The 56,501-nt window shown below is 33.4% G+C and overlaps 3 protein-coding genes across 4 annotated transcripts; all 3 read left to right on the top strand.

The window, feature by feature from the left end:
- Window positions 1-2,223: 2,223 nt before the first annotated feature.
- LOC130220198 (prolyl 4-hydroxylase subunit alpha-1-like) lies at window positions 2,224-17,588 on the top strand (the record flags this gene model as incomplete). Its single annotated transcript, XM_056452574.1, has 10 exons — window positions 2,224-2,482; window positions 4,147-4,349; window positions 4,435-4,611; window positions 6,900-6,970; window positions 15,141-15,240; window positions 15,341-15,394; window positions 15,913-15,978; window positions 16,135-16,203; window positions 16,778-16,874; window positions 16,978-17,588. Coding segments are annotated over 10 exons (1,167 nt in total), but the record flags the coding sequence as incomplete, so codon positions are not given.
- A 3,775-nt stretch (window positions 17,589-21,363) lies between these two features.
- Window positions 21,364-45,814, top strand: actn2b (actinin, alpha 2b). 2 transcript variants are annotated; one of them, XM_056452576.1, is made up of 22 exons: window positions 21,364-21,637; window positions 26,532-26,646; window positions 26,726-26,845; window positions 26,965-27,051; window positions 27,940-28,027; window positions 28,160-28,238; window positions 32,240-32,321; window positions 33,135-33,220; window positions 34,051-34,143; window positions 34,226-34,456; window positions 35,414-35,561; window positions 35,698-35,848; window positions 38,525-38,633; window positions 38,719-38,859; window positions 39,497-39,679; window positions 39,762-39,896; window positions 40,243-40,422; window positions 40,798-40,944; window positions 42,527-42,604; window positions 42,835-42,900; window positions 44,610-44,768; window positions 44,875-45,814. In XM_056452576.1, the coding sequence occupies exons 1-22, from the start codon at window positions 21,509-21,511 to the stop codon at window positions 45,031-45,033; spliced, it is 2,766 nt and encodes a 921-aa protein (XP_056308551.1). In that variant the 5' UTR covers window positions 21,364-21,508; the 3' UTR covers window positions 45,034-45,814. The 2 variants fall into 2 exon arrangements, with proteins under 2 accessions (XP_056308551.1, XP_056308550.1); XM_056452575.1 differs by lacking the exon at window positions 42,527-42,604.
- A 4,255-nt stretch (window positions 45,815-50,069) lies between these two features.
- Window positions 50,070-56,410, top strand: LOC130220200 (ryanodine receptor 2-like; the record flags this gene model as incomplete). Its single annotated transcript, XM_056452577.1, has 8 exons — window positions 50,070-50,114; window positions 52,195-52,311; window positions 52,444-52,548; window positions 54,064-54,090; window positions 54,132-54,197; window positions 54,297-54,375; window positions 55,327-55,439; window positions 56,293-56,410. Coding segments are annotated over exons 1-8 (670 nt in total), but the record flags the coding sequence as incomplete, so codon positions are not given.
- Window positions 56,411-56,501: the final 91 nt, after the last annotated feature.

Raw genomic sequence — 56,501 nt, 5'->3', positions numbered from 1 at the left:
CACATTATTTCTGATTGCAAAGCACAAATTTGAGGTTTGTAGGTTCAGCATGATTATCATAGAGTCAATATTCTACCTCATTTGGTCATGCTTGATGGTCAATGTTTTACATTCTGAAATTTGGAGAAAGGTGTGAAGGTAATCTTAAGGTCACAAGACCCTTTGTTCATTTGGTCGTTCGTTGAGCGCAACAGGAGAAAAACAAAAAAATAACCCATTTCTTACAGAAGTCTGTGGCATTTGTTAAAAAACACCATTAATTAATTAATTTATCTAGTTGTTTACACATAGAAGCTTTATGTGTTTTAAAAGGGGCAATCAGATTTAATCGGGACTTAATTTTAATCAGTTCAATTCCATTCAAGTTTATTTGTATAGCGCTTAGCACAGTAATTAAATTGTGAACTAAAATGTAATCTGTTTGTTCAAACTCAGAAAATGTGAAATGTTTCCTGCAAGCATGTGATAAAAGTGAAACATTAATCTCTCCTAGTGATGCAGGAAGACAATCTTTTAAACGCTTTCTAGCTGCACGTTTTCACCCACTGTGTGACTGCAGCAGTTGCCATATTTGCCAGCTCACTGTAACCGCTAATGTGTAATATAGGGATAAATACAGTTTGAACCCAAAGATGACCAGTCTGTCAGATGCAGAAGATCCGGAGTCAGAGATTCAAATAAATAAAGTTGAGGATAGTTTGCACTTTTATCAGCAGAAGCCAGCTTCAACACTCGCAATGAGTTCATAGGTCGCTCTGCATACAATCACAAATTAACAACAATTATATTCTCACATAACGTCAATGTGTCAAACATGTATGTGTTTTAACCTGATTGGTTAAAGCACAGATAGACTTAGACAATTTCCACGTAGGTGCGTGCGTACAACAATATCTCAATATCTCAAGCATACAAACATCAGACATCTACTAGGCTGTTTAGAGCTGACCCCAGACCTGTGAAAGGATCCACAATCGAATAGAACACACACACACTCAAAGTACAATCTGTAGAGTCTGTACAGTCTGTATTAAAACTGCTTAATAACCGGAATGATCTACATTCAGGCTGCTATATTCTCACTACACAAAGTCTATTTTGAATGAAAGGAAAATCACTTTAAACAGAATTAACACATAGTAATAATATTAAAATCACTTTAGACAGCATTAACACATAGCAATACACATAGGAAAACAATCATCAAGCCCTTCATTTCCGCTCGAGGTCTCCTCTGACCTGGTTTGGTGTCTCCTGAAAATATTTACAAAGAGACAGGCAAATGCGCTGAACATTCTTTTATTAAGGAATGTGTTAACTTCATTCATTAGTCGAAATCATTTCAAGATTAAATACTGATTCAAATACTCGTATGAATAAAGTAATGAGAAAAAGGATAAACATTGATCCTTTCTGGGATGGATTTGAAGACAGAAATCAGACACCATCAGTAATGTAATGTTAGTAATGTTGTTGGATGAACCAAACAACATAAAAATCTCCATAGACTCCCGACATCAAATTTTTTTCATCTCAGTGAAAATGTTATTTTTAAATGCATCTCTGAAGTAAAGTTATGTTTTTGCTATCAGATAGAATTTGTTTTGATAGCGGAGAGTTGCTTAAATGCATGTCAATTTGATCATTATGGCCATTTAATGTAGAAATGCTCAGAACTCTTTTGTCAGGGTGCTGTAGTACAATGAGTTTTATTTTAACAAAGTAAAAAAATGGTAATTCTAATGTTATTTTTTGAAGGAGGTGTGCTGAAGAATGTTGTTATATTTGGATAAAATATTTTGTACACCAGACTGATTCAATAAAAAGGCTCTTATGGTCTACACTAAAGGGAACATGTACTTGTTATGATTGATTCTTTTACTTTTTTCTTTTCGTTTGTGTCTGAGAACACAGCACAATTTAGTTTGTGTCTTTTATGTTTGTATTTGTTTTTAAATGTGAAACTTTTTGTTTTACTATTCCTGGTAAAATAAAGGATAAATGTAAAAAAATAAGAAAATAATCTTCATATCTAAAAAAAACACTTATTTCTTCAAAAATTCGACAATATTAAATTGTTTTTTTTCTGAATGTGTTTAGTAACGTTAAACCCATTTAAATGTGTATCTTTAGTGGCAGATGAGTATTTAGGAAGTTAATCCATTTGTCCATAATGTGCAGACAGTTCAAGCAAATCTTGTGAACGTATGACCGTTTTAATAGAGGCTGTTTGTGACGTCAGGTGTTGTGCACAAGAGCCGGATGACGGTGGAGGACTGCTATGAGCTGGGGAAGATTGCATACTCTGATGCGGATTACTATCACACTGAGCTCTGGATGGCTCAGGCTCTCTCACAGCTGGATGAAGGAGAGGAATCACCTATAGACAAGGTCACAGTCATGGACTACCTGAGTTATGCCATCTACCAGCAGGGGGAACTAGACCGAGCCCTCGAACTCACCAAGAGGATGCTGAAGCTCGGTATAAACTAATTATAATCATATACTCGTTCATTCATTCATTTTCTTTTCGGCTCACTCCATTTATTAATCAGGGGTTGCCACAGCGGAATGAACCACCAACTTATCCAGGATAACTTTTACGCAGCGGAAGCCTTTCCAGCTGTAACCCATCTTTGGGAAACACCTATACAATCTCATTCACACATATACACTATGGACAATGTGTTTGGACTGTGGGGTAAACTGGAGCACCCGGAAAAAACCCACGCGAACATGGGGAGAACATGCAAACTCAACACAGAAATGCCAACTGACCCAGCCGAGACTCGAACCAGCCACCCTGACACCAAAATCATATACTAAGACAGTTAAAGAGATAGTTCACCCAAACATGAAAATCATTTACTCGCTCTTGATTTGTTCCAAACCCTCCAGTTTGAGGGTTTTTTTATTCTGTTGAACACAAAAGAAGGTATTTTGTAGAATGTTGGAAACCTTTAACCATAGTATTTGTTTATCCTACTATAATGTCAAATGTTACAGGTTTCCAACATTCTTCAAAATATCTTTTCTTGTCTACAACAGAACAAAAAAAAATCTCAAACTGATTTTATTCAAGTTAAGTGTTTGAGATTTTTGGTGTTTTTGATATATTTTTTTTTTTGGACTTTTGCTTAAATATTTTTAGTTTTTTAGTTTTTTTACTTACTATTGTTGTTTTACTTTTTTATTTTAGACAGGGTTCTAATAGTTCACTAAAACTAAAGGTTAAAATCTAGTTTAAAAATGTATTGAAACTTATTCATTCATTCATTCATTCATTTTCTTTCGGCTTAGTCCCTTATTTATCAGTGGAATGAACCACCAACTATTCCAGCATATGTTTTATGCAGGAATTGCCCTTCCAGCTGCAACCCAGCACTGGGAAACACACATACACACTAATATGCTATGTCACACACTAACATATACTGTCACCTACACCACGTGCCTTTGGACTGGGGGGGGAAACTGGAGCACCCAGAGGAAACCCGCGGGAACACGGGGAGGCAAACTCCACAGGGGAGTTTGATTGGGGAGGCCAACTGGTCCAGCCAGGACTCGAACCAGCAACCTTCTTGCTGTGCCACCCATAAATCTATATAAATAAAATATAGAATTCAAAGACAAATTTAAGAAATGAATGGGATAACTTGTATAGCTTAATAAGCCATTGTTACACCTGGCTTATGTTACACCTGGCTCAAAGATGTAACATTAAGGGAGACGACACCGCGAAATAAAGTCAAACATAATATTTATTAAAACACAATTAAAATGAACATAATCAAAACATCAGTAACCGTTTGTTCAATCAGTGTGAAAGGCAAGTGACTGGATGCGGTAAGTGTCGTCAGTGCTAGTGCGTGAATGCAAAACATAACATAAAGCCCAAATTGGAGTGCAGCTCTGGCCAACTGCCCAAACAATGACTGAACAGCTGCCTCACTGACTCTCGCACTGTGTTTATATAAGGGCGATGACGAGCATCAGGTGCGCCAAGTCACACCCCAACCTACAACAGGCAAAAACAAACCAAAACAGTGCATTCCTAACACCATAAACACAGAGAAGTGATGACTAGTGATGACACTAAACTATATTTTCCTAATGTAAAAATGCCTTTGTGTGTGTAAATTTCAGACCCCAATCACCACAGGGCCAATGGGAACCTAAAGTACTTTGAGTTCCAGCTGGAGAAGCAGAGAAAAGCTGAGGATGAGAAAAAAGAGGAAGATAAAAAAAGAGTGCTGGACAAGCGTGATGCTCAAAGGGAGCGCTCCAAAGATCCTTTGCCAGAAAGGAAGAAATATGAAATGCTGTGCAGAGGAGAGGGAATAAAACTGGTGAGCAGAGAGATACTTTATTTCCCCCTACTTTTTACTCTCTGCATATTTGGTATTTTTTTTTATTATAATTTTTTTCTTCCAGACGCCTCGTAGACAAAGCCGCCTGTTTTGCCGTTACTCCAACAATAACCGTCATCCACGTCTGCTTTTGGCTCCGGTGAAGCAGGAAGATGAGTGGGACCGGCCGTGGATCGTCCGTTATCATGAAATCATCTCTGATAGTGAGATCGAGACCGTGAAGGAGATGGCAAAACCCAGAGTGAGTTCAGATTCAGAATATACATTGTGCTTTGTGGAGTATTCACTTGTCATTCTTTTAACGTTTCTTGTTAGAATTAGTTTATTTAATTGTTGTTTTTTTCATGCTAGCAGTTTAGTTTTTATTTGAATTATGTCAGACAGTGTCAGATAATGATTTTAGTATCTACTTTTGTAGATTTGATTGTAGTTTTCTTTTAGTCTGAAGCTATTTCTTTGTATAATATATTTAATATATGAAGAGTTCAGATGCAAAACCCTCTAAATCCATCAGACCTCTTTTTTTGTAAATGAGTATTTTCTATCAGGCTCCTCTGATTAGATTCAGACGTTTCATTTTATAGATAATGAAAAGGTTATTAGCTAGTAAATAAAATCACTTTTTTTCAGAAATGTCACTTTAGAAAATTCATTAGTTTTTAACAAGGTAGATCCACTTTTTTTTTTTTCAACCAGCTAAACCCACTTGTGCCTTTTCTGCAAAAACCTCCACATATTGTGACAAGATGGTGTATTTAGTTGAAAAATCACTAAAGCTGCAATTAGAAATTACTTTAACAAGCATAAAACGCATTACACAAACCACCTAAAATTAAAAATACATAAACCTGTCAAGTAAATGGCGGTTCATTCTGCAGTGGTAACCCCTGATAAAGCAGGGAGTATAAGAAAAATAAATTAATGAAATCTGTCAAGTAAGTGTATTAATCAACAACAGAAAATAGACATTAATTACATCTTAACATTGTTGTCATTTCTGATATTTGAGATTTAGATTTGATTTAAGTAGAACAATGTAAACATTGTAAAATAAGCTTGTTAGATTCAAATAATGTAGTGTAAAAACTTTGTGAAACATCAATATCTCTGCATTGTCCATTAATAAAAAAGTAATAAAATGTATTGAATTAATAAAAATAATGTATAGTTGTATAAAAATAATGTATAAAAATAGCTTACATTAGCAAATAAAACACAAGGTAGGCATACTGGGCAGAAAGGGGATGTCTCCCAGACACTTTTAGAAGCTCTCATTCATTCTCACCATACTCAACTCTTGGTCTCTTTTTCGTCTCTTGTTTATCCTCATAGCATCAATGTGGGATAAAAGAACAGCATCTTAATTTCTTCGTTCGTGAAGCACAGTTGCTGTTTATGTATAATAAATCAGACTCCTTCACAGTAGCGTCACTGTGCAAAAAAACATTATGAATACACTTCCGACTGTACAGTGTGTTTTCTTTTTCTTATAATGCACAGTTTTTTTTTGGTAAGGGATGTTTTCATTTGACATTCACTGACTGTTGGACAGGCTCATGCAGTTTATTAACTCCATTTTTTAAAATCTAAATTGAAAATGGAATAAAACTGTCTCCTCATAAAAGCCGACGTATCAGCCGTTACGTTGAAAACATATGATTCGATTTGCGCCTTCTGATTGGTTCTCAGGACATATCGGCTTTTGCTGTCAAAGGCAAGTCGCGTTTGGAGGCTTTTGGAAACAAACAGTTATTTCTGAACGGGCTGACACTGGGATTTAGATGATTTGAAGCAAAAATGTTTGTTGAACATGTACTACGTGCCTAAAGCATTCACTCAATGTCATTATCTCATTTTTGGCAGAAGTGGCGTTTAGCGGCTTTTGCATCTGAACTCTTCATATATTTATAGTTTTTTTTGTTAGTTTTTTTTTAAAATTACACTAGTTTTATTATTATTATTATTATTATTATTATTATGTGTAATATTATGTATATTTTAAATATTAAAAAAGTTTTTACTGTATATTTGAGCAAATGCATTGTCGGTGAGCAGAAAAACAAATGTGGTAAATAAAATGCTGCATTCACATGTATCTGAAATATCCTGTTTCCTCTTAAAAAGTGCTTTACCCCCTTATTTGTCCCTTTTTTTTCTTGGGAAATCTCAATGAAGCCAAAAATGAATATTACAATTAATTGACAACTATTTTATCATTCACCATGCTATCTATATATAGGCTGTACGTTTCAGTCAATACAAGCTAATTGCACCGCTTAAATAATAGCTATCGTGGGGAAACAATTGGCATTAACAATAGCAATCTTTGTGCCCTGTTTTTGACCCACCTTCCTCAAAATCATCTTATATTTTTCAAGTAGTAAATACAACTTGAAGTGCCGTCCATGTCCAAATTCCAATAAGGAAACTTGTGTTAAAGATATTTCTGATAGGATGTGAATGCAGCTGAAGTGAGGGGTTGGAGGTGGTGTACAGGAGCCTGAGTGTAATGCTTATGTGGCTCCTCAGCTCCGTAGGGCTACTATATCCAATCCCATCACGGGCGTGCTCGAGACCGCCCCCTACAGGATCAGCAAGAGGTAAGGAAATGAGTGCTATAGAATACAGCCAATAAAATGAGCTGTCGTGTCCTGACTGACTGCTACAAATCTGAAAACTCCTTGGCAGAAACTATAAAAAGCGCTGCAAAACACTGTTGAATTAATTGGTTGTCAAATTTGTAATACGACATTCAAACTAAAGAGATATATGAAAGTGCATATTGAGTTTTGAAAGTATTAACAAAATACATTATAGAATGGAATGTGTTATATGTCATGTTGACAGGCACTGTCTGTGACTAACTTGGTAAACACGCATTCAAAAAGACATTGCTTTCATGCTGAGGAGTTGTCCGTCCGGCCTTATGACTGTGTGTCATAGGGTGGTGGATAAGATTTAGAAAGAAAGAGTAAGAAATGCTCTAGTTTTTACTTTTTCTTGAAGTTGTCATGTTGTCTGTTCAGACGACTTGAACAGGGACAGAGTGATTGGAAATTCAGTGGTGGACATTTATTGCATCATCTTTTACTTTAATACATTTCATGCAAATATGCTGTTCCTTGTTATGATGTGAACAAGCCAATTGTATACAGTTAAGTCGTTTCCGTCGATCCTAATGAACTTGCTGGTTCAAATGAACCGATCAGGGGTGCGTTTCCCAAACAAAGACGTAACTCACAGCTGAACTATCATAGTATGATGCATCGTTTAGGAAAAGAACAATGTAGTGATGAGTGTTTACCAAAATTCATAGTTTCTGTCGCAGATCCATCGTTTGAAGCACGTTAGTAAAACACCCACAATGATGCTCTAAACGGGGTGGAGTAACAAGTTCGTTAGAGAAGAACCCCATATTTTCTTTGTGCAAATTATATTGTTTTACACACACACACACACACACAGACACACACACACACGCTTAAAAAAATCCAATGTTAGTTTTGTTAAAACATGCACTTGGTTTCCATATTAATTAAAATATATATAAATGGCACATATAGGGCCTATGTTTTCTTTACAAATATTATTGAGAATATTACATATTCTATTCTAAAACATAAAATCACTTATAAAAGCTGACACGTATTCTAATATCATATATAAATGATATAACTAAATAAATAAATAATGAGGTTATTAATTAAGAAATTTAATTTAATATTTATTATTTATGGGAAATGAAAAAAAATCCTACTTCAATAATAATATTAATGATGATGAAGTTGATGATTATTATTATTAAGTAGGATGTTGTTTGTTTATTTTTTGAAAAGTCTACTTCTACAATTTGATATGCAAACGACTGCAGAAACCACTGTATATGACATGCAAACCATTTCATATACAGTACTGATACTTAATAAATAACCTACAATAAATTAAAAGCATTAACGTATGCTATATATTTCTGTTTTCACAAGCTTTGGAGACGAAAAGTAAATTCGCTTTTAAATAATAGGTCACCTATAGCTTTTGTCATGAACCATGACTGTTTTCAAAATTGCATCAATGTTTTCAAAGTGCACTGCGAAGGGAGCGCAATTGTAAACTTCAAGATCGCTAAAACTGAACTGTAAAACCACTTTGAAAGCAAATGACACCGTAAAGTGATGACTTTAATGCTTTTTTAAAACAATCATTCCAAGTTTAAATCTTAGAATGTTCGAAACGAATAGGGCATAGGGGGTGATAACTGGGAATAGAACATAGCCAGGAACTATGCTTCTAACTACAGCTCTAGAGGTGTAGTTGCAAGTGTACAAGTTTGTGACGCAGTTTGCAAATGTTCGTTGGATCAATGGATTCGGGAAAAGCCAAACCAACGAACTATGTTTGTAACGACATAACTTGCACCTTTAGTTGGCTAACCATGGTTTTTCGACAACGCACCCCAGAGTGAGTCTCTAGATAATGATTCACTGATTCAAATGATCTGGGGAGAACAATGGTTTGGAATGCACCATCTAATATTAAAACAACCATATTGAAGTGTTCCAAACCAAAGTGCTCAGAACTGGCTACTTCAAAGGGCCCTCCGGAATTAAGGATTTCAAGAAGTACAACTGATGTTCACTTCAGGCCCCCTTGATTCTTTGAGCAGGGAATTAGTTTTTTGTTGCACACTGTGTAGGATTCGAAAGGGATCATCCGCTAGCATTAATCCCTTTAAAGGTGTCACTCCGGAGAGTAAATCCTTTGAAGGAATTAGGGATAAGCCTATCTGAATAGAAAACTGTTTTACTCCCCAGTTAACGACTCACTGATTCAAGTGATCCAGTCAAAGCGAGACTGCGTTCCACCCCAATTTTAGACTCACACTTGACATCTTCCCTTATCAATTTTACCTTGGGGGACACCCCGCCACCATTTTAAAGTGCGTTCCACTTCATCAAGTCAAAGAAGGAAGCTTGCATATCACGGACATACCCTCGATTTTGACAGAGGGAGCGAGTCAGCTTCATATGGCCACTCCAGCACCAAATGTCTCAGAATGCTGAACAGTTTAGTTCCAAAGTGCTCAAGGGTTTAGGGCATTCCATTTAAACTCATTCAGAAGTTCCACCATTAATGGACACTTGTGTAATGTAATCAATAATGCACATCCAATGGAACGAGATGGAGAGAAGTTATCAAGTGAAGAGCATAAAAAAATTAGACTGGAATGCAGCCCGAGTTTCTCTCAACAATTCACTGATTAAAATGATTCATTTGGGGCAAGTCTGTAGTTAACGACTCTCTGATTCATTGACTCTGAGCAAATGATCTGCACAAGTACTTGACTCCTGTACTTCATCCACCACTGTTGAAATTACAATTAGAAAGTTTAGCATTTTGTTATTCAAGAATTTGTGGAGTCAATCCTAATTTCAAATTGTCCATCGTTTCTGTCCCTGTTTATTACATGGCTTCAGTTCAGAAAATGACAGTAAAGTGACCTTTCTCTTCTCTCTTTTTCCCCTTTCTCTCTGCACTTCCTCCGTCCATGTCTTTTGTGTGTTGTTCTTGCTCCTCTTCCATCCTCTGCCGTCTTTGTTTTTGCCGTGTGTAATGCTGAATAGCTAAAGCGAGCCACTGTGCACGATCCCATTACGGGAAAACTCACCACTGCCCAGTACAGAGTCTCCAAGAGGTAAGGGATCAAAAAGGCAAAATTCAAAAACATCCAATCCAAAACCACCACCATTATCATCATCTAAAGAGAGCCCTCTGTGAAATGTAGATTCATACTGTGTGCTAATATTCATACTGGATCAAGCCCAGGAATCCAACATTCACTTTTAGCTGAAAGCTTGCTGACCCACTTTTTTTTGCAAGCCACAGATGTTGGAGTCTTTCTTCTGCCACAGTTCTCTTAATATTTATATCTGAAGTATTGATAAATAAATAGTTTAATAAGTAATAGCTACAGAACAGTGCTTGGGTTTTAGTTTCCACATGATCAGCCGTTTGAGTCTGTGCGCTAAATAACTTTTGAAAATAGTTCTATACTTAGTTGGGTTGTCTCACTCTCATTTCCACCCACAGCAGAGCGGTTTAACTTCTCCTAGTCATTATGAGTGTATGTTTGAGGACAGACTGGGTGGTGTCTCTAGAAAGTTCAGGCCTCCTCTCACACCAAAAGCTATTATTGTGTCACCTTGTGAGCTTAAGACGTCTAAAAGTTAGTTGAGAATACATAAATTAAAAGGAATTGTGTATGCAGTACACTTTATTTAAGGTTTTAGGTCAATGTGTTTTATTATATCTTTTATTCAGATCAAAATTGTAAAAAGTGAAATAGAAATTAAGATGCATTTAATTGAATATTAAATTCTTTAAAAGTGATTGAATGTATTCATAATGTAAAATGTATCATAAGAGCTTGCGTATAGAAAATATTAAGCATGCTAATGATTTCAGCATTGATAGTAATAAGTAATCATTATATTATGTAAAAATGCTGAAAATTCTGCTTTGCCATTACATGAAAAACTGTATATATAATATAACATAATATAATATAATATAATATAAAATAATATAATATAACATAACATAATATAACATAATATAATATAATATAATATAATATAATATAATATAATATAATATAATATAACATAACATAATATAATATAATATAACATAATATAATATAATATAAAATAATATAATATAATATAATATAACATAATATAATATAACATAATATAATATAACATAACATAATATAATATAAAATAATATAATATAATATAATATAATATAATATAATATAACATAACATAATATAAAATAACATAACATAATATAATATAATATAATATAATATAATATAATATAATATAAAATAATATAATATAATATAATATAATATAATATAACATAACATAACATAATATAAAATAATATAATATAATATAATATAATATAACATAACATAATATAAAATAACATAACATAATATAATATAAAATAATATAATATAATATAATATAATATAATATAATATAATATAATATAACATAACATAATATAAAATAATATAATATAATATAATATAATATAATATAACATAACATAACATAACATAACATAACATAACATAACATAACATAACATAACATAACATAACATAACATAACATAACATAACATAACATAACATAACATAAAATAACATAATATAATATAATATAATATAATATAATATAATATAATATAAAATAACATAACATAATATAATATAATATAATATAAAATAATATAATATAATATAATATAATATAATATAATATAATATAAAATAATATAAAATAACATAACATAATATAACATAACATAACATAATATAACATAATATAATATAATATAATATAATATAACATAATATAACATAATATAATATAACATAATATAATATAATATAAAATAATATAATATAATATAAAATAATATAATATAATATAATATAAAATAATATAATATAATATAATATAATATAACATAACATAACATAATATAAAATAATATAATATAATATAATATAATATAATATAATATAATATAATATAATATAATATAATATAAAATAATATAATATAATATAATATAACATAATATAATATAACATAATATAATATAAAATAATATAATATAATATAATATAATATAATATAATATAATATAATATAACATAACATAACATAATATAATATAATATAATATAATATAATATAATATAATATAAAATAATATAATATAATATAACATAACATAACATAATATAAAATAATATAATATAATATAATATAATATAATATAATATAATATAATATAATATAATATAACATAACATAACATAACATAATATAAAATAATATAATATAATATAATATAATATAATATAATATAATATAATATAAAATAATATAATATAATATAACATAACATAACATAATATAAAATAATATAATATAATATAATATAATATAATATAATATAATATAATATAATATAACATAACATAACATAATATAAAATAACATAATATAATATAATATAATATAATATAATATAATATAATATAATATAATATAACATAACATAACATAATATAAAATAACATAATATAATATGAAATAATATAATATAATATAAAATAATATAATATAATATAATATAATATAATATAATATAATATAATATAATATAATATAATATAATATAATATAAAATATAATATAAAATAATATAATATAACATAACATAATATAACATAACATAACATAATATAACATAATATAATATAATATAATATAATATAATATAACATAATATAACATAATATAATATAACATAATATAATATAATATAAAATAATATAATATAATATAAAATAATATAATATAATATAATATAAAATAATATAATATAATATAATATAATATAACATAACATAACATAATATAAAATAATATAATATAATATAATATAATATAATATAATATAATATAATATAATATAATATAAAATAATATAATATAAAATAATATAACATAATATAATATAACATAATATAATATAACATAATATAATATAAAATAATATAATATAATATAATATAATATAATATAATATAAAATAATATAATATAATATAACATAACATAACATAATATAATATAATATAATATAATATAATATAATATAATATAATATAATATAAAATAATATAATATAATATAACATAACATAACATAATATAAAATAATATAATATAATATAATATAATATAATATAATATAATATAATATAATATAATATAATATAATATAACATAACATAACATAACATAATATAAAATAATATAATATAATATAATATAATATAATATAATATAATATAAAATAATATAATATAATATAACATAACATAACATAATATAAAATAATATAATATAATATAATATAATATAATATAATATAATATAATATAATATAATATAATATAATATAACATAACATAACATAATATAAAATAACATAATATAATATAATATAATATAATATAATATAATATAATATAATATAATATAATATAATATAACATAACATAACATAATATAAAATAACATAATATAATATGAAATAATATAATATAATATAAAATAATATAATATAATATAATATAATATAATATAATATAATATAATATAATATAATATAATATAATATAATATAATATAATATAAAATATAATATAAAATAATATAATATAACATAACATAATATAATATAATGATAAAAATAAAAGAATAAAGTTGTAACAATATGAGATTACATTCTAAATATCTTGAAAATAATGTCAAAATTATGAGAAAAAAAGAGATAGCAATATAAGCTTAAAACCAGGATATTTTGTTAAACAAGAATAATGAAAATAAGACATAATGAAATGTTAACTTTCTGCAAATATTCATATTGACACTATGGGCTCAATGCACAGCTAGAGTTTTAAAGCCAACGAAAAACTTCTGGCGAAAGTTTGTGACTTTTCAATTTCACAAGGTTGTTTTTACATCTCGATGTTGTAATGTAATTACAAAACATTCAGTTAAATAGACTTAAGCAATTATTTAGTTGTTCAAACATAAAACGAGATGAAAGACCGTTGTAACCACTAGCGCCCATCTGTAGCAACAGGCTAGTACACAAATTCCATTGAAAATACTGGGGTAAAATAAACTGTCATATTTTAAAGACATGGCGGGGGGAAATGGAATTTAATGCAGTGCTTGTTAACCGATCTGAGACCCATTTTATATGGAATATCTATCAGGCAGTGAAGATCGCTGATTTTTAAAGAAATCAGATCTTTAACGTGACAATTTTGTAATGGAAAGACAGTTCACCAGAAGCCTTCGGGCTGCCTGGATGAAAATTAAAAGTCTATGTGCATATAGCCCATTTTCTTTGACTGCAGACTTTATTCTCCAAATATTTGAACTAACGTTTTACAATGCTGTTTTTGTTCCTGTTATCTTGTTTTTTGTATATAGCAGTAATATGCCACCATAAAATATATAAAAAATAGTTTTTACTGTATATTTGAGCAAACACAGAGTTGCTGAGCAGAAAAACAACTCTTTCAAATAATTAAAATGACAAACCCAAACTTCTAGAAAAAATAGAGTATACTAAATGCCATTCATATAATTGTAAAAACCTGGAGATGTCAGTTAGCAGTGACTTTAGTGAAAACATTGTATGTGAGGAAACAAAATTTTTTCGCATGAATGTTTTAATTCAGTTTGGTGTTTCCAATAGCTTAGGGGTCTCTCTATCTCTCTCTCCCTCTCTATCTCAAACATACACACTTTCAATGAGATCAGTGTTGCTGAATTTCTTTCCTCAAATTTCTTTCCTCATATTCTCTATGAACCCATCTACTGTAAGCTTCTTTTTGCTGACCGCTGTCAATTTTCACCTTTTAATTCGTCTTTCCACTCATCAGCCTGTCCACCTTTAATCACAATCAGACATTTTCACGTTCATATTACCTAATTACGATACTTGTTTTGGTTCATATTCCAAATTGTCTAATGAAGTGAAAATGCCTGATTCATGTGCATGTTGTAGCATGGGATTTATGTCAAATGATATCAAATGCTTTTGCAGTTATTTGTTTCACTTTTCCACAATCACCACTCTGTTTCTCTCTCATTTTAGCGCTTGGCTGTCTGGATATGAACATTCTACCATTGAAAGGATTAACCAGCGTATTGAGGATGTAACAGGTCTGGAAATGGACACAGCAGAAGAGCTGCAGGTAAACCAGCCAATCAGATGCTTTTAGTCTGATGACCAATCCACAAGTTGTAATGATGATCTGTTAAATAAGTTTGTCATATTCAATGTTTTCATCTCAGGTTGCAAATTATGGTGTTGGTGGTCAGTACGAACCTCATTTTGACTTTGGAAGGGTGAGTTACTGTGTCCTTTATTCAGTGATTAATAAAATGTATATACTTTGAATCAGCAGTGTTAATAAACCGTTATTAAAGTATTAATCAAATGTGTATATAAAAATTAAACGTTCAAAGGTTTAGATACAAATAATTTTGGTTGCGTTAAATTTAAAAACTTGATGATTTTCTTTTTAAATATTTATAATATTACATAATAATATAATATACATTGATAGTATTTTATATGATAGATTTAGAATGATTTCTTAAAATGTCTCATTAATGCTGTAGTAATAGCAGTTGGAATTTCATCTTTGCTAATGTTTTAAATTGTATTAACATTTCACCATACTACTTTTTTCCCTGTATATTGTAAATAAATAAATGCAGCTTTCATAAGAATTAAATAACATTTAAACAAATAGACAAAAAATGTGCCCTCCCTAAACTTTTCACTGGTTTAGCTTGTGTTTTATTTGATTTAATTTTGTTTACTTATTATGTCACCTTGTGCTTTTATACTGTACATATAGAAAGATGAACCAGATGCCTTTAAAGAACTGGGTACAGGAAACAGAATTGCCACTTGGCTCTTTTACGTGAGTAACATGTCTCTCACATACAGTCATTTTAGTTTTTCTCATTTAGATCCACTACATGTCTGGTTTTAAAATTAAACATACTTCAAATTCTTCCAACAATATGTCAAATAAAAATAGAAATTCATTGTTCTGATAACTTTTATTGGGTTGCAGATGAGTGACGTTTCAGCAGGGGGCGCTACAGTCTTCCCTGATGTAGGAGCAGCAGTGTGGCCTAAAAAGGTAAAATGCACGGGTATACGTGGGGTCTTAAAGTCTTAAATCTCAAAAGCTCAATTTTAGGCCTTAAAAAGTCTCAAATCTACTGAAATATTGTGTTGTAGGTCTTAACTTCTTTAACAGGTTTTAATTTTCTTTTGTTCACGTATAGCTTCCCAATCTGGCCATTAACACTCAATCACCAACAATCCCAATCGCAGTAACTTTTTATTTAAAACAAGCATTTTAACTCTATTTACCATCATGTTTTTATTACTTTTCTTACAGTAACATTTGTTTAAAAGTTCTCCGTTTATTTACTGCTGAGGATACTGACGTGATCTATATTTTTTATTATTAAATGTATTCAATTATAATCATTCTTTGATAGGGCAAGTAAAAATATTTTCCAATTGGGATATTCAGAAAAAATCCTTCGCATTTAACCCTGCATAAGTCTAAAATTTCCTTCATAATGGTCTTAAATTTAATATGGTGAAAGCTGCAGAAACCCTGATATATAACGAGGTCTCGTTTTTCTTTATCTATGAACTATTTTGATCATTTTAATATTAACTCTCTTATTGTTCTCTTTCAGGGTACAGCTGTATTCTGGTATAACCTTTTTGCTAGTGGAGAAGGAGATTACAGCACAAGACATGCTGCATGTCCAGTATTAGTGGGCAACAAATGGGGTGAGGATTGATTTAGTTAGTTGTCTACAAAGTGGAATGCTAACCAATTAGCATCAAACTAATTTTTTACTTGTTTTCTATATTTCGACTTCTTTTCCTCCAGTATCGAACAAATGGATACACGAAAGAGGTCAAGAATTCAGACGGCCCTGTGCATTATCTGAAGTGGAATGATCACTTTATCGCAATTTCTTTTTAGTGTCAGTATGGGACGTGTGTCTGAGCAAGGAGTGAATGTTCAATCTATGCATTGCATTTGTTGTTGTGCCTTTCTGCCTAAATAATCATGATGTGGTCAGGATATCCACTGATTGTTCAAACCATGACTATGCATAGATCCAATCAAGCGTTTTTATTTTATTTGAGTTATTTATTTATGGTTGAATTTTGACTTTGTGTGTTTCGTTTGCATTTCCCGGCTAATCTTACACTCCAAAATACCTCCGTTTTGAGACGTTACTTGTGTATTTCATGAAAACCACTGAACACTTCATACAACTTAATATAATTGTCATCATAGCAAACTGCAAGACCAAAAACATGTTACAAACAATGTTTCATGAATCCCTGAAACATTTAAAGAATTACCAGAGTATTTTCTTACATCCTGTTACATCCTGAGGCAAATGCAACTTTTGTCTTTTTCTCTTTTATGTGTGTGAATGGAAATGTTTTAAGGTTGAGTTTTCTACAGAAATAAATTCTACACCATCAGTTTCAGTAGTCTTTTTTTGGCTCACTTTTTATAAAATCGGACAAAACTGTGAAATGTTAAACAGTGCTCTTGAGGTTATTCACTTTTAGCAACATGTCATGATTGTCTGACTGATTAATTCATCTTTTGTTTCAAAACATTAGCAGTGTAACAATTTGAGTGAATTTAAGTTAACTGACAATAACTTCGTTCTCCACAAGACTGGACAACCTAAAACTCAAACATTTTTCAGCTTCATTTGTAAATAATAAGATATTAATCTTGTCATGTAATGAATATTGATTCTGATTCACCTATTTTACTTTATTCCCCTAATTAACCCCCCTCCTTTACTTCCATTTATTCTTTATTTTTGGGTGAACTATCCTTTTAAGTTTACAATTGTCAAGAACCACCCCATTTATCAAATGAAATGGTAAAATCCATTTGGAGAATGGAAGTGGATTCAGGAAGAAAAGTTTAGGGGTGTTTTTTCAAAAATGTTTGTGTACTGGACAAATATGAATGAAAATATGGGTAAAATCTCACCTGTAATAAGCCAGTCTGGACTATGCAAATACACTACACTCTTTGAAATCATAAAATTACAGTAGAGTGAATTACAGTGAATATTTTTAAGTTATATAGTCATTTGAGGTTTATCCAGTTTGACAAAACGTGTAAGTGTAACGTGTTTGAGCATAGCTTATTATTTGCAATCTTTGTAAAGTCTATGGGAAAATCCTATGGGGATTTTATCAAGGGAACCAGTTTTATGTTAGCAGCTGATTGGCTGAAAAGGTGACGTCATAGGTGTCGTGACGTCAGAGGCAGGCTGAGGATTCTGGGAGTACAAAAACGCACATGTCAGCTATTATTCCAGTTTGCTAGTTTTCTGTGCTCTATGCTAACAACAACAAACAAAATGGATTCACAACATTTACCTTCAAAATTGCTTTTCAGACAGAAGGACACATCTGAATCCACAAAATCACACCAGGAATTTGAAACCTATCCGTGAAGCAGCTTATAAAAGGTATGTTCGTTTGTGTTATTGATCAACTTAGTGGTGATGCTAACATGCAGCCCATTTTGAATGGAGAACTGAATTGTGCTTAATGACAATAACTTTTGCATAGATTATGGTAGAGACATTTTTCTTTTTTCTTATGATTACAGACGTGCAGGAACCACCAAAATTAATTACAGCAAGCTAGACCACAAAGAACCTAAAAGGTACACTTTCAAATTTGAGTTTATAAAAAAAATACAAAAAGCGCCTATTTTTTTAGGTGTTTATTATAACACAGACAACATATACAGTTATTTTAAACACTTTCAATAGTGTTTTATGAAAATTCAAAGGGTTTTCTTTAAAATGATACCAAATTTTTGCATTTACACCTCTGCATGTGCATTTGGGAAGCTTTTAAATTTAGGTAGGCAAAATCCAGGCGGAAATCCCAAAATAGCACTAGAGTTTAAGTGGTTAAATACCATTTGGAAGCACAGAATATATGAGCACTCCCAGCACTCTAATGAAAGGGTAAAGTTTCCAATCTAATCAATACATATTAAACCTCTTTAACGATGTTAAATGTACATGCTGAATAACTGATATGTATTGGCTTGCACTGAGTTACAGTTCAATTTAAAACTGTTAATTTTATTTTCAAGGTCTAAGAGTGAACTGTCGACTGCTGCTTTCAGTAGTATGGCAATAAATGTCATGTAAAATAACATTTAAACTCGCATTATTAGCATTTAACACTAAATAAAGCACATGAGGTGTTCCTGAGGTGATCATTGTCATAGTTTATCCTGTTGTTCAGCTGCGAGAAATAGAAGCCGTTTCTAAAGTAGAAATTTCAAAAAACGTCCTGGTGTAGAGCTGCATTAACCTTGGACCTTAGAAAACACAGTGGAGCAACAAAAGCAGATGATATGGCACATCAAACCATCACTGACTGTGAAACTATACTGGACATCAAGCAACGTGGATTGTGTGCCTCTTCTCTTTTTCTCCAGACTCTGGAACCCTGATTTCCAAAGGAAATGCAAAACTGACTTTCATCAGAGAACTTAACTTCGGAGCATGCAGCAGCAGTCCAGCCTTTAGCCCAGGGAAGATGCTTCTGATGCTGTCTGTTGTTGCAGCAGCTGACAGCTGAAACTCATGTCTTGCATACGTCTGTGCATAGTGGTTCTTAAAGCACTGACTCCAGCTGCAGTCCACTCTTTGTGAATCTCTCCCTCATCTTTGAAAGGGTTTTGTGTCACAAATCTCTCCAGGATACAGTTATTCCTATTGCTTGTACACTTTTTTCTACCACATTTTCTTTCCCTTTGCCGCTCTATTAATGTGCTTGGATACAGAGCTCTGTGAACAGCCACTCTCTTTTGCAATGACCTTTTGGGTCTTGCTCTCCTTGTACAAGGTGTCAATAGTCGTCTTTTGGATAATTGTCAAATCAGCCGTCTTCCACATGATTGTGTAGAAGATCGATAGAGAGATCATTTAAAGGGCCTTTGCAGGTGTTTTGAGTTCAATAGCTGATTAGCGTGGAGCACCAGGTGTCTTCAGTACTGAACCGTTTCACAATATTATATTTTTGTGAGATACTGAATTTGGGCTTTTCATTAGTTGTCATCAAAATGAAAAGAAATAAACACTTGAAATATATCAGTCTGTGTGGAATTAATGTATACATTATACAAATTTCACTTATTGAATGGAATTATTCATTCATTTTCTTTCGACTTAGTCTCTTATTTATCAGGGGTCGCCACAGCAGAACAAACTGCCAACTAGTCCACTATATGTTTTACGCAGCAGATGCCCTTCACAACCGCAACCCAGTATTGAGAAACACCCATCCACTCTCGCATTCACACAAACACTCATACACTCTGGCCAATTTAGGTCTATTGAGAGTCAAGGAATCAACTCTTTTGGAGTCAGCTCCCCATCCCCAGAAGAGTTATTTATTTACCTGTGCTAGTGCACAATGCAGATGTGTTTTGTGAAGTTTTTGCCACAAAATATGGAAAACGTTTTGTTTTATGACAGTGGGCTGTTTAGTAGAATATTGAATATATTTACAAAGTTGACTATGCTTGCAGCGGTTTCCCGAGCTCATGTTTGTGGTTCAATTTCAGCCCTGTGGAAATTAGGGCTGGTGAGAAAGTTAGTTACACACCATTACAAAAGTAGTTATTTAAACTTTTGTTGAGTTACCAAATTTGAAAGCAGCAAATGTTGTCAGATTTCATCTTTCCCAAGCCTGGTTTAACCAATGCCTTTCATTAAATGTTGTAACGATAGATGCTTCTGTCAGTGACAGTTTTTACAGACCATCACTTGTCACATGACAAATGCTCTCGATGTCCACTTCCAGTCAAGCAACTGCCACTGGGATGAATGGAGAAGCTAGGGTAGTTATAAACTGGTGCCTTCTCTTATACAGAACAACAACGTTTAGAGTGGATTTGATTAATACACTCTTTGAAACAGTTTGAAATCATTGCATACATTATTATAAACTATTATCTTTTTAAGTGTTTAAAGCCTACATTGCTACTCGCATCCAACAGAGTCATTATGACATGTTTGCAGTAGTATAGCGAAATCATAATCTAAAATAATACTATGAAAAGTAACTATAATAAATTGTAAGTAAATTTTAAACGAAATAGAATCGGCTTTTCTGTATGTTGTGGGTCCCTCGGGGGGAATCACGTGACCCGTCAGTACTAATTAACAGCTGCTCCTCACTCTGGTGTCAGTGCACGCGCTCTCCCGTCTCCGGTCGAGAGAGTCTGGAAACCAGCAGGAACAGAAGAAAGAGAGACGCTCAAGAGTCCAATTACACCAAAAAACTCGCCTTCAGAAGTCTAATATTCACGAGATACCCCCTGAAAAAGAGAATAAACCGCGAAAATGATGAATCAGATCGAGCTTTCAGTCCCTTATGATAACGGATATGAAATCGACGACTACATGATGCAGGAGGATGAATGGGATCGGGATTTACTGCTGGATCCAGCATGGGAAAAGCAGCAAAGGAAGGTAAAAGAGAATTTGGTCTTCACTCAATGAAAACTTCATTTCCATTGTCTTATTTTAGTAGGCTACTTAAATATAACTTATAAACAAAATTATAAAATATTTTTTAATTATAGCCTAACTGCCTACATCGACAAGAACTAAAACTTCATGTCTGACTTAAGTAAAATGAACACTTTTTGAACTTAAAAACACTTCAGGTTACTTGTGCCATATTTGTACGGATTTAATAGTAGACCTAATCATTTATAAGAATTATTTTTTAATTAATATATAATAAATAGTTTAATAATAATAGCAATTTAATATGTGTTTTATGCATATATTTATTTAAAACGTCGAGTTCCTCGTCGGCTCTTCGCTTTGTTCCGGCTGTCGGGAGCGCGCGCTGAGGATGGATGCAGCGGGTACCGAACTAACAATAGCAGCGCGCGGCTCTGTTTCTGTTGCTGATACGCTTGGAATGCGGACTGTCAACAGATGCTTCCAGTACAGGATGACGTCCTTGGGATTAGAATGGATGCAGGGGCTAATTTTAACTCCACGACCAAAAGGCATTATAGTAGCTTAATCCGCTGTCCTTGGTGGAGAATTCTTCTGTGTATCTATATACAGTAAGCAGCACCTTTCTATTGTGCAGGAATATATTCTCAATTGAAGTGGGCAATGACATTTAATTGACAAGTCCTTAATTGGCCAGTGGCGATAGTCAGATGATCTTTGAATAATGGATTTGTTTTATTTGATTTGTTTTAATGGTCATCAGGTTTAAACAAATGTGGTATTCCTTATTTAAGTCTTTATTGTCTTCAATGTTGGTGACTCAAATGTATGCCAGTTTTGTAATTTAGACATTGAAACAATTGAACACTTATTTTTCCAATGTAATTTGGTACATTTTGGGACAAAGTATTAGTTTGGATACATTACACAATATCTGTAAGACTTCTCATTGGAGATAGTTATAAGGAATATAAAGAAAACCTTTATATTCATAAATATACATTTTTTAAAAAATCCCCAAGACTAGTGGTGTTTAAAGAAGAATTTGTGAAATATTTTAAGACACTGAGAGATGAAAAGGCAAAAAGCAAGATTTTTGCTTTATAAAAGCAAGAGGATTTTGGTTTCATGTGGTGAGAACTTCCCTTGCTTTTTTGTCATTTTATCATTTGTTTTATTTGTTAATTTCTGCTATATTTATTTGAGTATTATTAAGATTTATTATTATCATTATTAACGAGGATGGAAAGATTGTGAATGTAAATTGCTTGTTATCTCAGTTTTATGTCATTTTAAAAAGTATTGATGCCTTTCTGTTGGGTCAAGCGTTATTAAAAAGTCTTCATTGGCTTAAAGGGATAGTTCAGCCACAAATGAAAATTCCCTCGCCATTTACTCACACTCAAGTGGTTCTAAACTTTCACAGTTTCATGCATCCATTTTTTTCACAAAGCAAGAAATTCTGAAGGAAAAAAAATCAGCCATTGACTTTTAAAGTACATTGTAAAAGCCTTTGAGTTGCCTTAACTTATTGGGTTTTACAGTACTCAGTTGGTTTTAGTTCTCGTTTATTGGGTTTTACTGTACTCGGATTGCTTCGTTTACTCAAATGGATTAAGTTCACAGTACTCATTAGGATTAGTTTTTGAACTTAAATAGTTTGTTACAATCGGTTTTCTCAAAGGGTTTGAGTTGCCTTAACTTTTTGGGTCTTACAGTGTAGGATCTCAAAATAGGACTATAGAAGTCAACGGCTGTTTATTGCAACATTCTTCAGTATATCTTCCTTTGTGTTCCTAAATGATGACAGAATTAACATTTTTGGGTGAGCTATTTCATTAATATATTGATCTTGCATGCTTTATCTGAAGACTGTAATAGAGTAGAACCACATAAGTGGACTTCCATTTTTTTTTTTTTCTTTTCTTTTTTTTCTTTCTCTGTCTTTCTAATTCTGGCTTAAACCGATTCATCTGTTCTCAAGAGCAAAACCTGTTCCACTCGAGGACTCTGAGCAGAAAAAATATCTTAAGATTAGAACTTAAGATACAAGGTTCCTGAACTTTTCATTCCGCGACCCCCAAAATAACAATGTCAGTGACTCGCGACCCCCATTTTTCTCGAAAGTTGTTAGAAAAATACAAACGTTGCACACACAACTATATAGGCATATAAAACATTCAATTCAATTCCATTCAATTCACCTTTATTTGTATAGCGCTTATACAATGTAGATTGTGTCAAAGCAGCTTCACATAAAAGGTCACAGTAAATAGGAACAGTGTAGTTCAGTTTGTAGTATTTAAGTTCAGTTCAGTTGAGCTCAGTTCAGTGTGGTTTAATAATCACTACTCAGAGTCCAAATACTGAAGAGCAAATCCAACGATGCGCAGCTCTACAGATCCCGAACCATGCAAGCCAGTGGCGACAGCGGAGAGGGAAAAAAAAAAAAACTTCAGTAATGGCGGAAGTGAAGAAAAAAAACCTTGAGAGAAACCAGGCTCAGTTGGGCACGATCATTTTAATTTCTCCGCTGGCCAAACGTCTTGTGCAGAGCTGCAGTCTCAGTGGCGGAGGCTGGAAGCTGGCCTCAGCGAAGACTCGTCTGTCTCTGGAGCATCACAGGAATCAGTCTCATGTTCTCCACTCTTCCATGACCATCACAGTAGCTGCTCAGGATTCGGCCAGGTCCAGGATATGGAAACCTTGGGATCATCTCGTCGTTGGTCTTGGATCGAATCAGTGACTCTGCATAGTCTGAGGGCCTCGGGAAGAGTATCCCCAGGTGGAAATGGAGAATAAAGAAAATAATTAGCGTAGCTGATGTTCACAGTGTATATCAACAAGACGAATAACCTGTGTGGAAGCCCACTAAGTGGTGCACTAAGTGTATGCTTTACTGAACAGATAGGTCTTTAATCTAGTTTTGAATTGGGAGAATGTGTCTGAGCCTCGGACGTTATCAGGAAGGCTAAACATGAACATATTGAAATACAAAAATGCAAAAGTCTATGTATAAGAGTGCCATAAAAGTTTGTCAGAAAGTTTAACCTGGCCCTGTAAAATCAATCTGCAATCTGCTGACGCTATTGCTGTGTGGTTAATCTAAACACCCCAGGGGTCGCAATCCAATGGAAAAAAAGGCTAAAAGATAAGGTCAGATGGGTTTTTATTTGGATGTTTGTTGTTGTTTCTATATTCTGTGGGTTATGAATAAAATATGGTAATTCTAATAGTTTAATCAAATTTATTTGAGTTTTGGAAATCACTAAGCGACCCCTCGTCATTGTCCCATGACCCCCTAGGGGTCCCGACTCACACTTTGGGAACCACTGGTCTAGAACAAGTTGGGTGATGATAAAATTCCATTAGGCTTTTAACAGAACCTTGAACCATGAACCAGCAGTGCAATAAATAACGTGTTATACACCACATTCTTTCTCATATCTCTCTCTTCTCAGTGTAAGTCTACTTCATCGGGTCCCTTATCAGAAGCAGACACTGCAGCGAGAGCTAATTTTACATGCTTACCTCGCAGGAATGCACTGGAGTCCACAGTAAAGCTTTCATCTGCCCAGCAATGACTGCAGCAGGACTGAACCTGCTTTGAAGGATTAAAAAGATGCTCCATTGAGTCCAAAAGACAGCCAAAGGGTAGCGGTGGATTTGAGAGTGCAACTTAATACAGATGTGGGCAGCAGTACAGCCATGCCTCGTTCAATGAAACTCTTCTCCGCATTAAATTTAGCATTTGCCCATTATTTTAATGCAGCATCCATGATAAAAAATTAGCTTTATGTAAATGAATTTAGTTTTCAAGCATCAGAACAATAAAGGTGGAATGCAGCTTTAATTGTTTTTCATACATTAGAATAGATCCTGTTAATTATTTTAGCAAAAAGTTGACTAATAGATTTGACAAATACCACAAATAATAAAGTTTTCAAGTTTGCCCATTTGCCAACAAGATGCAGTCAATTGTTTAAAATGAAAAAACATTTGTATGATCACATTTTGTTTTATACTTAATATAATATACACATTTTTGTTGTGATTCATGCATTTACATGTGTATTTATTTTCATCTAGATGTGAATTAGTACAGGGCCTAAAACAGGCTATAAATTACTGTACTCCATACTAAGTTTGATGTATTAGTTGGTAGCAGTAGCTTGAGTGGATAAAATGTTATTCACTCTGGAATTTAGATGCTGATGTGTGGGAAGATGGTCCTGAATTTTAGCACCCAATTCCTTGTAAAGCGGTAACATACATGGAGGATATTTAGTGGACAGCAGCTCACATTTTTCAGCTTTGTAGCTTATTGCACATGTAAGTGCTGGTTATTTCTGGAGGATGAACTCAGTGGTACAACTCAAGTGCAAGAATGTGTCTGGGATTTTTGTAATGCCAGTTCCATTATGTTGTTCCTGGACTGGTCTAATTTCACATTCTGTTTTCATTTCAAAGATCCTTGATTAAATAAAGAACAGATGTTTAGGCATCATATATTCATTTTCCACATTTCTTTCATGACCACATATACGTTTTCTTCAAATTTCATTCAGAGTTAGAGGACTATCTACTAATTGTTTTTATTGGCACTGTTGTTGGTAGTTTGACCTGAAATTCTGATGCTTTCATTGTATCACAACAAACCTGTTAAGACTTAACAGTCTTAAGGACAAATCTGACCTACTGCCACACATTTAAAAGTGACTCTATTTAGACTGTACTTTTTTACAGGGATTCTTCTCACTAATGTTTGAATGCATGAATTGAGTGCATGATAAATATGCACCATGACTGTAAGGCAAAAATAATTTTGGCATGTATGGTAAGTTTCTATGTGTGGTTTGGAAGATTATATGTTAATTCTGTGTGTGTTTTCCAGACGTTCACTGCCTGGTGTAACTCTCACCTGAGAAAAGCTGGGACGCAGATCGAGAACATAGAGGAGGACTTTAGAAATGGCCTCAAACTAATGCTGCTGCTTGAAGTCATCTCAGGTAAACACACTGAACTTTCACAACTGTTATTTCCGCTATAAAACAATTCATATGTTCATGCCAAGCTGTATTTTGGCAGGTGAGAGGTTACCCAAGCCTGACAGAGGGAAGATGCGCTTTCACAAGATAGCTAATGTCAATAAAGCCCTTGATTTCATCACAAGTAAAGGTGTGAAACTGGTCTCCATTGGAGCTGAAGGTATGCTTTATTGCATTTTAATGCATAAATCTGCATTTTGTTAAGCAGAGAAATTAGCAGGTTACGTTAACGAATCCTACTTATTTAATTGAGCCATATGTTTGCTCTCATCTCTGCAGAAATTGTGGATGGTAACGTGAAAATGACTCTTGGAATGATCTGGACAATCATCCTTCGCTTCGCCATTCAGGATATCTCTGTTGAAGGTAAACTAGCCGGCAGCTAGCTCTCTGCAACTCTCACATGGTCGCCCACTGAAGCTAAGCAGGGCTGTATCCTGTCAGTACCTGGATAGGAGACCACAAGGGAAAGCTAGGTTGCTGTCGGAAGTGGTGTTAGTGAGACCAGCAGGGGCGCCCAACCTGTGGTCTGTGTGGGTCCTAATATCCCAGTATAGTGACGGGGACGTTATACTGCTCAGTGAGCGCCGTATTTTGGATGAGACATTAAACCTCTCTCTGTGGTCATTAAAAATCCCAGGATGTTCTTCGAAAAGAGTAAGGGTTTAACCCCGGCATCCTGGCCAAATTTGCCCACTGCCCTCAGTCCATCATGGCCTCCTAATCATCCCCATATCATAATTAGCTTCATCACTCTGTCTCCTCTCCACCAATCAGCTGGTGTGATGGTCTGGCTCAATATGGCTGCCATGGCGTCATCCAGGTAGATGCTGCACACTGGTGGTGGATGAGGAGATTCCCCAATGTGTAAAGTGCTTTGAGTGTCCAGAAAAGCACTATATAAATGTAAGAAATTGTTATTAATATTAAAAAAGCTGATCACATTCATGCTTAGAGGCAAAATATCTTCTCAACAAAATATTTGATTATTTATGCCACATTTCGCAAACCCACATGTTTAGATTTTGTTATATTAAATCTCAAGAAATTATGGACCGCTTTGTGTACAAAAATAGTTTTGCTACAATAAAGCTTGTAAATGCCTCTAGAATTAATTAATTAATGAGAAGATTTGACAGTAACTCTCTTACTGTATTTAGTTTACAAATTAAAAGGTGTAAAAATAGATTTAGCCAGAACCTAATTTTTCAATTAGCGGGTATGATTCTGTACGATTCACCAATCACCTTTCAGAAACTTCGGCCAAAGAAGGACTTCTGCTCTGGTGTCAGAGGAAGACTGCCCCATACAGAAACGTCAATGTTCAAAACTTCCATGTCAGGTGAGGCTCTGTTTAGGGATGATATGTTTTGATATGAGTATATGTTTTGTGCTATTAGAGAAATAAGAAATAGGCTATTTTATAGTTTTATGCTGATTCCAACTTGACCCTGATTGTCTCTCTCTGATAAAGCTGGAAGGATGGATTGGCGCTGTGCGCTCTCATCCACAGGCACAGGCCTGACCTCATTGACTACGCCAAGCTCAACAAGGTCACAAGTGTGTCCTCAAATTAACCTTTTGGGCCCTTTAGTCTAACAGTATTAAAATAACACGTCTGACACAATATCCTGATGTTCTTGTCACTGATAGCACTGCACCAGTGTGTGTTTAACATGTGACGTGTCAAAATATTCCTTCATCAGACTTATCACGTCAACACACTCCCACCCTTAGTAATCTAAGGACCTTCTCTAAACATGAATCCTTGACTTTTTTTTTTTTTGAACTACATTTTATTTTCTGCATGCACATCATCTTTTTTGTGTGGCTTTAATAGCTGGAAGAATGGACTGGCCTTCTGTGCCCTTATTCATAGACACAGACCACAACTGGTTGACTATCAGAACTTGAAGGTAGCATATGTGTTTATGATATTATATATACGCTGGTGTTTTTCATAAGAAAATTAGTTTAATAGATTACAGTCTTCAGTCCTGCCAAACCGCAATCTTCCTCCTGAGTTTAGTTCCAAACGAGGAGATCCGAAGTACCTGAAGAAAATCCGTATTCCTATTACAAGAATAGTTCAATCAAAAATGTTTAATGTAACTGACATGTACAGTAGACCCTCCATGGTGTATATGCTTTTCTTCTTTTAGACAAACAATATCAGAGTTATATTACATATCTCGATTGTACCCATGCTCTTGGACCGATACATTTAGATGTTTTTGAAGCTCCTAAATTTGCAAACATCCATCATTAACGTAGTTCATATGAATGCATTGGATTAATGAATTCCTTCTGGAGTGAAAGTGACGGGGCTTTGTAAATTATACATAATTAAACTTTATATTTATGTGACTGCTTCTCACTGTTTATGGCAACTGCTGAATTCATACAGTGCTCAAATTGAGTACACCCCATTTTGAAAATGAATAGTTTTTTATAGATTTCTCAGTGAATATGGGTAAGATATTTTGGTGTAGTTGAAAAAAACAAATTCATTAAATTTATTGAACATCTTTTAAAATCGAAAGATAATACAATTAAATTCTTGTGAAATATTGGGAAAAAAATTACAAACTTGCAATACAGTTTTAGTTTCGCTTGAACTTTGCTTTTATTAAATTATTTTATTTAACATTTTTCCCTAATATATACATTTGTTTGTACTAATTTTGGACCATTATCATAAGTTATTTATTGTGTTTGAAATTAAAAAAGACACCTAGGAAGACTGTTTGAATGTGCTGTGCAGGGTAAGAATGTCAAGTTGTTAGCTTAGCAATATGCAATAATATAACCATATTAGAATGAACAAAGAGTTAAAGTAGCAGTGAAAAGCGCTTTCTATGTGATTGCTTAAATGTACTGCTGTCTATAACGTGCATGTCTGATCACTGATTTACTATTGTTATGATGGTTGAGTTGGTGATTTTATTATCTGGTTTAGGTGGGGTTTATGAATGAGCCAATCTCTGCTTGGATGTCGTACACTAAAAATATCCGTAAATTAGCAGTTTTCTTTATTTTGTAATTCATGTTATTATTTTATAGCTTATTTATGTTTTTGAATTGCGTTATGGGACCATGATCCTTCTTCCAACAGCTTTAACCTTGAGCAGTACAAAAAGTGACTTTAATGAACGTTTTTAACTCTTTAAAATGATATATTGTCTGGGTTGGTGTTGTGTATATTACGGTACAAAAACTGAATAACCTGCCAGTACATTTTCTGTTATTTTACAGACTTATTTCTTTACATATTATTTCAAACTACTAAAATGTCAATAAATGCCATTTTTATTGAATTGTGTAGTTAATTTTAACATCAAAAGTCGAAAGAGCAGAAGTCCCATAATGCAATTCACAATCATAAATATAAAACATTTGTGAATCAAAATATACGGAAGCTTATATTTTGTTACTTATAATATTTTTTACAGTGTAGGGGCCGGATTGAAGACTCTTTATGTATGTTTCGTTGTTGGTAGCTGTTAATGTGTCTTGTTAGATGATATTTTTAGCTGTAATTTGCATTTAGCTTCTGTTAGCTTGGTCTACTGATCCATTCAACCCTTTAGTTATGCCAGTCATAAGGCAATCAAAAAAAAGCTGGTCCATAACACTTTTCTCAAAGGACCATTTGGATTTAGGATAATCCCAATCTAGAATTGAACTTTGGAAAAGTGATCCACTTACCAGGAGCACCGGAGCTGTTTCTAAAAGATGCTTTTTAAAAAGTCAAATTAGAAATAGCTGTGGCTGAGAACCATTCAAAGGATATTTTTAACCAATTCCAAAAGCGTGCTTGGTTTATGTTGATGAGAGCAAACATTTTGTCAGCCATGTTTCAAGTCTGTGTGAATGAGTGGATGAGAACTATGCTTTTAATTAGTTTGCTGGATCATACCATTGAAGATTTAAGGATTTATTTAGGTAGTCCGGGTCAGCCGGTTCAATGGTTCGTGACTAAAAGACCCCTCACACAGACATGCCTATCCCTTTCAGCTGTCACTGATGGCTCCAGGTGAGCTTGAATGGGGTAATCCAGCATTTAGCATGGGCCCGTGGTGCCAGTTTTGACAAATGCATCAGGAGGGTCTAGAACCTTTTGAATCCCCTGCAGCTGCTGATGTCCAGTAATGGGGCTTTTTATTGACATGGAGAACAAAAACTTGATCCCAGACCATGGTGGTATACAGTTGAAGTCAAAATTATTAAACCTCATGAACTATTAGCCTCAACTGTCCCCCAACCCCCCCCCCCCAATTTCTGTTTAACAGAGAGATTTTTTTTTTCAGCACATTTCTAAACATAATAGTTTTAATAACTCATTTCTAATTTTAGCTTTGCCATGATGACAGTAAATAATATTTCACTAGATATTAAGACTAGTAAGACTCTAGACAGCTCAAAGTGACATTTAAAGGCTTAACTAGGTTAATTAGGTTAACGAGGCAGGTTAGGGTAATTGTATACCCTAAGTTATTGTAAAATGATGGTTCTGTAGACTGTCAAAAAAATATATATAGCTTAAAGGGGCTAATAATTTTGACTTTTAAAATGGTTTTTAAAAACTGCTTTTATTTAAAACAAATAAATAAGAATTTCTTCAGAAGAAAAAATATTACCAGACAAACTGTGAAAATTTCCTTGCTCTGTTAATCATCATTTGGGAAATATTTAAAAAAGGAAAAAAATATTCAACAGGGGTTTTAATAATTCTGATTACAACTGTACACATTCACAAATAAATGCTACCATAAACATGCATGCACATTTTAAATACAGAATAAAGGAAATTGATGGTAAAAATATGACCCATTCTTTTTGCACTATACTCTTAATGTATAATAATGAATACATGTTTTAGAAAGAAGTTTTACATGCCCACCAAAGCTCATATTCTCACGAGAACATCCCATAAAATGCATTAAAACTGTAACATGGTAAAATGTTATTGCTTAATTTTCAAATCATTTTATTATACCATTGAATGTCATTTATCCGTGTGATGGCAAAGATACTACAGAATATAATTTATTTTAAATATATTTCATTACATTTTACTGGCACTATTGAAAAGTTAAATTGGAAAGAATCCTTGCTAAAACAAAGTATAATTTCAAAGTAAAAAAATAAATCTATATAAAATCTCACAGTCGCCAAACTTTTAAAAACTTTTGTGTGTGTATATATATATATATATATATATATATATATATATATATATATATATATATATATATATATATATATATATATATATATATATATATATATATATATATATATATATATTATATATATATAGGGCAACTCCTTTTCAGATAACATTTAGCTAATCTGAAAATATTCTTATTTTTTTTCCTAATCATTTAAAATGTGAGTTTTCACTCTAGCTTCACCTGAGTACTGACACTCCCCTATGCATGAAAAATAGATAATTTATGATGATAATTTACGTAAAATGTTTATGTGATGCCTTATCTCTAATTCTTTTTGCTGACAGTGTCCTTTCCTCTTGTTTCCTGTCTTTCTGTAGGATGATCCAATGGGTAATTTGAATCTGGCATTTGACATTGCTGAAAAACATCTGGACATCCCCAAAATGCTGGATGCAGAGGGTAAACAAGAAGCATAGAATATGAACTCTGAAATACAGCCACTTATTGTACAGCAAGGAACAAATATGAAATATATTCTGATTAATGCCTACTGTATATGCTAATTGTGACGAACAAAACTTTTGGCAAGAAACCTTGAGAAGAACGAAGTTCAAGTAGCAAAAATACAATACTTAAAAACGGCAAATTCTGTAGATTTCAAGCAAGTAAAAAGATGTCATTTTTAACTGTAAAATAGTACAAAACATGAGTCCCACTTTATTTTGATAGTCCGCTTGTTACATTGCATCTACATTTCAACTAATTCTTATTAGATTATAAGTAGACTGTTAGGTTGGGGTTAGGGTTATGGTTAGTGTAAATTGACATGTACTTGCAAAGTTTCTTATAGTCTGAATGTGTGTATCAACAGATACTAAGCAGACAGTCTACTAATACTCAAGTGGACCATCAAAATAAAGTGTTACCAATATGACCTTTGCTTCCCAGTCCTAGTTAGCAGCCACAGGCCAGATGAGAGGACAGTCATCACATATATCTCCAGTTACTATCACTTCTTTGCTGAGGCTCAGAAGGTACAGCTCATCCCTGAGCTTGTTGTAGAAATGTTAGAAATATAGTATGGTATAGTAGTCCTATATATAGTAGTCCTATATTATGTATGCTAAATGTATAGCTTTTTCAATCCTGCGCGTACTAGCAGAGGAACATTGAGTCTTGAGTTTGCTTGTAGTATTTGCATTATCTTCCTTCACACCTTATTGTTGCCTTCACTTAATGTAGTTGTCCCCTCACTCCTCTCCTTCCCATCAGACATCCTGAGCACCCCTAAACCTGATGAGAGGGCTATAATGACATACGTGTCCTGCTTCTACCATGCATTTGCTGGAGCTGAGCAGGTATTAAGTTTTGCGTGACTTAGATTGAGTGAATCTTTCACCCCAATGAAAACATATACAACATACAAGTTACTATTTGGCTTTCACAAATGTCATATATTCAACATGTATTTCTAAATATTGCAAATATCTACTTTCATATTTTTTTAACCATTGGAATTGTCATTTTTTTCATTTTCTTTTCGGCTTAGTCCCTTTATTAATCTGAGGTCACCAAAGCGGAATGAACCGCCAACTTATCCAGCATATGTTTTACACAGCGAATGCGCTTCCAGCTACAACCCATCACTGGGAAACATCCATACACACTCATACACTACGGACAATTTAGCTTACCCAATTCCCCTATAGCGCATGTCTTTGGACTGTGGGGGAAACCGGAGCACCCGGAGGAAACCCACGCAAACACTGGGAGAATATGCAAACTCCACACAGAAATGACAACTGACTCAGCCGAGGCTTGAACCAGCGACTTTCTTGCTGTGAGGAGATTGTGCTACCCACTGCGCCATCGTGATGGCCACCATTGGAATTGCAAATATGTTAAAATATATTAGCAATAATGTTATACATGTTAATATACGGCCATCTTATTTATATTTTATAAATATAGATTTTAACATATTTACATGTTTTATATTACAATGGTTAAAATAAAATACATAAGTAAAATACATAATTTTTTTATAATTTTTCGAAAGACATTTTGCATTTATGACATGTGAAATCCAAATATGAACTTGTATGTGACGTATGTAATTTGCATATATTGCCATATATTAAGTTTGTATGTGGGCAACAATCTCCCCTTCTGTTATTTTCTGGCTCAGGCTGAAACTGCTGCTAACAGGATCTGTAAGGTGCTTGGAGTGAATCAGGAAAATGAGAAGTTGATGGAGGATTATGAAAGGCTGGCTAGTGAGGTGAGGAGACCCATTGTAGTTAAATACATATCAGATACACACATGCCCCCCCCCTTCTCCTAAATGTTCCTCTAATCTCAAGCTGTTGGAGTGGATCAGACGTACCATTCCCTGGCTGGAGAATCGTGCATCAGAAAAGACCATGGTTGAGATGCAGAGGAAGCTGGAAGATTTTCGTGATTACCGCAGGATGCACAAACCTCCCAAAGTGCAGGAGAAATGTCAACTGGAGATCAGCTTCAACACGCTGCAGACGAAACTACGCATCAGCAACCGGCCTGCATTTATGCCCTCTGAGGGCAAGATGGTGTCGGTGAGGGTTCGACCACAATACACGATACACAAATATAGTGTTGTATGTTTACTTGTATACCAAATTGGACACCCAGTGATTTTCGTTTTGTTCCTCTTTCTTCCTCTTCGTTCCTCTTCGTTTGTTTTGTTTCGTTTCATTCGTTCCAATCATTCCGTTCATTTTTTGTTTGTTCGTTCTGTTCTGTTTGTTCCGTTCCACTTGGTTTGTTCCATTTGTTTTGTTCCGGTTCGTCCATCCGTACATCCATTCATTCTAGTACATATTGATGAATTTGTTCTAGGGCGGCACAATATACCGCTTTAGTATCAATATATCAATTTGTGCATCCACAATAGTCACATCGCAGGATCTGCAATGTTGAATTAGGATTATTGTTAACAAGGTCATTAAAGATTTTTACAATGCTATTTTACATCTGATTATTTAATTTCTGTACCCCAAACAGAGCTATTTAAGTCATCTGGTAAAATTGTATACATATTTTAATATATAAATATCAGAAAAACAAAACATTACAATGTCGTTGCAATATGTATTTGTTTTTCTTTATTTGAAAAGTTAAAAATGTAAACTTTTCAAATAAAGAAAAACAAATACATATTGCAACGACATTGTAATGTTTTGTTTTTCTGATATTTATATATTGAAATATGTATACAATTTCAATTTATATATTGAAATTGAAAGATATTGCTTATATATTTTAAACTGGAATTCTATATTATATTTTATTTAAAGTTTATTTAGTTTATTCTGTATTTTACTTTATTTATCAAACTAATTATTCATATATCATGAATTATATATCATTTTTACATGAGTAAAATTACAAACCTATCATTTTAATGACATTAATTTTAAGGCCCTTTTTATATGTATAAACATAAAACAGTGAGCTCAATTATTTTTCACAATTTCCCAGTGATTGTTTTTGGTGTGTGTTTGTCTGAGCAGGACATAGCGAGTGCGTGGCAGGGTCTGGAACAGGCAGAGAAGGGCTATGAGGAATGGCTGCTGACTGAGATCAGGAGGCTGGAAAGAGTGGAGCATCTAGCTGAGAAGTTCAGACAGAAAGCTACAAACCATGAGTCCTGGGCTACAGGTCAGTTCTTTACAAGAGTGTGTCTTTAATAACTTCTTTTCATCCTGCACTTGTGTAAAATGTTCTGTACACCTCTCTGGATGGGTAAATGTCCACTAAGTGGTGCTTGATATGTTTTATGTATGTTTTGTAATAGGTAAGGAGGAGATGCTGACCCGGAAGGACTACGAGTCAGCTTCTCTAATGGAAGTGCGAGCTCTGCTGCGGAAACACGAGGCATTTGAGAGTGACCTTTCTGCACACCAGGACAGAGTTGAGCAGATTGCTGCTATTGCTCAGGAGCTTAAGTATGACATTTACACATTTGTCCTCTTCAAAAATACTTCCCCTTCTTTCCAAATTTCATTTGCATTAGCTGTTCATCTTAATGTTCAATTTTCTACATAAACCCTTATTCATAAGTGGTTTAAGTCTTTTACTATCTGATAGAAAATTTTCAGTTAAATTAGCTTACTTCTCATGCTCATTTGCTGATCTCACTTGTGGCGTCCCTCAAGGCTCAGTATATGCTCCCTCATTTTTTAATTATATATGCTTCCGCTAGGGGCCATTCTAAGAAGTCATGGGGTGTCTTTCCATTTCTATGCTGATGACACCCAAATTTTCTTGCCTATTAAGAGGACCCTCTTGCTCTTAGTACCTTACTAAGGTGCTTAGATGAGATTTAAAATCTGGCTATCCCACAATTTTTTTTACATTAAATGATGATAAAACAGAGATGATTGACTTCAGCCCTATTGATAACGTTTAGGCCACATGCCTAGATCTTGGGTGCTTATCTGCCTCGTCAGCAATCTGGGTGTCATCCTTGATGAGTCATTGAAACTAGACAAACAGATCAGTTCAGTTGTTGGCTGCAGTTTTTATCAACTCCATTTGCTGTCTAAAGTCAAGCATTTCTTAAATCCCACCACACTAGAGGTGGATGTCCACGCTTTTATTACGTCACGGTTAGAATACTGCAGTGCACTTTACTGTGGCATTTCAAAATCTCAAATTTCTCGCCTTCAGTTGGTCCAAAATGCTGCGGCAAGATTTATCTGTTATAGCAGAAAATATAACCACATTACCTCTCTTTTAAGGGGCCTCCATTGGCTGCCTGTCCAATTCAGAATTGATTTTAAAAAGTAAACTTTCATTTATTTATATATATATATCTCTACATATCCCTTCATAATCTAGCCCCAACCTATCTCTCAGAGCTGTTGTGTTTTTACACTCCTGTGAGCTCTCTTAGATCAAGTGATTAAAGTCCCTCAGTCCAGACTGAAACGTAGAGGGGACAGAGCTTTTTCTGAGGCGGGTCCTCTGTTATGGAACCCCTTGCCCCTTGAAATTAGAATGGCTCCATCACTATCTATTTTTAAATCCCTCCTTAAAATGTACCTTTTTAACGTGGCTTTTTTATATTATTTTAATAGTCCTTTCTACTGCTACATTGTTACATTGAAATTTTTTTTTAAATAAATAAAAAACTAAATGTCGTTTCTCTTGGCTTATTTCAATGTTTTTATGTTCTGGCTTTTTATTTTACTTTGTCTTATGTACAGCACTTTGGTCAGTCTTGTGGCTGTTTTTAAATGTGCTCTATTAATAAATGAACTTGAATTTGCTACCATTAAAATGTATGTGATCAGCATGAAATGATTACATTCATTCAGCAAAGATGTGTATCTAAAGGCATTTTATAGTTTATAGTTCCATTTTGACTAAATGCTGTAGTTTTTTACTTTTTGATATTGACCAAAAATGTTATGATTACGAGTTTCACAAAAACAATTCTCTTTAAATTTGTGCCACATGATTTTGAATAATTACTATATTATTAACTTTACTGTATTATTTGTGCATTAAATAGAGCTATGTTAGCTATAAGCGGCTTACAAAAATCTTACCACAAACTTTTGAATGGTAATGTAGGCTTACTGTGTCCTTGTAAGTAACCTGTCACGTTCACTTTCTCATCACCTTAGGGTCTGTACAGCTTCATATCTCTCACTATGCTTATCCATAACTTGACAAACACACACACACACACACACACGCACACCACACTTACAGCATACTTTGACGTTTGAATCACTGGATTTCTATTTTAGCATTCATTATCTCCCTGCAGGCATGGTGTGTGTGTGTGTGTGTGTGTGTGTGTGTGTGTGTGTGTGTGTGTGTGTGTGTGTGTGTGTGTGTGTGTGTGTGTGTGTGCGCGTGCACGCACATGGTTTTTTGTAAGTGACTGACAGCTTTTGACCTTTTTGTTGTCTCAGTAAGTACAGTGTGATATTACTGATAAACTATGAAGCATACTTGAGATGATCAGCATGCTAAGGTTTATTTGAATACAAAAGGCAAACAGAAATATAAACATTTATTTGGACTATACATAAAAACTGCTTTAATGTGTGTCTAAACAAAAACCTTGACAATTACTCTCTCTTAGGCCATCCAAGATAAAGATGACGTTTTTCTTAAATAGAACATTAAAGGAGCTTTTTAGCTGAACTCAATATTCCTTGGTGATTCATAAAGTTAGTTTTACTAAAAGCCGCCTTCTACCTTTTGAAATAAAGTTGCAGACATCTCCAATAGCTTGTGGGTATGTAATAAAACCTTAAATTTTTTAAGTGTAAGCATCTAAAGATGCAAATAACAAAGCTGCAGTGTGTTCTTATTATAAACTGATGCTATGGATGGTAATATCCTAATCCTAAAATGTATTATTTTATTTATAAACAAGGCTTTAGATGCACAGTTTTGAAGTCTTAAAAATTAAACAGCCTTTTTTTTATACTGAACGTTGACTAACATCATCAAATAGGGAAAGAAAACATGTAGAAAATAAATGCATTAATCAAAAGTTTGACTGCTACATCTATGAATCACTAGAGGGAGACAGACTCAACATCAAATGCAAGATTGTGGTCTAACATTTCTTTCTCTGACTGTTTTGTTTTTTCCTAAAGTGAGCTGGATTATCAAGATGTTGCATCAGTGAATCAAAGGTGTCAAAGTATTTGTGACCTCTGGGACCATCTGGGCACGCTCACCCAGAAACGCAGAGAGGCTTTGGAGGTATGTTGCAATAAATATGATGAAGTATTAAAAAGGGATAGTTCACCCAAAAATGGTGAAGAATGAAAAGTCTTAATATGTGCAGAGGACAGAGAAACTTTTGGAGACGGTGGATCAGTTGTTTCTGGAATACGCAAAGAGATCTGCACCCTTTAATAACTGGATGGAGGGAGCCATGGAAGACTTGCAGGACATGTTCATAGTGCACACAATTGAGGAAGTCCAGGTACACACAGCTACATGTGTGCACTTCAATAAAACAACTAAGTGGTCATGAACTTATATTTTTCATTTATTTTGTACTGATCTTTGTGGTCTAGTTTGATGTTCTTATGCAGATGTGGAGTTTAGCTACACCCTTACCTAATAAAACGGTTCATTCCATGACCTGTTTTTTTGACAGATTGGCTTCAGTATAACCCATTTAGACTAACAATTCATCTCTTACTCTGTGTAGAATGTCAAAGTAGCTTAAAATGGATGAAGTTCTAGTAAATTAAAACTGCTTCAGTTCCGTCATCACAGTTGATTTTCAGTTTAGTTCAGTGTAATGTAAATGTCACTGCTGATATATAAGGACAACTCCACTAACAAGATAGTTTTCAGTTCAGAAACTTACAGGACTTTTTTTTTTATAGAAGTACAGAGATATGGTATACATACGAATTTTGATTTCATAAGTGTTTTGTAGTCATATGAGCATACAGTTGGACTTCAATATTCAAAAGTTTGGGGTTAGTAAATAATGTAACTTGTAAATGTAACTTATTCCTATATTTATTTGATGCAAATAAATAACTACAGTAAAATAAGTAACAACAGTAATGATATGAAATAATATAGACTTTATCTGTTGTTTGTAGACTCTGATATCTGCTCATGAGCAGTTTAAGGCTACCCTTCCTGAGGCAGATGCAGAAAGGCAGGCGATCCTTGGCATTCAGCAGGAAGTCCTGAAGATCTTCCAGAGTTACGGCATTCGTGGAGATCTCACAAACCCCTACAGCACAATAACTCCAGAAGAGATTGCCGTCAAATGGGACAAGGTCAAACACACCACTCAGAAATAGATCCCGTTCCTTTATTGCAGAAAACGTTTAGAATATTTAAAATTGTTGAAATATTTAGGTGAAGAAGCTGGTGCCCCAGCGTGACAGTGCATTGCAGGAGGAGTTAGCGAGACAGCATGCTAACGAAAGACTCAGACGCCAGTTTGCTGCCCAAGCCAACCTCATCGGACCCTGGATACAGACCAGGATGGAGGTGTGTGTGTGTGCGTGTGTGTGCGTGTGTGCGTGTGTGTGCGTGTGTGCGTGTGTGCGTGTGTGTGTGTGTGTGTGTGTGTGTGTTTGGGGCTTCATTATCACCTGTACTCCAAAAAAATATTTTTTCTGATTGTTTAAACTACTTATTTAAAATGAGCTGAATCAACACAATTCTTGATTTTATGAATTCATAACAACTTAATTGTTTTATGTTCAATCCACTTAAACTATAAAAGCAATCAAGTTAACTTAATTTGTTTTAGGACAACATGAAAGAATTTTTTACTGTGTGTACCATTGCGATGTATGCAAATGACATAAATATTCATCTGTCTATCTGAAAGGAAATTGGTCATTGTTCCATGGCGATAGGGGGGACTCTGGAGGATCAGATGATCCAACTGAAGCAGTATGAGCATGTGATCGTCAGCTACAAATCCAACATAGACCGATTGGAGGGAGATCACCAACTCATTCAGGAGTCACTTATCTTTGACAACAAACATACTAACTACACTATGGAGGTAGACATATTAAACATTCATCTTTAACCATAAACCAAATTTCTTAACGTACTGTACTACTATACATTAAAGATTGTGGTCAATACACGATGCTTTGAGTCCGAACAAATGAATAAAATTTAAAAATGAATGAATTAAAAACATTGCAGACACCAATTGTTTTTGACTGATAGTGTAAAGTTTCTCAGTACTGGGTTGCGGCTGGAAGGCATCCACTGCGTAAAACAAATGCTGGAATAGTTGGCGGTTCATTCCGCTGTGGCGACCCCTGATAAATAAGGGACTAAGCCAAAGGAAAATGAATGAATGATAGTGTACATAGACATCTATTTGTGATTTAAAAATTTTGGTTTGACACATTTCTTTCTTCCGCAGCATGTTCGGGTTGGCTGGGAGCTCCTATTGACTACGATTGCTCGCACGATTAATGAAATCGAGACTCAAATTTTGACCCGTGATGCAAAAGGAATCAGCCAGGAGCAGATGCATGAGTTCCGGTCCTCTTTCAACCATTTTGATCGGGTGCTGTATTCAGCCTCTGCATAGTACTCTACAACTCGCATCTTGTTGTATGAAATCTATACTAACTGTTATTAAATCAAATAAACTAAACGAACCTAACCACTTTTCTATTTTCACTGAGCATTGTACACTGGAAAAAACTTTCATTCATACAATTAAGAAAAAATAGGGTAATGCTTTACATCTTAATTTCATCACTTGATCCAATGGAAAATAAACCATTTGCCTTTATTTTCTATATTTTCTATCTCCATGAGAAAAATTTCATATAACCTGGTACAAAGCATATTTGTTTTGGTGAAGAAAGTCAAATAATTTAAACTTTCTTTTTGTTCTAAACAAGATATAGCTTAAATCAAAACAACAATTCCCATAAAATGTTTATTCATCCAATTAAACAAATTTAGGGTAATGGTTTCACATGTAAATTTGATGACTTGAGCAATATTTACAATTGCAATTAGAATGATTAAAATTATGGAAACGTATTAATTTTTTAAAATATTTCTCAAATTATATTTAACAGAGCAAGGAAATTTTCACAGTATGTCTGATAATAATTTTTCTTCTGGATAGTCTTATTTGTTTTATTTCAGCTTAAATAAAAGCAGTTTTTAAAACCTATTTTAAGGTCAAAATTATTTTCTATAAAATCCCCTTTAAGCTATATATTTTTTTCGATAGTCTACAGAACAAACCATCATTATACAATAACTTGCCTAATTACCCTAACCTGCTTAGTTAACCTAATTAATCTAGTTAAGCCTTTAAATGTCACTTTGAGCTGTATAGAAATGTCTTGAAAAATATCTAGTAAAATATTATTTTAACATATAGTAACAATAAAATAAATCAGTTATTAGAACTTAGAACTAGTTATTAAAACTATATTATGTTTATAAATGTGCTGAAAAAAAAAAATCTTCTCTCCATTAAACATAAATTGGGGAAAAACTAAATGGGGCTAATAATTCAGGGGGTTTAATATTTCTGATTGCTATATATATATATATATATATATATATATATATATATATATATATATATATATATATATATATATATATATATATATATATATATATATATATATATATATATATATATATATATATATATATATATATATATATATATACACACACACACACACGCATATTAGGTCAAAATAAACCTTTAATAGGTAAATAATTCTTTTTTTTTTTTTTTTTTTTTTTTTTTTTGTACGCAATATAATTTTTGCCCAGCCGTAAATAAAATGTTCTAAATATTTTTTTAAACTGTTATCGATACCACATTAGCAGTTTGTCTGATATTTATGAAATTGGTACTACTGTAATATTATGAGAGGTACTCCTCTCATAAGAATATATTTGGATATTTTGAAATAAAGACTTCATTCTAATAGTCCTCATGCAGTTAATGGTGTTTTTTTTTTTTTTTTTTTTCCTCAGTGACATGCTTGATAATGCCAGATTATACATTGTTATAAAATGTGTATACATATTGCACATTCGTGCAATCACTATTTTAAATTATTGTTCTGTGCATGTTTTTGTGTGTTGTGGGTACCTGCTCTCAGGGGGAGAGGGGTAAACTCAGGCCTGATGAGTTTAAAGCATGTCAGATCAGTCTTGGGCATTTGGAAAATGACAAACAAGTACTAACCACCAGCATGTCCACTAAACTGTGACCATAAAAACATAGTTCTTTTTGTAGAATGATGAATATGCAGTCCCTGTGTAGCAGAAAATAGTTCTGATGTCCTTCTCTTGTGTTTTGTTTTTCTGTCTGTGTTCGTGTGTGTGTGTGTGTGTTTCTGTGTTAGGTGCTGTCTCCTCTACTATTATTCCTAATCTCGTCCTCTGCCCTTTAACATTTCCCATGCAGAAGAAGAATGGGGGCATGGATTCTGATGACTTCAGGGCCTGTCTGATCTCGATGGGTTATGATCTGGTAGGGCTTTTAATAAGGCTTTAATAAGATTAAAAGCTAAAAATCATTTTTGTCTTGTTTTCAGTAAAATATTGAATAAATGAAGAGTTCAGATGCAAAAACCTCTAAGCATTTTTGACTCCTTTGTATAGGTTCAGTAATTTCACTCTAATGGCAAACATCATATTGTTTTTATGGCCTTTCAATTAAACATAAGCACAGGAGAAAAATGCTCATTTTAGGAAAAAAAAAATTCTGGTTTTTGCATCTGAACTCTTCATGTCATCTTTATAATTCAATCTTCTTTTGCTTAAATTGAACTTTTTCTGCCATTGACCTTTGTTAAGATAAAATCTAATACAATTTTGTGGGATTCATGCTTAAATCAAAAAGAAAACTATTTTGCTAGTGAAAAACTTAATTTAAATATCTAAAAAAATATTGTAATTAATAATATTTTCTCTGAGCACAAAAATCTCATTATTTTGCACAGTTATGTTTGTCAGAAACATTGTGTTCCAAGATGAAAAGGGGTTATCAAATAATGGAAGTGTTTTTGTTTTTCCTCTGTTTTGTTAAATTTAGATCTTTTTCTAAACAGCTAAACAATGACAGTCATTATTATTATTATTTTTTTTACCACGATTTACCAAAGACCCACTATAATGTCAATTATTATATGTTCAGTTGGGTAAATACACTAACATCTTCAGTTTTTGACCAATTGAATATTTTTTTTTTGATCCAACAGATCAAATGTATTGTGTTCAAGGACAGCACATACACTTAATACACTTCACTGAACATGTACACATACAGTAGATATCACCCATAGATATTTACAGTAGATGTCGCCTGCCCAACGCCATTGTTGTCTATTGAAAGGAATGCGTGAACAGAGCCGCCATTTTAGTACAGGGTAGCACTCCTTTGAAATGAATTTGGGACCAAGGTGCACTGGAGGACTGGCCATCCAGAGCCAGAGATATATACATATATCTATGATCGGTATGCAAATAGTATGCAAATATTTTCGTAAATTACGAAAATGATAATTTTACATCACTTTTCTACATCGCTGGATAAGTGACCACATGGGCATTACTGCCAAAGGGCACGTGTTTGTGTGCATGGAAATGTATTCTCCTCCCTCCCCTGTTAAATTTGATTTAATCTGTGTCCTGAAACACACACCCTCTCCTGCTTCTAACGAAGGGAGCAATTCGTTTGTGAATAAATCTCCGTTATGAACAACAATGAACAGCATCTTCACATTGGCTTTAATATTGACTAGTGCGGCTGAATAACGTTTGTCCTGGGAGCACTGTACAAATGTGGCAGCACTATTGACTCATGCTCAGGGTTAGTGTATATATCTATGGATATCACCTATATACTGTATAACTGTAGGCTAACTACTGTATGTTTATATATAATAACTTAAACTATTAAAAGCTATTAGTTACTTGTTAATTAGTTACTTATTGTATCTAATAAAGTTCTGGTAACTAATAATAATCTCTTCAGAATTTGATTGTAGTGCAATGTAATGATGTAAAGCTGCTTTGGAACAATAATTATTGTGAAAAGCGCTACATAATTAAACATGAATTGAATAGACAGATCATGAAGGATGTGGAATAATGTTTTATGTATATCTCTATTCACAGTTTCATAAATAAAAGTATTTAGTTTCTCTTAATGTACAGTATGCTTGTGTGTGTTTTTAGGGAGAGGTGGAGTTTGCTCGGATCATGATGCTGGTTGATCCAAACGCTTCAGGCAATGTGTCGTTCCAGTCCTTCATTGATTTCATGACTAGAGAGACAGCAGACACAGACACAGCTGAACAGGTCATCGCTTCCTTCAAGATCCTTGCTGCAGACAAGGTGTGTGCTACACTGTTTACATAATCCCTCAGAGTTTCTCTTCAGAATCGGCTTTTGTGCGTGAAAAACTCCTAAAAAATCTTTTGTGTGTGTGTGTTTTGTACAGCCGTATATTCTGTCAGATGAGCTGAGGCGAGAGCTTCCTCCAGACCAGGCCGAGTACTGCATCAGTCGAATGCCCCCATACTGTGGCCCCGGGGCCCTGCCTGGAGCCCTGGACTACACCGCCTTCTCCACTGCCCTCTATGGAGAGAGTGACCTTTAACCCTGTCAACACGTCTGACCTTTATAATCCCATCCCACTTGTTAACCAAGTAATCTTTTAACCCTTTACATAGCACCAAGAAATGAAAACATGCAAAACAAAGAGAAAAAAGGCCAACTGTTAATCTGTTGATGTATTATTAAGGACGGCAGATTTGAAATGTTTAACGTCTCTTTATTCTGAAGGGAAATAAGAATGCAATAAAAATAAGTGACGAAGTATTTATCTTCAACAACGTATAAAATGGTGTGAATTTTAGAATCACATTAGGACTTGTCACTCTTGAAGTGGTTAAACCCTGGTCTTGCTTAAATCTGGTTAAACTGAGTCCTGGATTGTCACATTTCCCACTGTTTATAATTAACCCAGGGTTATTGCTAAATTTGCTTTTGACAATGTAGAAACTAAATCCAGGGTTAAGTTTGGAGAATTGTGGGGTTAGTGATTGGATGAATACTTCACATGGCCTGTTAACATAAAGTCCAATCTAGTGGACTTTAAAGCAAATTCACTTGCTCTATTTCTACTGTTATTAAGGTTTCCTGAATAGACTTGTTGGATTGTAATGTGAAAGACATTTTCCCTCTGAAAATGCTGATGTTTAAACAGTTGAGCGAAAAAATATTACTCCTAGTGTGAAATTTCTATTCTTTTTCAAATATTTGCAAGTGATGTCTAATGGAGCAAGGGAATGTTCATATTTTTTCTTCTGGAGAAAGTGTAATTTCTTTTAGTTTGCCTCAGATAAAAGTGGGATTAAAGTATATGTGTATATGTGTGTGTGTATATATGTGTGTGTGTATATATATATATATATATATATATATATATATATATATATATATATATATATATATATATATATATATATATATATATATATATATATATATATATATATATATATATATATTTATATTTAATTATTTATTTCTAATAACTGATTTATTTTATATCAGTAAATAATATTTGACTAGATATTTTTCAAGACACTTCTATACAGCCTAAAGTGACATTTAAAGGCTTAACTAGGTCAATTAGGTTAACTAGGCAGGTTAGGGTAATTAGGCAAGTTATTGTATAATGATGGTTTGTTCTGTAGACTATCGAAAAAAAACATAGCTTTAAAGGGCTAATAATTTTGACCTTAAAATTGTGTTTAAAAAATTTATAACCGCTTTTATTCTAGCTGAAATAAAACAAATTAGACTTTCTCTTGAAGAAAAAATATCAGACATACTGTGAAAATTTCCTTGCTCTGTGAAACATCAGTAACTAATAAAAAAGTATGTACTGTCATCGTGGCAAAGACAAAAGAATTTAGTTAATGAAACCATAATGCTTAAATTGTTTTGAAAAAATCTTCTCTGTTAAACAAACAGCAGTTGGGAAATATTTGAAAAAGAATTACAATTTTAAAGCAGCGCTATTATGTTGACATCATTGACAATGAGACACGTGATTCTAAGGTTACTTTACTGAAATTAAATACAGATTATTATGTGGTATTTTATGCATTTATTGATCTTTTCCAGTTCAATTTTTCCCAGAACAAAATCTGTTTTGTGTGTGAATGTTAAGCCTACAGTTTTGCACTTTTGAATTATCACCAAATTGAGAAAGCTTTCTCATTATTCCTTTGTTAATAAGGCTACTTGCTACTTCCGCAGCATGACTATCATCTAAAATCCTTCACCAATAGTGCCTGATTTACATATACAGTAATGGTTTGTAAAAAAAAAACAGAAAAGGTTTTCTTTCATTCTCAATTGATAGTTACAGGTTTTATATATTGCAATTGCATGTAGATTAATTTGATGACCGTAAAAGTGAAGTAAAAAGTACAAAAAGGATTAAGAATAGCAACATAAATGGCAATATAAATAGCAACACCAGATATTATGATAAAATACTAAACTTAGAGCTACAGAAAGTAGGTGAACTGTTTGGAATGATATATTCTGCACAACACAATGGTTTTCTTGTGTCAGCCGAGACAGCATATAAACATTCACAATGAAGAGAGGAAAATTCCGTCAGTCCTTGGGGTGCCCAAGCTCTGTCCTGGAGGGCCGGTGTCCTGCAAAGTTTAGTTCCCATCCTAATCAGACACACCTGGCCTAGCTAATCAAGCTCTTACTAGGCTTTCTAGAAACAAGGTGTGTTGAGGCAAGTTTGAGCTAAAATCTGCAGGACACCGGTAAAGTTGAGGTAAAGTTGGTTTTATATTTGCACATTCGTTCAGTGACAACTTGTTCACTATATGCTTTACCATGGTACTTTAAATATTGAAATCATTGGTAGGTATGAGTTGAACAACATTAGCACTATTGAATTGCCTGTGAGCAATGTTATTGAAGTAAAGTTGGTTTTATATCCACACAGACTTTTTCTTTAATATTATGTTTTAAGAAAAGTATTATGTGCAAATTCTAGTTAAGAAAACCATATTAGCAACCAAAGACTATCGAAGTACATTGTTTTGTCAATTAAATAGTGCTAATGTTGTTTTGAAGTCATACTTGCATGTGATTTCAGACCGAATATTCAAAGCACCATGGTAAACGACAAAGGGAGGAGGGAGGGGAGGGGCAAGTTGTCATTGAACGAATGTGCGAATATAAAACCAACTTTACCTCAAAAGCAATGATGTACTTTCATAGTCTTTAGCTGCTAATATGATTTCCCTATTTAGCATTAGCAAATAACACTTTTCTGATATATTATTAAGGAGAAAGTCCAAATGTGCGAATATAAAACCAACTTTACCTCAATCTTCAGGTCTGAGTTTGGGCACCCCTGCTTTACACTTTTTTTTTTTCTGCCACTCTTCTTTGCAACAGTAATCTGGCATGGATTGTCTTCATATTTAAATGTTTTTGGGTATTCGTCAGGCAGGCTTTCATGAATACAGCATTTCAGCTGGCCTCTCTGGTTCATTGTTCCTTGATATTACTAACACATCAAATCAGTTTTAACAAATAAAGTTTTTGTTTTAGAAAGATTTGTGAATGTTTGGTGTTGAATAATATGAACAAGAAAATAAAATGTGTTCTACTGTGACATAAATCAAATGACCAAGTCTCTTTTTTTGTTCATATTTTGAACAGTCTGTGATTAATATTAGCCTCTATATTTGTGCGTAGTACAATATCTTACATACACTGTAAAAATGCTTAGTTTTACACAATGCCTTCAAGTTGTTTCAACGCATATCAATGAAGTTGATTTAATTATTTTTACAAATTTAAGTGACTTGAACGTACAGCAATTAAGTTGTCCCCAAAAAACTCAAGATTTGTTTTGTTTCAGCTCATTTTACATAAGTTGTTTGAACAAGCAACAAAAATAATTTTTTGAGTGTAGTTTTCTGTTTTTTACAAATGTGTTTATATGCACATACAGTTTGATACCCCTTTGAATTTTTTCTTTTTAAATATTTCCCAAATGATGTTGAACAGAGCAAGTAAATTTTCACAGTATGTCTGATAATGTTTTATATGTGTAGAATAAAAGCAGTTTTGATTTTTTTTTTTTAACCTTTAGGGTCAAAATTATTAGCCCCTTTAAGCTATATATTTTTTGATAGTCTACAGAACAAACCATCGTTATACAATAACTTGCCTAATTACCCTAACCTGCCTAGTTAACCCAATTAACCCAGTTAAACCTTTAAATGACACTTTAAGCTGTATAGAAGTGTCTTGAAAAATATCTGGTAAAATATTATTTACTTTCAACATGACAAAGATAAAATTAATCAGTTATTAGAAATGAGTTATTAAAACTATTATGTTTAGAAATGTGCTAAAAAATCTCTCCGTTAAACAGAAATTGGGGGCTAATAATTCAGGGGGTTTATTAATTCTGACTTCAACTGTAACTGTAATTCTGACTTCAACTTCAAATGTAAAAATGAAAGTTAAATATTATATTAATTAGGAGATTGCACATTTGAAAATAGATTTACTGCTTAAAATGTTCTGAATTAACACAATTCTTCAGTGTTTTGGGGGCACAACTTGATTGTTTTAACCCTGCCGAAAAAACAGCTTAAACCAGCCTAGGATGGTTGGCTGGTTTTAGCTGGTTAACCAGGCTGGTTTTAGAGGGTATTTGGCCATTTCCAGGCTGGTTTCCTGCCATTTCCAGCCTAGTCTTAGCTGGTCAGGCTCGAAAAGGACCAGCTAAATCCAGCTAAAACCAGCTTGACCAGCCTAGTTTAAGCTGGACATAGCTGGTTTTGCCTGGGCTCCCAGCCTGGGTAGGCTGGTCAAGCTGGTTTTAGCTGGTCAAGCTGGAAAATGACCAGCTAAAACCAACTTGACCAGGCTGGAAATGGCTGGAAACCAGCCTGCAAATGGCCAAAACCCCTCTAAAACCAGCCTGGTTAAACAGCTAAAACCAGACAACCAGTTAGGCTGGTTTAAGCTGTTTTTTTTCAGAAGGGAAACAATTAATAAATTAATAATAAATCATTTTAATTTAATAAATAAATTAATTTGTGTTGGGACAACTTTAAGGAATTGCGTGGAACCCAGCATTTTTTTTTTTACATTGAATAAAGTTTGCTGCTTGTTCAAACTACTTTAAAAAATAAGTTGAAACTTCACAATTATTCAGTTTATTTGGGGGGACTCATGTGTCTCATGTTCAATCTCCTATCTAATTTGTAAAGAAAAAAAAAGTTAAATCAATCAGTTTGTTTTCGCACAACATGAAGGAATTGTGTGTAATTCAGTATTTTTTTTTTTTTACATTGTATTCACATTACTTATGTTTTTTATGCTTGTGTTTTCTTTCAAACTTTTCCTCATCGCCTGCTTGTTTTCTCCATTGTAACTGACCAAATATGGAGAAGGCCGTTCTTTCCCACTTTACCTTTATCAGATGGCAGCACATTATATCATGATGGGTGGTATGGTGGTCTCTCTCTGTCCCGGGATGAGTTCAACACCTGCGGCTGTGTGAGTGAAGCTCTTCTCTGCTTGAACACACAGAGATCCCTGTACAAACCACATCCAAATTCTCTGAACATGGATATAGGAGAAGCGGAGGACGAAATCCAGTTTCTGCGAACCGTAAGTAAAAGGCAATGTATTTAAATGCATTCACTGTGCAGTTTCTTTATACTAGAAATAATGAATAACTAAACTAATTAGTTAACTTACAAAGAGTTAATTATACACTAAAGTTTGATTTGTGGTCAGATTGATATAATTGGACATTAATTAGCTTATTGGATATACATTTTAGATTCCAGCAGATGCTTTAGAAAATATTTTGTGAGACACTTGCTTATGCATGTTTCCAGCATATTTCCAGCATATATGTATGTTTACAGCATATTTGATGTCGCTCCACAGTTACTATTATTAATATTTTTTAATTATTAAGTGCAATATCACGTTCACTTATGCAGTTGCTCACAACATTGTGTGTTCTTGTGGATATTGTTATATATACAGTTACAGTGCAATGAATTACAGTGTTTAGAGTCACATTTGAGAGAGTTGACCCATATCACTGTTGTCTATTTTTACCGTGTTATCAGTATAACAGAGGAACTGGAGAGTGTGTGTGAGCTCCATATCTCCAAAACAGATATAAATGGGACACTCTGCTCCCTCTCTCTCACTCACACACAAACACAAATACACACTTACAATACACTTTCACTTTGTCTTTTAGCGCAATCATTTAAAACTAAAAATTCAGTTTTTTCAAATGTTTTGAATAATAACTTAATAATAGAAGTGATATAGATGTCAGAACGTGTGTGTTTGGGAGCCACTGCTGTTTACTGAAACTTAGATGACAAGCTGGAGGTGTTGGAATTCTCCATTCACAGACTGATATGCTGAGGTTTAGTCCATATAAGGCTGCACTGTAACAGTGATACTCTGCTGTTCTACACACTCTAAAATATGGACTCTAGAACATGAAGGATTTTATTTGTCTATCATTTTTTTCACAGTTGTTATTTGGCTTTTAAATCACAGATACTAGTAAAGTGAATGATTAAGTGATTCAATACCTTTTATTAACAATTTGTCAGCAGTTCAAAGTCTTTATTGTAACATTTCATCTTTTATATATTTTAATTGGTACAGGTAAGAGTAAGTTTCATTTTTACAACAAAAGCTTTTATGCTGAATGACAATGAAACTTTTATTCATCTCAAAGTTGACCTTTGTTTTGTACAAATGTTGTTTTAAACAATAAAGTAGACGTTGTGTTTGCACTTTAATATGGTTTAATGTGATATAAAACTTTCATGCCAACATTAATCGCTGCTTGTAATTTTAATAAATGTTTATTTTTGTCAACATTACTGAGGTTTATGCATGTAGTGTTCGCTTGTATGTGCATTTATACCAGGGGTGCCCAAACCTTTTCTTATGAAAGGCCAAAATACAAGCTTGATTAAGAGCTGTGGGCCGAAAGAAAATATAGCAAACTGTATTACATTAAAGTTGCCATGGGTCATTTCATAATTCATTTCCGAATTTTTAAAAATAAATAGAAAAAATGACATCAACCGTATTTAATAATTCAAATATTTTGAAAATGTATATTACTTTAACAAACTTGTTACAAAAAATTCCATTTATAAAACATTAGAGCTCGAATACACTAGTCATGCTGAACCTGCCTTTGCATTGATTTGCACGCTTTATTTACAACATTTAATTGAAACATTTTATTTGATTAAATTTTTTGTAGCTCGACAATAAAACAAACAAGCAAAAGGTTACATTAAAATAGAAATGAGAATCTCTGTTAAAGGCATTCCCAAAACATTTTTCGTCTGGCAGGCCAAATCAAAAGATAAAAGGGCCAACTTTGGTCCACAGGCCCTACTTTGGGCATCTCTGATTTATAAAAAGTATTTGAAGATTGTGTAGCTTTAAATATTCACTTTCTCAGAAAGTGTATTTAAAATTAATTACAATTTGAAGTCTGAATTATTGATTATCTTAGATTATCCTTTGAGTCTTTTCTGACTATATTTGTTCTGCTTGCATTTTTAAGCTTCAATCAAAACTGATGTTTTTGAGTTTAACTTATAATGTGCTTTTATAAAGTGAGATAATAGTGTATACTGTGTTCTCTGTTGTTGTGAGTGAAATACACCTGTAATGTGAATGTGTTTTTCAGAGAGATGAGTTGGTGTTGAGATGCTGCTCATTAGGCCCTCATCAGCAGAAATTGTGTTTAGCTGCAGAAGGCTTTGGTGAACGTCTGTGTTTTCTCGAGTCCACCTCCAACTCAAAGGTTAGATGCTCAGTTACTTTATGTTTTCAAAACTGGCTACTATTTTCTGTGTTAACAGTCTGTGAATTATCACACTCTTCGGGTAAAAAATACTCCCAGAAAGGTTTCATGCCATTTGTCTTTGTTTCACAGAATGTTCCAGCAAATCTGTGCATGTGTGTGTTTGTTCTGGACCAGTGTCTGTCTGTCCGAGCACTGCAGGAGATGCTGGCCAATCGTGAAGATCTTTGTACTGGGGTAGGTAATGTGGAGAGACAATAATTTAGAAATAATGAACAGCTACAGTTTAGTGGATGAACTTTCTTTTTTCATCTGTTTAAATGTACTGTATGGGGTCAGTACGTTTTGTTTTAGGGAATTAGTTCTTTTGTTATCGAAGGTACTTTAAATTGGCCAAAAGTAAGAATGAAGATACTTATGAAGTTACAAAATATTTCCACAATGCAGACAATGTAGATGGAATTGCAAAATAAATAAATAAATAAATATATATATATATATATATATATATATATATATATATATATATATATATATATATATATATATATATACTCTGTAAAACCCAACAGTCAACTTTATTAAATGAAATGAGTGTAGTTAACTCAAACTTTACTGAAAGTTAATTCTACTCTTTTAAAAAGAGTTTTGAACTCAACGTTGAAGGTAATGTAAATACCTCACTACTTCAACTTAAATTGGAGTAAGTTCACAGTACTCATATAGATTAATTTTTCAACTCAAATGGTTTGTAGCAATCGGTTTTCTCAAATGCTTTGAGTTGCCTTAACATATTGGGTTTTACAGTACTCAGTTGGTTTGAGTTCTCTTCATTTATTGGGTTTTACTGTGCTCAATTTGCTTTGTTTACTCAAATGAATTACGTTCACAGTACTCATTAGGATTAGATTTTGAGCTTAAATGGTTTGTTAAATCGGTTTCCTCAATTGGTTTGAGATACCTTAACTTTTTGGGTTTTACAATGTATATATGTATAAATATTGTTTGTAGTTAAGTGCTTATAGAAAAGATTAATTTTTAGGTGCCATTTTAATTTTGGCAGGGATCGGGGAGATCAATACCAGCGAGAAACAGTGAACGAAAAGGTTCTGGAAAGAGATTTTGAGCCTTTCCATGATGGTACCATGAGGTGGTGCTCACTTAAAAAAACCAAGTAACAAAGTAACTGAGATGAATAACTGTTGTAAACTTATATAAATACAATTATTATTAAATTCAGTTAAATAGACAAGATGTCTGATTACTAAAATGTAGTTTAACTTATCACAAGTCAAGAAAAATAAAAGAAATGAAAAAATGGAAGTCTAAAATGTAAATGGAACAATTTAGAAAAAATATTAAAACTAAAACTGATTTCTTAAGGCATTACATATCTGTTCCTTCGGTCGATCAATCAATCAATCAATCAGTCAGTCAGTCAGTCAGTCAGTCAGTCAGTCAGTCAGTCAGTCAGTCAGTCAGTCAGTCAGTCAATCAATCAATCAATCAATCAATCAAAATTGTAGTCTGCAAGAAGTCCTATTAGAATATATTATATAATAGAATTATTTCTGAGAGATCATATTACACTGAAGCCTGAAGTAATGGCTTTTGAAAGTACATTTTAAAATATTGTGAAATGTGAAACAGTTATAATATTTTTTATAGTATTTTACTTTACTAAATTTTACAGAAGATAAAATTTAAGCAGCTTCAAACCTTTAAACAGTTGTCTGAGGAAATGTTGTAAAGAAATTTGAATTGCTAAATAAATCACAGGTACAGTACTAAAACTATTGTTTTTGTTTTAGTCACATAAGGCGGCTGGTCGTCGTACTCTGCTTTATGGTCAGGCCGTGCTGTTTCGGCATGCCTACAGCGACATGGTAAGATGCTTTTAAAATGTTTCTTTTTTATTAATTAGTGGCTTCTATATTGAAACTACAACGTGTAAACTTAAAACTCTGTGCATCTTTGTCTTGCAGTATCTTTGCTGTCTGTCTACATCAGGGCTCTCCTCTGACAAACTGGCTTTCGATGTCGGTTTGCAGGAGGACACCAAAGGTAAATTCACACTCTCCTCCAGTATACTGTGAAATTAAAGGGGTGGTCCACTACAATGTCATATATTAAACTTTAGTTGATGTGTAATGTAGCTGTGTGAACATAAACAACATCTCTGGATGTAAGACCCTCCTAGTTCAATGCAAAGGAAGACATTGGCTTTTACAAAGTTAGCTTAGCAAAACCTACAGCGAACAAAGCTTGGGGACTACAAAAAAATACATCCAGGTTAATGAGATCAAAAAAGCCGTCCAAACGCTGGTATTTCTACAGAGCTGGTTCTGTTTCTGTATTTGGGCTTCCAAAAGACATGACTCAAAGAGAGAAGTGCTTACAATTTAATTAGAATTATGTTCCAGAGAATTATAAAATATATAGCTAGCATTTGACAAAAGACAATTTCCAGAATCTCTCCCAGTTTAGTGCTGGATTAGGCTAAAACCTCCTCAAAGGAGAGCAGGCATGAGGTTCAGCTGTGTCTTCTGTGTCATTTTCTGTCTGATTCAAGCTTAAACTGATACGGCTAACAGCTACTCTACTGCCGACTGACAATATTTACACAGCTGAGGCAAAGCGCGTGCTTGTGAAGGTGTGACGCTTTTCCTGGTGACATGGAGCCAATCCGCGAATCACAGCACATTATGTTAGCTGACCAATCAGAGCCTCTTGAGGGCAGGCCTTTCGGATGAACTAGGAAATATGACGTTTTCATGTTAACTGAGTAGCAGTATATAATCAAGTAAAATATATGAAAAAATAACGTGATTTTTTTACAAATGAAGTGTGAGCACACATTGCTTTGCATCTTATGAACACAAACAAGCCATAAAATTGCACTCTAGACCACCCCTTTAATGTTCTCATCCTTTGGCATAAATACATGTTTGAATAAGATAATGAATAAATGACTAAATCTGCCATATTTCTTGATGTTACATTGTATGGTTTCAGGTGAGGTGTGTTGGTGGACGGTTCACCCTGCCTCCAAACAGAGGTCAGAGGGCGAGAAAGTGCGAGTGGGTGATGACCTCATCTTAGTTAGTGTTTCCTCTGAGAGATACCTAGTGAGTGGGTCATTCAGTTGTCTGTCTGTTGATCTACAGTTCATTCCATTAATATTGCTGTCCTTGGTAAATGTGAGCAAAGAAACCTATATCAAATGTCATTATTCTTTAACCTTTTGAACTTTTCCTTAATATATTAAGACATATATGTAATATATGTAAGACAGTAGCGACTTATTTGTTAATAATGAGCGATTATGTTATTAATGTCACTTTGTAATATTGGAAACTTTCTGACCAAAAGACTTATTTAGCTTCTGCAATTCTCCAGCCGTGTTTCTGTTTTCAGCGACTCAAACCATCCTCCTGATAAATGCCCACTCCAGGCTAATTTATAACGTTTACAGCTGACTGGAATTTCTTTGTTGTTGAAGATTGTGGAAAAGGGCATTTTCAGTGTTTTTTTATAGCCACTTCCAATTTTGTGAAGCTCAAGAGGATTTGCAGCAAATTGCAACACTGTTGTTTTGTTTTGGATTGAGTTTGGTCTTTATTTACAACCCTGTGAAACAGCAGGTCATAGTTGAACAATTTCCTGTTCCCCATCACACAGGTGTACAAAAAATATGTATAATATCATATATGGAAATATAGTTCAACTATAATTTGTTCATAAGAATTCATCGAGGTGTCTGGAAATTTGTGCAGTAAAAATATTTTCCGATTTTTCTAAGTTTGCCATTGTTTGTTTTAAATGAGAACAGGTTTTTGTTGATATTTTAAGTGAAATAGTAAAAGGGTAAGCAATAAATACATTTTTGTCATAGCCTTCTTTGCTTATATTTTCCAGGGGTGTTAATATTAGTATTTGGTTGTATTACATACAATGTGACACCTGTCTCTCTCTTTGCAGCATGTGTCGTGGACTAACGGTGAAGGGAATGACAGTGGTGTTGTCCGGGTGGATGCAGCCTTCCAGCAAACGCTTTGGAGTGTGGCCCCTGTTTCCTCTGGGACTGTGAAAACACAGGGTAAATGAACAGTCACACACTAGGAATCACTTTAAATCACTGAAGAAGCGTCTGTGCAAATAAAGCTACGTCGGTATGGTGTTTTTAAATA

This window comes from Danio aesculapii, unplaced genomic scaffold (assembly GCF_903798145.1).
Source record: "Danio aesculapii unplaced genomic scaffold, fDanAes4.1, whole genome shotgun sequence".
NCBI lineage: Eukaryota > Metazoa > Chordata > Actinopteri > Cypriniformes > Danionidae > Danio > Danio aesculapii.
This window is presented reverse-complemented; position numbering and strand designations above follow the sequence as displayed.

Coding starts and splice junctions, on each gene's coding strand:
- actn2b (XM_056452576.1), top strand. CDS start 21,509: ATGATGAATCAGATCGAGCTTTCAGTCCCTTATGATAACGGATATGAA. Junction 28,239..32,239: donor ACTACGCCAAGCTCAACAAG/GTCACAAGTGTG, acceptor GTCTTTCTGTAG/GATGATCCAATGGGTAATTT. Junction 40,423..40,797: donor ATACTAACTACACTATGGAG/GTAGACATATTA, acceptor TTTCTTCCGCAG/CATGTTCGGGTTGGCTGGGA.